Source organism: Lycium barbarum, chromosome 11, assembly GCF_019175385.1.
Source record: "Lycium barbarum isolate Lr01 chromosome 11, ASM1917538v2, whole genome shotgun sequence".
Classification (NCBI taxonomy): Eukaryota; Viridiplantae; Streptophyta; class Magnoliopsida; order Solanales; family Solanaceae; genus Lycium; species Lycium barbarum.
Genome location: NC_083347.1, coordinates 69,505,351 through 69,577,439, shown reverse-complemented (window position 1 = coordinate 69,577,439; position 72,089 = coordinate 69,505,351). Strand labels below are relative to the sequence as shown.

Sequence of the window (72,089 nt, the reverse complement as noted above, 5' to 3'; positions counted from 1 at the left end):
TTCACCAATTCCAGCGTGCATACCAGCTACACGTTTCATACAAAATATGTATGATAATTAAGTATAAAAAAATTTACTGAAAAACTTTTCATACTCATTATATACATCTATGATATATATGTTTAAGGGTGTGAAATATGAAGGACATTAAGAAAATTTACTTGAAATTAAAGGATGACTTTGATTCTTCAAATATGTTAAAGCTTGACCAGATATTGGCGCACTTCCATCATGCCCACCAACCTCACCCTTAGCCGCTTGTTCATCAAATTCAGCTCATATGTCATGATACTTGTCATTCTGGTCACCGCTTGATTTTCTTTTTCCCTCTACGACCTTAACACCTCTAGTACCCTGTATGTTAATGTATGCTTTAGGAATTTAAAATTGGATTAATAATATAGAGGAAATGCCACCGAAGTTAAAAAAAAAAAAAAAAAAAAAAAAAACCTCATATTCATTATTTTTCGTCTGCCTGCCATGTGAGGACTTGATCTCTGTAAGTATGTCCATGAATGATTTATCCAAGTGTTGCTTCATCTGTTTAAAATCATCTTCTACCTAAAAATAAACAGTAAACAATAAATTTATGATAATTTGTTTATTTCAATGGAAAAAAAATAATGAACTTTATAATTTATAATATCCGATCACATACCTTCTTCTGAAATAGTTTCAAATCTTCACGAACCTATAAAAATGTAGAATACAATTAGTGACTGTGTTAGCCGAATCATAATCATGCAATAAATTTTTTTAAAAACAAATTATGAATTTGATACGTACATTTACAACTTCATTTTTCAATGCCTCAAACTCAGAACCATGTACAGAAGGGGTATCACGTGTGGTAGTACGTGGTCGTGGCACATCTGGTAACTCAGTGAGAAGTGGCAATTCATCATTTGCTGGTGTGACGTTGGAAGAAAATACCTAGCAGAAACATACACGTGTATTCACAAGTTAGCAAGTCTATTAAAACGTTGAGATTTAACATGTGTATTAAAAGTGAATGAAAAATGTGTGTATGTATGATGGTGAAACTGTTCTTGTTTACCTGATTCCCATAAGTTTTGAACATCCCACTCTTCAGGTAGTCAAAGTACAATATCTCCTGGGATGTTTGCCAGTAAAGAATACGGGGAATGTGGTTTCCAATACGAGTAGCAAAAAAGGATCAACCTTCGAGCAACATTCATAGAACAAAACCTGCAAAGCAAGTGGAAAGCCCCCAACCCTATATTACGAGGGATCACCACTCAACTGGTGACTAACAGAACCAAGTGTTTCCTTTAAACAATCACTTCCCCAAGGATAGTTCCTGTATTCACCACTCTCAGCTAAGTCAAAGTGCAGCCAGGATACTTAAGCTTTGGAAGGCTCAGTTGAGAATAGGAATGTGCTAATAAAATACAGAATGGAGATTTTTACAAGATCGTCATCAGCCACACAAGTTGTTCCTTCAAAAAAACTTATCAACTCACTCTTTAGTACTCTTTGTTGATCAGGAAAGTAACTATTCATTAACTTGTTTGGTGAATTAGGGTCCGAAACGAAATCACTCGGCATGCCGCATTTCAAATCACTGATAATGGCAAACTCTCTTATGCCAAAATAGAGATCTTCTCCATTCAACTTGATGAAAAACATATCGTCTCTATCATTATCAGTCTCTGCATACATCAAGCAACGAATGAGTTGTGGGTGAACCTTGATATTCGGTAAATCAAGAAAATATCCAAATGGGGAATCCCTAAACATCTACAATTGCTTCTTAGACTTTAGTCGCGACTTTATATGCTCAATAGCTTTGATGTTGGTGTAAGTACAAAATCTCGTTTGCATCTTCTTTACCTAAATATATAATAAATAACAAATTATTACTAAACAAACTCAAGACTACAAAAAATTGTTATCTACTGAAAAGGTCTTAGAACAATAGCATTTTATTCCTTTTCATAGGCACGTTATTCGACATTATAATAACTCATAAATAAGGAACATCGATGCATAACTTTCCAAGAAACGATGAAATAATACACAATTAAGCTTAGAACAGTATATGTATTTTAAGCTTAGAATAGTGAATGTATTTTAAAGGTGTATGAAAAGTGTATGTATTAACAACAAATGAACAAATACTAAAAATATATAAAAACTATGTCTATCATATATGGCTCATGTTTATATACAAAAAAATACCTAAATTATACAACATTCATACACAAATAATAAAAACCCAAATATAAAAATGAAACATACCATTTTCTATACAAAATTCATACCAATTAATTTGCCCGCAAACAACAATTAAAGTATATGTATTTTAAACTTAGAACAATATATGTATTTTAAGCTTAGAACAGTGAATGTATTTTAAGGTGTATGAAAAGTGTATGTATTAACCACAAATGAACAAATACTAAAAATATAAAAAACATTATGTCTATCATATATGGCTCAGGTTTATATACAAAAAACATACCTAAAATTATACAACATTCATACACCAATAATAAAACCCAAATATAAAAATGAAACATAGCATTTTCTATACAAAATTCATACCAATTAATTTGACCATAAACAACAATTAAAGTATAAATACTTGTTTTGTACCTTCAATTTCGGTGTTCCACGGGTCCTCTTTGATGTTTGACCCTTTTTAACCTCTTTTTTTAAAACACTAGGAACCTCATTTTCTTTCTTCGGATTTGATGTTTCACCACTGTCAACCTTGTTTTTCTTAGAAGTAGGAGAAGCGATTTCAACTTCAAAATCAGAATCAGAAGTGATTTCGTTGGACATTCCAAGCGAAATTTCTTTCCCCTTCCTTTTGCCATCATTTCGTGTAACCATTTTTTGTTGAACTACTTTGGGGGTAAAAATAAGTTGTTTTCCTTCTTCCTTAACCGGAGATTGAGTGTATGCATGCAAGTCAAAGCATGGATCCAGACCTATCTTTGGGCTTAAAGAAGCAAAAAGCCTATTGATTTTACGAGTTAGAGTCCCCATTTGAAGCTTTTTTACTAATTCCTTCAAACAAGAAAGATGAATAAAGAAAAAAATAATGTAGGTTGGAAAAGATTTGATATCAGCCAAAGAAACACCGAAATTGGAGTATAATCTTTCATCTTGAAGTTGAAATCGAGTGTTACTAGGAGAGAAAGATGAAATTTAGGTTTTTTGGAATTTTTTTAAAATTGAGTATAAATGGAAGAGAGGGAGTTTGAGAGAGAGAGAAAATACATTTTTGATAAATGTGAAAAACTGATCGTATGAGAGAGAGTTTGAGAGAGAAAATACCTTTTTGATAAATGTGAAAAACTGATCGTATCCTATAATTAGTCAAAAAATTTAAATACAGATTCTTTCCTTAAAAAAAGCCTAAAATCATGGAAATACACATTAAACTAAAATCTGATATATGTAGTAATTAAAGTTGTATATGTTGTAAATAAGGAAAAGTATCAATATAATTTATACTCCCTCTGTCCCAAAAAGATTGTCCCCTTTCTATATTTAGAAACAATTTAACTTTATGAGATGATTTACAGCCACACAAATATATAAGGCTTGTTTTGGACCACACATTTCAAAAGTCTTCCTTTATTTCTTAAACTTTGTGTCAAGTCAAAAGAGGATAATCTTTTTGGGACGGAGGGAGTAATATTTAGTCTTAAGTGGTATTATTAGGTGATTTTCCCTTTATAATAAGTCAATCCAAACATGCTCAAAGATGCATATTAGAAAAAGACATCATGAGCTCATTTGCATGATTGGGTGGGCCCAAGCCTTCTTTTTTTTCTAGAGGCCTAGGCCTCACTTCCGGGGCCAAGCCTTACTTGAACAAACAAATAAAAGTGGTCATTTGCACTTTTGTCCCTCTTTTGTGATGGTCTTTAGTTTTTGTTTTTTTCGCGGTGCATAAGTTTAGATTTTGCATCAAAATATTTCATAAGTTATGCCCACACCTTAAGAACTTATTATGCCCTGCTAGGCATAAGTTCAATTTTGAAAGGCAAAACTTAGAGGGACAACAACATAAATGGTCATCTGGGTGAAATTATTGACACCGAATGGCCTAAGAAGCTTATTAGAGATTTTTAGCCCTTTTAAAATAATTTCATTTTTTAGCCATTTTTATACTAATTCCAACATATCTATAGAAATTGTATCATTGTCGTATATAATTGTCACACCTTGGAAAATTTTGAGTCGTTTGCATTATAAGTAAACTAACGCAAGCCTTAAGTGGATATGAAGCCCTTACAAGGTTAAGGAGGGTATTTAATAATTTTACGTATGTACCTTAAGGTTTCGAAGTTAAATGAATAGATGGAAGTAAATTCGTTCAAGGATTGGAATTTGAGTCATGTTTTGGGAAGATTTCATATTATTTGTGTTATACATTGCTTAGCATCACCTTAAGAGGAGCATATAGGGCTTCTTATATGGTTAATAAAGTTTTATACAAGTGCCAAGAAGGTTTCATAAGGATTGAAGGTCAAACGAATTAAAAAGAATGCATTTTCGCAAAAATCGGAGTATGTGGACCAGTATGCGGCCGCAAACTGAGTTTGTTGTGCAGCAAACTGGCCACAAACTCATCATCTTGGCTGGGCTAACTGCCCAACATCACCCCCATGTTGTGGAGGGAGTATGCAGCCGCATACTGAGTATGTGGAGCCGCATACTCTCCGCAACACGGAGCGGTGAGGCAGTTTTCAACCCTTTTTTTAAACCCGAAAAGACCCCATTTTGTGGAGGGACTATGCGGCCGCATACTGAGTATGTGGAGCCGCATACTCTCCGCAACACGGAGCAGTGAGGCAGTTTTCAACCCTTTTTAAACCCCAAAAGACCCCATTTTTCATATACACCTCTCACATATATCTCCCCACATTATTAGAGACTTCTTGAAGGTTCTACAACATTCCAAAACCTTTCACACCATTAAAAAAGGAGATCAAACATAAAAAATAAAAAAAAAACTCCAAGATAATCCATGGAAAATGATTGTTCTTGCTTCTCTTCAAGGTTGTGATGAACTTGGTCTTGGGAGAAGTTGAGTAAGGTGAAGTTCTTCTATTATAAGGTATGTTCTTCATCTTATTTATATGATTGAGTTGACTTAAAGGTTTAGCAAGTCTTGAAGAGGAAAGAATCATAGCAGAGAAGTCAAAAAGTGTTGAGTTGAAGTTGATGACTATGAGGTGAACTTGAAAGGGGATTTTGGATTAATTTAAGACTAAATTGAATATAATTCCTTGATTATGGTATTGTGGATGTTGTTATTGTTGATTGGGAGTTGTTTTGGAATTTGGTGGAAGTAGACAAAATTGGGGAAGTGCTGCCCGAATTCTGCTAGCTCATTATTACTCTAGTTTGAACTTATGAGTGTTTCAAGACTTAACTCAAGTATGAATCCTCTTGAATGTAGATTTGCGAGCTTATAAGGAGAATGTTAAGTAATTAAGGAGGCGCAAAGGTATGTTAAGTCTAACCCTTTCTTTCTTAAGGCATGATTCCATTGTTGTGAACTTATACATGATATTCATAATGTCTCCCACGATGACTCCATTCCTAGAAGTGCTAAAGATTATAGTTTTTGATGCTCTTATGATATTGTTGATCTTCTTCATCGTCTTTGATTTCATCTTATGATAGTTGACCCTAATGAGAAGATATAGTGATAATGATGGTTCCATAACAATAATCGGAGGTTCACCGACCTTATGTCACTCCGATAGAGTTGTAATGCTTCCTTTGGATACTCATGTATGCCTATATATATATGTATATATATATACATATATATATATATATATATTGTGCACATCACTGCAGTTGGGTACGGATAACACCGAGCCTTGTTATGGCCTGGTACGGGGGAACACCGAGTCTTGTTATGGCCGAGTACGAGAGACACCGAGCCTACATGGCCGGGTACGGCATTATTATTTATGTATGTATGATAACATTTTCTTTAGAGAAAGATCAAGTATGCATGACAGTGTCACGCCCCAAAACTCACCCTAGGCGTAACAGGCATCCGATGTTATGAACAACACCGGAAGCACCTTATAAAATCAATAATCATCTAATCTTTTTCAAAAATCTTTTAATAAATACGAAAATCAGTCATTAATAAATTGGATAAAAAAAAGTATCATACTTTGATATAATCCAGCGGAAGTCAAATCAGACTTAGTAAATAAATGTGGCAAAATGCCCAACGAGTCACACAAGACTCCAACACACTATCCACAATCTGACAACTGTATATGGAGCTACTAAGATAATAAAGACTGCCTAAAGACATCGGGACGCAGCCCGAAACTAAAATACGAAAAGTAAAGGTAGAATGGTGCCCCACGAACAATCATGTGGGCTCACCGAATAGTCTCGAAAGTAGCAAGTTCTCTTAAGTCGTAGGTGTATCACGAACCTTCTCCTCCATGATACCTAACATACCATCAAAAACAACAATGGTATGCCTGAGTACTGGGTACTCAATGAGTGTCCAAGGGGAAATAGTTAACAAAACAAGATATGATGAATAAAATCAATAAAATGATATCAATGAAAATAACGGTTCAAACCCAGGAATAAAGTAAGTCAGCAACATTAAAGAGTCATCAGAGAATCCAACAACAGAGGACACATTAACTTAACTCCTTACCATTTACCATGCCACGTATTTCACTTACGAATTTAATATCACCACAAGCCACTCACAGGCAACAAAATATCAATCGCTCAATACTCCGGCTAAGAAGAAAAGGAGGCTATGCGTCCTTTGGACTAGCACATCAACAGATGCACCGGGCGACAGACCTAGCTCGGAGGTCAATCGTCCTCTGGACTGACACGGCAATAGATACTTCGGGCTAGGAAGTAACGGAGGTCAATCATCCTCTGGACTGACACAGTAATAGATACTCTGGGCTAGGAAGCAACGGAGGTCAATCGTTCTCTGGACTGACACATCAATACTCGTATCGATACATTAGGATCCATAACGGCTAATCGTCCTCTAGACTAGCACAGCTTGCCCATACAGGCCCAAACACAAACAAAATACAGATCATGGCATATTAAAAGAATCAACAATCATGGCCTAGAGCCAAGTTTCACTTTTTAAGTCAATATCTCAAAATAGAGGCATTCCAAGTCATAACCGATATAGAATCATATTCAAATCTCCTATTCAATCTCAAGTTTAAGAAACCCATTCAACAACAAAACAAGTTTAAGGTCCAACCTTTAGAAAAATAAGTTCAATCATCCGATAATGGGTAAAACGAGTTTCACAAAGTAGTATAGTTCGTAGAAGGTTCGATGCGGGCTGGACCCTACACACGCATGACCTTTTCTAAAAGAAATCATATTTAATTCCAAAAGAACTTCCACCAAACAAGAGTTATAACTTATACAACAATCAAGGAAGGATTCTCAAATACAAATCATGTTTTCACAGTATAAGCGTAGTTCGAAAGTAGACATACTTCAAGAAAGATTTTTGGGAAAATCTAGACACACTTCAAGGAAGATTTTGAAAATCTAGACATACCTCAAATCCCGCTCAAACATAATTCCCAAGGTTCTACAATCACACTACAATGGTTTTAGATGAGAAAGATTAGAACTTGAATCGTTTCTTGAAGTTTTCTTGGAATTTCGAAAACTAGGTTTTTTTGTAAGCCTTATAAACGGGTTCTTGAACCCTTTCATGAATCACTAAGGGATTCCAACCTTGTATAACTTCTAATCTAACCCATTACTTTATTAATACTAGGAAAATTTAAAAAATTTACCTCTTAGACAAATTCCACACGCCCTATCTTCTTCTTCTTGAGAATTCAAGAACTTAGGGTTTTAGAGAGATGATTTGCTATCAAGAGGGGATGTACATGGTGTGGGAATGATCCAAATTGAGTGAGAAATTATCTTAGGGCTAAATAGACTTTTCGAGGGTTCTTTTCCTCAGAAATATTGATTTGAAACGAAGTGGGAAATAACACAACGAAGTAAGACTTAAAGAAAATTCGGAACCAGAAAATATTCCCCGCTCCGTGCTGAGTCCGCGTCGCGGGTTCAGCACCTGATCATGTTTTTTTTTTTTTTGCAGCTGAATTTTTCCGTGCTGGGTCCGCGACGCGCGCCCAGCACATTTTTCTGACAATCGATATTCGCTCAGTAAAATGATCATAACTCCCTGTATGTAGCTCCATTTGAGCCCCACTCTATATGGTTGGAAAGGTATTTCAAAGACCTACAATTTTTATTTTATAAGTTTTCTCAAATTCCCAACGTAAATACCCTAAAACTAGCCATAAGTGCAGACTGTCTCAGATTTTAGACGAATTTAGAAGCCCTTAAGAAATCCACATTTTAGTTTGACTTCAAAACGACTGTTTATAACCCGAATTCATCCCGAATAGATTCATATGACTAAAATATCAACTTAAATACTAGTTTTTACATATTCACACCTAACTCAAATTTACGGGGTGTTACAGACAGCCGCCCTCTGGGGTATAATTTGATCGCTTCATCTCATGTTATTCGCATTCTTTCATTATGTTGTTATTCATGTCTTACATACTCAGTAATTATTCGTACGGACGTCCTTTTTGTTTGTGGACGCTGTGTTCATTCCCGCAGGTAGACAAGGAGACGAACCAGACGCCTAGGCTGCTCCATCAGCGATCGCACAGAAGTGCTCCATTTGATCCAGAGCTGCAATTTAGTCGGAACTATTCTTTTGTGTGCATACTTGGGTATGGCAGGATCCTGTCCCGTCTTTATGATGTTACGCACTCCTTGTAGAGGCTCGTAGACATATGTTTATAGTTAGATGCTCCATAACCTTACCGGTTCATATATTTGTATATCATTTTTGGCAGCCTTATCTGCTTGTACATATGGGCATAGTTGATGATGTTTATATCGACGTGCATATGTCCGATGGAACTTGTGTCTCTTTAGTTGTGGTAATTATGAGTTAGCCATGCGGATCACCTAGATATGATTATGAGGAGTATGTTAAGAGGTGCTCCGTAGGTTAGCTCCGGGTGCCCGTCATGGCCCTCCGGTTGGGTCGTGACAATAATATGTATCATACGTATAAAAAAATGTATCATTGTTGTATAATTTATGTATAATCAGCATACACTCACTAATTATACACATATTATACAATTATTATATACGTATTATACATAGATAGAAATACCATTCCTACTTAGAATCATAAACACATGTTGTGCTTGCCATTTTTCCTTTAATTTTTTGGATCCCTAAATTTCTTCAAGCACAAAATTGAATCAAATACACAGTTTCATTACACATAAAAAGATCCACTTTTGAAAACTTAATAATGATGTCAGGAAAAAATAAAGTAGTGATCTTAGTATCACTTATAATATAATTCTGAATGTGCAGAAACCTAGGACATAAGAGAGAAGCGTTCCAAACAAGGGCAAGTTACTGGCCTTAACACAGAAAGAGAATGCGAGGAGTTCACCGCAGAAACAGAAAGAGAAGAGCAAGTTCGCTGAGAAGATAGTGCTGTCAATGGTGTAATGAAGATAGATACTAGATTCAGTGGCTAGGTATTTGTTACACCTCTCATTTTTAAATCATGATCATGCCACGTATTTCACCATATTAATGGAGTATCGGAGACGTCCCATGAAGTTTTGGAAGGTACAAGCCATGGGAAGTTCGTAACAATGAGGTAAAGAATGAATTACGATCTCGTAAGTTGTAACCGGGAAGGACAACCTCGAAATCAAATGATATAACCATTATCAAGTATGATTAATGATAAATATCATGTATGGAGAGTTTCGGAAGATTCCGGGACCAAGCAAATCGAAGAAAATAAGTTTGTCGAAAATTTGGAAAAAAGTTGGAAGAATTTTGAATAGAATTTTGGGTCAACTTTGGAGGGGTATATATCCAGGAATATTAGGATATTTAAGGTGTTTCAAAATCCTAAAATGAAGTTCGTCGAGTCTAGTTTCCAACTCAACAAACCGCTCGTCAAAACGATATCGGAGTAAGGAGTTATGGCCATTGTAAGATGACCCTCCAAACTGCCAAATGGCTTTCACGGGTCCCACTTGGGAAAGTCGGTTCAACCGACTTTCAAGGGGTATAACCCCCCCCCCCCCATCAACCCCATATATTCAGCATTTTACACTCTCATAAGTCCTAGAAGCCTCTTAACACATCCCCCAAACATTTATAGCCCATTAAATCAAGAATTTAACAAGATTACACCAAAATAGTTCATGAAAGGTGATTGTTCTTGCTTCTACTTGATGTTGTGGGGCGTTTGGTCTTGAAGAAAGATGTTGTGGCTAAAGTTCTTCAAGTATAAGGTATTTTCTTCATCCTATCTCTTATGTTGAGTTGATTTGAACGTTTAGCAAGTCTTAAAAGTTAAAATAGTTATAGAGGAAAGGTCATAAAGGGTTGTGCTGTAGTTGTTGTGTTTATGGACTATTTTGACCATGTTGTGGTCGTGTGGCTGGGCCGATTTACATGTATAGGGATGGTATCTAATGTTATTGGTGTGTTGATGAGATTATGCTCCTTGATTGGGAAGAAAGGAAGTATATATTGTTGTTGTATGTTGATAAACATCGTGTGGGATGTTTTATGGAATATGTTGGTATTGATGATGATGTGGTTGATATTAGTATTGCTATTGTTGTTGTTTTGTTGGTATTGTGATTTCGGGCTACGGATATAAACAAGGGAGATGCTGCCTGAATTTCGACATATTTTAAAAGGAATTAATTTGAGGGCTTAAGACAAGCATATGACGATAAGCCTAATGATAATATGAATTCTCTTGAATGTAGATTTACGAGCTTGGGAGGATAAGCGTTAAATATTTAATATTAAGGCAACCGAAAAGGTATGTTAAGGCTAAACCCTTTCTTTCTAAAGGCATGGTTCCTTTCTTATGAACCTATACGTGTTTTCCATAATGTCCTTGTTCCCAAAAGCTAGAGATTCATGATTCTTAGAGTTCTTATGAAGCTAAAGATAAGTATGTTTTATGATGATAATGTTGATGATGATGACCCTATTTCTAGAAATTCCAAAGTTTATGGTTTTAATGCTATCATGATATTGTTGAGTATATATCATGATTTCCTTGATTTTACTCATTGTTGTTGATCTCACCTCATGATAATTGTTCCTTCGGAATGAGAGCAATGATGATTGTTCCATAATATAAATAGGAGGTTACCGACCTTACGTCACTCCGATAGAGTCGTAGCTTTTATTTGGGCTCTCGTGCATGCTACTTATGTCATATATGTATATGATATATAAATGTATATAGGGGATATGGCGAAAGGTGAGGCGTTATATACGCATAACCATCTGATCAATTGGTATATTATGATATCGTCCTGGATGCGGGATATATGGATAAATGGATCGGGTCGTTCGTTCCGCGGCAATATATATATTTATATATAATGATGATATGATATATGGATCGGGCTGCACGTTCCGCAGCAATATATAATATTTATGGATTGGGCTGCACGTTCCGCAGCACTATTATTTATATATATGTGAGGAATATTTTTTAAAAAGAAAGCTAAGCATGCATGGTATCCGCCTTATGAGACAATCAGATGTACATGTTATCTTTATCTCATGTTATGTTCTATATTTCTTATTATGTTGTTATTCATGCCTTACATACTCAGTACATTATTCGTACTGACGTCCTTTCTAGTGGACGCTGCGTTCAAGCCCGCAGGTAGACAGGTACATGGATTTGACCCGTAGGTAATTTATCAGCGGATTCTCAGGAGCCCTCCACTTACTTCGAAGCTGCAGTCTATTGGTATTAGTCCTTATGGTTACTTGTATTCTATGTAGAGGCTCGTAGACATGTGTGTATAGTTAGACATTTCACAATCTTACCGGTCCATATCATTGTATAACACTTTAGTAGCCTTGTCGGCTGGTGATGATGGACATAACTGTTGAAGATTATATAGAGATGTGTCGTTATATTGTGATAGATGTCCTTACAGATCATGATATCCAGGAGCTATCTTTATGGTCCACCCAGAAATGTTTATGAGATGTATGTTTAGAGGTGCTCGGTGTGTTAGCTCCGGGTGCCCGTCATGGCCTTCTGATTGGGTCGCGACAAAAGTGGTATCAGAGCAGTTCGTCCTAGGGTGTGTCTACGAGCCGTGTCCAGTATAGTCTTGTTTGTGGGTATGAAGCGCGCCACACTTATAAACAAGAGGCTGCAGGGTATTTAGGAATGATTGACCCTTCTTTCTCATCTTAGATCGTGCCGTAGAGCTAAATTATAAGATGTGATGCCCTTGATTCTAATCCTAAATGTTTTTATTATGGATAAGCAGTTGATTATGCCGCTATGAGGTAATTGATGAGAATTGAAGTTGATACTCCGAAAGGTATGTTTCCCGCCTTATTGATATTGATAAACTTTGATATAAGAACCTGAGGTAAATGTTACGGGTATTGTGATCGCCCTGTGAGGCATTGGATGTGTTTTCTGGGCTATGTGCAGGAATGAGGCAGTAAGAAGTATAGAGGAAACTCTGCCGAGATTTTTTACAAATTGAATTGTTTGAATGTCTAGGCTATGGAGAAAGGATGAAGGGAAAATGTGACAATCGGATGTTTGGTAAGTCATGATTTAATGAACCATTATGAGATGCTTACAAAGAGAAGTTTTAGAATGATTTTAATTTAAGGGAAGAACCCTGGAGGGGAAAATGATTAGTAATTAAAGGAGTTAGAATGAGTGCATTCGAGATTTCGGAGAATTGAGATTTATTAAAGATATAGGGAAAGTTGACATTAAGAATTCAAATGCAGTATTATGATTTATAGATTGGTGAGTAAGAGATAACGAAAAGATATTGATATGGGAAAAGAAGTTAACGAGTAGGGGAAAGTTTTCCCCTAGAAGTTTATACATACATAAGACCAGGACGGGTTGATGACAGGCGCACAGACTCATTTTATCAGACTTTCCTATATGATGTGAGTTTACATTGGGATTCAGAAGTCACCAGTCATTCGACTTCAAGGGGGTTTCTGAGTATTTGATAGTTGGTACTATTCTGAGAATCATTATGGCTAAGTTACTTCGGGTATTAATGATGACCTTGAACTCAAGAATGAGAAATGGATAGGTAAGTTAGAATGTAATTATGATTGTCTTCTAGATTGCTTATATAACTTCTAAATGTGATGTTGCATGGCCGACAAAGGAAGTAGAGATTGTATCAACCTTAGGAATATGTGGTGTATTTCTAGCTAATCCTTATAAGAATGATTCACCTCAATTTTTTTTAGACGGGTGTTGTGAAGGTTATTTGATGATAGAGAGATTAGGTGCGATGTCGGCTTATGAGTAAGGAAAGAAGAGGGTAGGTGTACAAGTGAAGATAAAATATCACAAGGATCGATTCGGTTGCTACAGGAAAGTAAAGGATGTGAGGTTGATTATTTTAGACAAAGAGGCAGGGTACAAGTATGAGTAAAGATTTTTAAGTAAAGTTATATCTCTAGGAGTTACAATTAGGACGTAGGAAGGTATGCTAGGAAGGCTTACAAATTTAGACATACGAAAAGAGAATATGAGAAACCAGAATAGCCCGAGCGAAATTAGGAGCATATGAGCTTTACAATTAGAATTCTCTGGCTAGCTTGACAAAAAGAGAGGGCAGATGTATTAAAGCCACAGATTCAGGATAAGATCAAATGGTAATGGGATATCTCACAAGACAAAGGTGTTGAAAAGCGATAAAAAAGATAAGGCACGAGTGGCTACATCGAGTATTATGTATACCCTTATGATTGATGTTACGACATGTTAAAAATATTGATTGTGTTGTATGTCAAAATTGAGGTAGCAAGCGCTACAGAGAGAATCAGGATTGGGTTTTCTCGAGAATTAAAGTCAGATAGCGGTAACGCGACCAACAATGTAAGAAGGAGCATTAGGAAAAAGAAGGTTATGATATCATGAAGGAGAGAGAAACTTGGACAAGGAAAACGTATACCCATTGAGGGTCAGGTATTTGAGGAAAAGGTTAGGATGAAAGCAGGAAAGCAGACGATAGGATCAAATTTAAATAAATCAACGGGAGATAGAGTAATGATATACCTGACAATGGATGAACGTGAGGACCCTGGAACCAACCTATACGCCTTCATAATTAGAACTAAGGAGGTTGTAAATAATAAATAAAGGTGCATCTTTGAGAAGAAATAAACAGATCTTATGAGAGCGATGAGGGAATTTTAAACTCCTGAGATTTAACTAGGAGAATAGATGTGAACCCATGATTGGTACGCCTATTTAAGGGAAGAAAGTACCTCAAGAAGATATTTTTAGCGTCAAAAGGGATTCTCACTCGTAACAGAACACTCCAAGGTTTCCTAACCTAAGAGTAAAGGATGACTAATAGAAACAGGCGTTTTACGAGTAAAGCAAAACAAAAGAAACTATGAGGACTGAAGGAAGGAGGAGGTGTCAATGAAATGGTTAAAGGGAATTATGTGGCCGCTGACAACAAGGAGAAGGTTAGTGAATCAGTAGGCTCTAAAAAGGGAAAATAAATTTAAATTATAAGACAATGGTTGTGTGAAAGATGCAAAGATGCGATCATGAAGAAAACCGAGAAAATGCGAGATATATATCTATATATGTGTGCACAAGTTGTAGTATCATAAAGGAAGATGAAGACTCGATGAAAGAATAAAGGAAAGGGTGTACTTGTAAGGATTTCACAACAATAACAAGAACCAACAGAACACTAAAAGGACTATGATGCATAGTTGTGATGCAAACTAGCAGTAAGAAGAATTATGGGACAAAATGAGCTAAGCTAATGAAAGGACGAGTCATGGGAATGGACGGTGTGGAATATCAACTTTTAATGGTATAGTATAGATATAAATTGGAATTGGGAACCCAGAGCAAGGAGAATTTCAAGGATATTAAGAAGATAGTCGTGGAGAAAAACTAGGGCTAAAAGAGCATGGTATAGTCGGACACTCTATAAGGGGCCTAATGAATTCCGATGTCCCCATTAATCCATTAACCTAGGAGACTACTAGTTATGAGAGGTAGAAGTGAAAAGACAATAAAGAAGGCATTTGAATTGTATCTGATATGTATAAGCATTTTGATTTGATACCAGAACTCAACTAGCTAAAAGGAAAACAAGTTAAACCATGCGATGAAAAGAACTCCGGCATTATATGGAATAGAGAAGTTGAAGGATCGCTAAGGTCGGCCAGATGACTATCAAAGACAGTTAACAGTCAAATGTTACGGTGTCATACCCCATTTTAACCGGGTTGATTTAGGAGTATGACGTATTGGAGATTCCTATTTGTTTTATTTAAGGAGTCGCCACCTAATTAATTTAACGGTGAATTAGGACACCTAGATGTTAACTAAGGCAAAGTTAAAACTAAACCTCAATTAATAGTCTGCTTAACCAGTATGATTCTAGGTAAGGGCTCTATATTATCCTGAAGGGAAGGGGTTAGGCATCCTTTAGAATCCGTTAACTTACGGTTATCCGGTCAAACTTAGGTTAATTAATTAATGCTAAATAAGATGCCTGAAATTTTAAGAAAATGGGCTAAGAAATGTTGCTAAGGTTTTTTAAGAAAAAATATAAGAATGTTGTTCAAGATAGGATGTAGAGAAAATATAATAATTTGCATAAAAGAAGATTTTAAATGTTATTTAAAATAAGACTTATAAAAGTTGCTAAGGCTTTAAATAAAAAATGCTATTTAGAATGAGATTTATAGAAAATATAATGATTTGCATAAAAAGAACTTCAAATGCCATTTAAAATAAACTTATAAATGTTGCAAAGACTTTAGATAATAATGCTATTTAAAATAAGATTTGCATAAAATATATAAATAGAAGAAAACGCGAGTTTGTGCAATGTTTTAATAAATACTTGAAACAAACTAAACGATGAGGTACTAATTGACTTTGCTTTTTTAGAAGTATAAACAAAATTATGTTTTATTAACTACATTCGGCCAAAAGTATGCATAATTTGAATGACCTTAAAAGATGTTTACAAAATATTCTTTAGTTCTTTTCCTTAAACTAACTACCCATTCCTAAACTAAACCTACTAATTCATTAGGATTTATCTAAACTAAAAAAACAAAAGTTAGTTGCAAATACAAATTAATGTGCACAAAAATAAAATGAAAGGGCCAATGATTATCAAATGGGCCAGCCCACTTTTGAGGGACTGCTGCTGCTGCTGTTGGGTTTTTAGCCCAGAATATTTATTTGCTGCAGACAGAGCTGATGCGAGGGAGATTATGTTGGGTTTTATCCCAACACCGAATGCGGAGGAAGACGAGTCCCTCGGACTCGTATGCGATGGTCATGCATAAAAGGATGAAAGGAAAAGGATTAGTATACGACCAGTAAATAGTATTGAACATATGAAATATAAACTCAAAACAAATCAGCAGATCATGTATATACTACGTATATTTAAGTATACTTTCTGTATACATGTTCATAGCGGTTTTAAATAGAGGTATACCGGTAATACATGAATATACATAACCAACTGAAATATATACTTGCAACAACGCACCAAATTTAAACGCCAAATGGCAATAAACTATAAGGCAATACACTAGTAACTATGGCTAGATCTCAGAAGTCTTTTAATTCATTTTAACTCCAAAAGAAAACAGTGTCGAACTTCGACTTAGGATCAAATTATATTCCTTAGAAATGAAGAAGAATGATTGTCCTTTCCATCTTTAAGAAGCAGATTTTATGCCCAGTGGCATTTATTTTAAGGACAAGCAGCAGATTTTTTTAAAAATATTCACTATGTAGCCACTAGCTATAACATATATATGACATATAAATCATAATTAACCATAACAGGATATTCTACATATGCTTGAACATGGATAGGCTTAGGGTAGGATAACATAAAAACACACTTTGACTATACTAGGCCAAACAAACATCCAACCATGCTTCACTGTAAAAAAAATAAAAAAAATAACTCATCGTATGACAAACTTCATCGAACTAAACTAACTTTAAATAGGCTAGGCAATTTAATTTCTAAGCAAACCAAGAGTGTCTTTCTCCTTCAACTATGATCACAGTTTCAAATTGAGCAAACAAACTAGAAGGCTAATTACAGCTCTTTATCAACTGCCATACTAAGCAAAACAAACTAAATACTTGAACATAGTTTTCTTACCAACTGCCACATTAAGCAAAACAAACCAAGTAGCAAAACATATATCGAACTACTCATAATCGCATAGGAAACAAACCAGAGTAAACAAAGGGAACAAACCAGTGTAAACAAAGGGATAGAGCAGAGCTGCTCAATTCCAGCAACTTGAGGGATGAGAAGTATCCGAGTATATATTTGGATGATAATAGACTTATTCGAAACATAAGGATAATCTTGGGTTAAGAACACATCAGACCACAATAAACATCAACTTCTAGGTTTCAATTAGTCCAATCACAGCATTACATCCACTTTAATAACAGACTAATAGAACCAAAGTTAGTATTGGACAGGCTTAATATTGTAATTAACGACTAATGTGACTTTGAGGAAGGAGGGAAAGGGAAAAACATGAGACTTAAAAAGACTTCTATCACATCATTTCCCAGCAATATAGGAATACTAGAATCATATGAGCAAGCAAACTAAAAGGAGGTTCGAACAGCCCATTTTCTTAGATGTATTTTAATGCAACATTCACCTTGTTCTTACTGTTTTACCTTACATAGACCATAAGTTTAAGCACAGAACTAATACAAGCAGCTCCCTTAGCAAATGGGAACCACCATGAAACAAACACCAAATCATAAGCTAACTCAACTAATATAAACATACCTAGATTAGATAAAATTTTAAATAACAGAGAAAATGAATAAGGAGTATATGCAGATCTATTTGTAGATTGCTGGTGTGAAATTCCCATTAACAGCTAATCAGTTTAACCAACATTCGCAACCTATATCTTACTTGAATAAAGCATCACACTCTTATTCATCCATATATTAGATGCCATACTCCTTTCAAGCCAACCTTTCAATACTTGTCTAACTTTAGACTACCCTTAAGTCCCTGTTTCATCATCAGTTCCTAGTTTAACCAACACAAACAGAAGCAAGCAAACATACAATTAATGAAAGCAAGCATGCAGAGTCACATACAGGGTCATACAACACATGTCTAACAGATTCTATCAATAGGGAACTTATTTGCTACGGTTTTAGGGCAGAGATTACTGTATGTTAGTTAAGGATTATCAATCATACTATTTGATTAAACAAGCCAATACACAGATGCAGATTTATACTAAGGTAATCTTCAGATAATGCAAACATGAACAAACATCAAGATTAAGGCTAACTGAAACATAGTTATCACATATCACATGTCTAACTAAACTAAGATAATAAACATATTGTCCATATAATTAGATCTGATTTAAACACGCAATTAGCATCTTACTACTACAGAGACTAAAAATTTAAAAGGGGACGAGAAAATTACGGACCTTCTTCGGGTGCAGCGAAATGGGACGAAGGGTTCGATATCTCCTCGAACACTTCAAAACTCGATTCCCAGAAATAAGAAAGATTGATAAAAATCAAAATTTTGGCTTAGAGTATTTTTAGCAACAAAACGAATGCCTTCAGTTTTCTATGGAATTTTAGGCTAAAAGACTCAAATTTTCAAAGGGTTATTGCGCGGCTGAGAGCTTAATTCTTGGGGAATTTCTTGACTAAAAAAAAACTGATTCTTGGGGGTTTCTAAAATCCAGAATCCTCTATTTCTTCAGGTCATTCCCTGCCTCCCAAAAATCTCCCTTTTGATGACTTAGAAACGATTATTTATAGGGCGATTCTAGGGTTTGTCGCGAAGAAGAGAGAGAGAAGCAGGGGACAGGGTGAATGGGGTGACAGTGGTGTGGAAGGAGCGATGAGGATGGAAGAGGAGTGGAGGTAACGTGGGGGTGGTGTCAGAGGTGTAGTGGAGTGGGCGACAAAAGGAAATGGGGATGACGAGCGTGGGGGGGGGGGGGGGGGCAAGACGACTGTGGGAGCAGAGGGAAGTGGGGTGTCAGAAGTGTAGTGGAGTGCGGCGATGAGGGAGAGAGGCGGGAAAAAGAGAAGAGAGGGAGGTGAAGGAGGAAGAGCGGCGGAAGGAGGAAAATGATGAAGGGAAAGGGTTTCCCTTATTCTGAACTGGCACGGGTCGGACCCGGTTCATTTGTGGAATGGGTCACTTTTTGGACCGAGTATTAAAAGAATGGGATAGCGAATTAAAACATGGACTGGTCTAAAAATTGGGATCAAAATATAGGCTAGTCAAAAATATTTGTGAGTTGATTGGACTTTGATTAGGGATCCGATAAATCAAAAATGCGGACTGAGTGCGCGAAACAGTTTGGCTTCTAAATTTAAATAAAAGGCCTGTTTAAATAACTTGTGTTAAAATATTGCTCAATATGAAATATGCAATCATTAATGCTCAGATAAAAAATGGCGTTGCAATAGCCGTGTAATAATATTTCGAAAATCCACAGTAAAATAAATACTATTATTTAATTATGCAAAGATAAATGTGATGCGTGCGCGTAAGCTGGTAAAATGTCGAAATGATAAAAAATTGTGAATTATAATAATAGTAATAAATAATAATAATAATAATAATAATAATAATAATAATAATAATAATAATAATAATAATAATAATAATAATAATAATAATGATAATGATGGCTAGTAACTATAATAGAATAATGAAACGCCGGTATTGACAAGAGGCTAGTAATTATAGTAAAATATAATATATATTTTTTTTATTTTCCAAAAATATTAGAAGCGTAAATAGGTATTTCGGAGGAGAGGCGGGACAAAATTGGGTGTCAACAACTTGTCCCTCTTTGCCCGGTAATGATGAAAAGAGTTGTCGGGCAAAGACGTTGACTCAATAGCCTATTTTGTCCCGGCTAAAGGAAAATTGAGAGGATTATGACCGAACTCCGGCCTCTGAGTTGCCTACATATCCGGGTTGCACGAGAATCAGGTCGAGTGTAGTTCTGGGACAATTACGACACCTGAATGACTAATGAACCCTGATTGGCGCGAATCTTGCAAAATATTGTCCCAGTGTTGAATTATGATGACACTGGGTATTATGATAAAACTTGAGAATTCTGAAAATTGAATTTCTGGAATGCAAAAGAATACTTGTGATTAGAGACGAGTGTTCGAGGTAGATCTTTGACCCGTGTCGGGAAGTCTGATTATCCTTCCCGACAAATTGCCTCAGTTCGCTGCCGAAGAAATAGTTCCACGATTTGATGTGTGATGCCAACTTAAATATTGTTCAAAGCCACCAGCTAAAAACAATTGTTAGCAATAAAAAATATATGTGTAAATAAGACAAGGCTGGGGAAGTTTCACTTGCAACCCCTGTTTCGAAAGTTGAATCCACATTCGGAGGTGGGTGCCTGAACTGAAATATAAAATACCCGCATTCGGAGGTGAGTGCCTGAACTGAAATATAAGATACCCGCATTCGGAGGTGGGCGCCTGAACTGAAATATAAAATACCCGCATTCGGAGGTGGGCGCCTGAACTGAAATATAAGATACCCGCATTCGGAGGTAGGCGCCTGAACTGAAATATAAAATACCCGCATTCGGAGGTGGGTGCCTGAACTGAAATATAAAATACCCGCATTCGGAGGTGGGTGCCTGAACTGAAATATAAAATACCCGCATTCGGAGGTGGGTGCCTGAACTGAAATATAAAATACCCGCATTCGGAGGTGGGTGCCTGAACTGAAATATAAGATACCCGCATTTGGAGGTGGGCGCCTGAACTAAAATATAAAATACCCGCATTCGGAGGTGGGTGCCTGAACTGAAATATAAGATACTCGCATTCGGAGGTGGGCGCCTGAACTGAAATATAAAATACCTGCATTCGGAGGTGGGTGCCTGAATTGAAATTTGAAATACCCGCATTCTAAGGTGGGTGCCTGAATTGAAATTTGAAATACCCGCATTCTAAGGTGGGTGCCTGAATTGAAATTTGAATCCCCATCCACTTCTACAATACAAAAAATGTGAATCCACATCCACTTCCACGTCCGTATTATACGGTGTAATGAATAAATCCACTTCTACTTCCACGTCCGTATCATACGGTGCAAAAAAAGAAATCCACTTTTACTTCCACGTCCGTATTATACGGTGCAAAATAAATCCACTTCTACTTTCATGTCCGTATCATACGGTGCAAGAAAAAATCCACTCCTACTTCCACGTCCGTATTATACGGTACAAAATAAATCCACTTCTATTTTCGAAAAATAAATCTGCATCCACTTTCGATAATTATATGTGTATTTTTCTTTTGTAATATAAATCTACTTCCACTTCCACGCTCACATCCACAATGTAAATGTAAATCCACGTCCACTTAAAATGGTATTGTAGAAAGGTATCCACAATTATATCCACAACCAATAACGGGTGACCACAGTCAGTATCCGCCTTGAAGAAGGTTAAATCCACGATTATGTATACTTGATCCATTGAGAAATGCCACAAGCTAAAGCAACTGTTAGTGATAAGGATATGTAAATAGTTGGGTTTGAAAGAATTATACTCACAGCCCTTTGTTGAGAAGATAAATTCGTGTCCACTGTTGCGATCAAGATTTTCATGATGAGTGGAGCAACGTCCACCGTTTAGCGCAAGCTACCTTTGCATCCACGTTGAAGGATATTTGTTTTTTTTTTTTTTTTTGAAGAAAGCCAATTCTTTGATCGTGTCCATAATTAGAATTCTAAGAGGAGCCAAAACGAACCACATTCATGTTGATTAAACCTGTCTCATCAAAGAAAAATTGTGAGTTTAAAAGAAAATTGATTGACTTGTGCATGTCGGGGAACTTGGCCCTTGAATTGATTTTGCCTCGGTCGCGTCTATCGTTCTTCGATGCTGTATTCCCTATTTGCCTTACCGGGGAGTTTCAGTTATAAAAGCGTATTTAAAAAAAAAATGAGTAATGATATTTGGATGATCTCGAAGGGAAATACTTAATGGTTTTTAATAGATAAAATGATTGTGAAGACTCGAAATCGAAACTTATCAACGTCTTTAGAAAAATCGTTGAACATTTAAGACTATTTTTTGTGCTATTTCTAAAAATTGTCCCAGTTTCCAGTCCTGGAAGCACTTGGTTCTAAACAATTGAAAAGTGAGAAAGTTGTAATGAAAAATTTTGAAAGTGATTTGACCGATTTCAAAAATTTGTCCCAGTTTCAAGATACTAAGACACGTGAATTTAAACGGTGGGAAGACCAAAATCTTGTATAAAAATCCTTATATGTTTTATAGGAACCAAAATGTTTGGACAAACCGAAGATATTAAAAATTTTAAAATAGATGGGCCGAACCCGCCTCGGGTTGCCTACGTATCCCAAAGGAATCAGGCCAGACGTAGTTCGTGATTAAAATAAAAACTTTTGAGGTTTTTTTTTATTATTTAAAAGGATGGCCGAACCCGATGTGGGTTGCCTATGTATCCAAAAGGAAATCAGACCACACGTAGTTCCAACCACAAAACAAAGACACTGAAATATTTTGAAAAAGTGGCCGAACCCGATGTGGGCTGCCTACGTATCCCCAAAGGAAGTCAGGCCAGACGTAGTTCATTGCAAAACAAATGACAAAGTCTTAATTTAGAAAGGCCGTAACAAAACATAGAGGCAACATGACAAAAGGAACTAAATGTTCTAGCTGATGCCTCCGGCCTATTACAAAAGGAAATTTAACTTAAAATACTGAAACTCCCGATGGACCGGGGCTAAGATAGAAATCCAATTTTGCAACTCAGGTCCTGGCTCAGCAGCCTATAAGGTCAGTATTTCAGCAAAGTCTTTGACTACCACAGCATGATCATCTTCATCTTCCACGAACAGGTTCTTGATCCCCTCCACAATATCATCATAGGCAACTTCAACGGTCAGATCTGAAGTTTTGAAGCTGGCAGGTTTTGAGAAAGTTTGTCAATGGTAGGAATGGGTTTTGGCAGTGGAATCTCCTTCCCTTTATTCTTTCGTGCTTTCTTCATTTCTTCCTCAGTTGGTTTATAGCCCAAACCAAATGTAAACTGTTGTGCAGGGAAAACGACTGGCTCAACTCGCCCATTTAATGTCTTCCCTAGCCCAAATCCAGGTTGGTACCCATTTTTCAGCATTTCCTTTGCAACCATAATTGCGGCGCATGACCTTTTAAATTCTTGAGTTTGACACACTTCAACCACTTTAGTGACATTCACAACCTCCCAAGCATAGTAAGTTGCTCCATCGAACCCTCCTGTTGCCTCGATGAATGGGATGGACTGCTCTCGATAGATAGACGTGTCCCCTTCTCCATGTATACATATTTGCTTTTGATCCCACTCGAATTTGACAGTTTGGTGCAAAGTAGATGGTGCAGCTCCAGCCAGATGGATCCACGGTCTTCCTAACAGCATGTTGTATGTCGTAGAAATATCAAGTACTTGAAAATCCATAATGAACTCAACAGGCCCAATCAACACTTTCAACTCTATTTCTCCAATAGGACGCCTTTGAGCCCCATCAAATGCTCGAATATTCACATCACTTGTCTTGAGCTCACTAACATTATATCCGATCTTCTTCAGACTTGTTAATGGACAGATGTTAAGTCCAGAACCCCCATCAATCAACACCTTAGCCACAAACATGTTACGACACTTGACAGTTATATAGAGCGCTTTGTTATGCATGCATCCTTCTGGCGGGAGTTCTTCATTATCGAAGCTGATTCGATGGCTGTCAAGTACGCGCTCAATCATCCCGGCTAACGCCTCACTAGTTGTTTCGCTTGGAACATATGCTTCATTCAAAATCTTCAAGAGTGAATTTTTGTGCACATCCGAACTCAAAAGCAAAGAGAGAATAGGAATTTGGGCATTGGTCTTTTTCAACTGATCCACAACTGAGTACTCACTAGCCTTAATCTTCCTCAAAAATTCTTCTGCTTCTGCTTCTGTCACGACCCTTTTGGGAGGTACATTGGTTTCCTTAGCTTGCCCCAATCTAGCTAGCTCTTCTGGAGTATAGCATCTTCCAGACCTTGTCATTCCTGATGTCTTAATCTCCATCACAGCTTGTTGATAATTCCACGGTACGGCTTTGGTATCGAGCACTGGTAACTGATTTGGTGCTTGAACTACTTCCACAGGCGTCGACGAAGCTCCTAATATCTCGATAGGTACGCAACCCCTTATCACTACAGCCGAAGAAGCAACGGCTACAAGACCATGATCTTCCACGCTATCCACAGGCACTATGAATTCGGCTGGATCGTCATCATTTTCATCTATTCCAATCATATTTATCGTGGCCCCATCATGGGTCGGGAGTGGATTGTTAACCACATTTGGTGCCGGTTGTTTGACCATGATCTGTTTTGCTTCAATAAGATCTTCAACCTTATGTTTCAGTGCGATACAACGATCAGTGGAATGACCTTTTACCCCCGAATGATATGCACATGTTTTAGTGGGATCGAAACTTCTAGGTAGTGGATCCGGAATTCTACCTTCCACAGGATATACTAAGCCAGAAGCTTGCAGTCTTTCAAAAACAACGCTCAGTGGCTCTCCCAATGGTGTAAAATTGCGAAAAGGTTTATTTGGGCGAGATGCGGATGCATTGTTTGGATGATGAGATTGTAATGGTGGAGCTGGGTATGTTGGTGGTCGTGGAGCTCGATATGCTGGTTGTGTGTTGTAAACAGGGTAGGATATTTGTGGTGATTGAGGTTGGTAGGATGACAAATCTTGGTTGTATGGATGTGGAGAGTATTGGAAATGTTGTGAGTGGTGAGCGTTAGATTGATATTGCGGGGATTGTTGATGGTGGTATGATGTGTTTCCCAAAGCCATTACCGATGCCGCTTCTTTTTTTTTTCTTTCCGTTTCCGAGAGCACCAATTTGTAGGGACCTACTAGTAGACTGTAAAGCCGCAAGACTTGTTATTCTCCCTGTCTTAATGCCATCTTCGATCATGTCTCCAGCTTTGATCACTTCTGCAAAAGTCTTTCCGCCCATTGTCACCAAACGTTTGTAGTATTCCGGCTCTAGTGCCTGAATGAAGAAAGTAACCATTTCTGTCTCCTCCATGGGTGGGTGTACCCTAGATGCTTCTTCCCTCCACCGTATAGCATATTCTCGAAATGATTCGATTGACTTCTTGTTTAACTTTGTAATTGAGATTCTGTCAGGAGAAATCTCGACATGAAACTTGTAATGATCCACAAAAGCATTTGCCAAGTCATCCCAAGTACGCCATTTGGTTGTATCTTGCTTAGAATACCATTCCAAAGCTTTTCCACTCAAACTCTGATTAAATAGTTTGACTCTTATCCCTTCGTTCTTCCCCACTCCAATCAACTTTTCACAATAGACCTTCAGATGGAAGAAAGGGTTTCCCGACCCATCAAACTTCTCAAATTTTGGAATCTTGTAACCTGGTGGCAATTCTACCTCAGGAAATGCACATAACTCTTCATATCTCACGCTTTGGTTACTACCGAGTCCACGCAAACTCCTCATGGCATCTTCCAAACTTTTGAGCTTTCTATTTATCATTTCATCATTAACTGCCCTTGCCTCATTTTCGACTTCGACATAATGATCAACATCTGTGCGATATTGTCCTTGGATTTGTGTCATGAGTGGAGCTATGGTATAAGTATACACTGGCGGAACTTGATGCGCATTGGTAACATCATGTGTCGGCGGTATGAACTGAGCCTTTGAAGAGGCGGCTGTAAACAAAAGAGGAGCATTTTGAGTAACTTGGTGGGCAATGGGTTCGGAATGAGCTGGTTGAGAAGTGGTAAAATAGTTTGCTTGGTTAAGTTCATCCAAATTTGGGAATGGAGGTGGCATAGGCAAAGTCTGACGAACCCCGTGAGATGGAGTCATATGTGGCGGAGTTTGAGAAAATGACCGATTTTGAAGTACCATGTGACTTAATTCAGCAATTCGTCGCTCCAGACGAGCAATGATCTCCAAATGTGTTTCTGGTTCATTAGAGGATGTGGGATCACTTGTGATCGGTAAACTAAGAGATGGCTCAGATGAAGTGGTTGCATTGATCAAACTTTGCTCCATTTTAGAACGAGTCTTTTTAGTTAACCAGGTGATTAGTGATGAGTCAGAGTCTAATTTCTTGGCTCTAGACCGTGTGAAATATGGATGCTCCGCCAGTTCCCCTTTAGCACAAGTCAACCTTTTTGTTTTAAAAATAAGTTTGAAAGAAAAAAGATAAAATAAGAAAGAAAAAGAAAAACGAGTCAGTATACGGTAAGGACATGTTATTGCACATAAACACATTATTGCACATAATACATCGCGTTCTATAATGCAAGGGACCTCTTTATGCCAGAGGTAGGCCTAACGAACATTTGAAGGACAAACATGTTTTTTATGTATCATTCCATAACTCTTCCTAAAACTAATTTACAAGAATAATAAAAATTTATTACATGTCAATTAATAATACAATTCAAAGTTAATCTAAGATATCTAATACTTCATCTCCACTGATTTCCTTTGGTTGTTTTCAACACTCCGGCATTAATTGGATGCTCCACGACAACCTGCAACAAAATGTCAGTTTTTCCTGAAATATTTACCTATAGAGTACTAGGTCCACATATTCCACATATTTGTCCTTCAAATAATGCATATAGATAGTTAATAGTGTCACTTAGAGTCATATACTCATTTGGACATTTGGTAAGGTTGACTAATGAACTTAATACACCAAGGGTATTAAGCCTCCTAGGCTCGTGCATGTCTTAAAAAAAGGTTTTGGTTTTCGCTCTACCTAGGTAGACTAAGAGTGGTTTTCCTAAGACGCAAGGCTCCCCCAAGCGGACAACTTGGGAGTGGAAAGTCCGTGGCCGTCGACTGCACCGCCGATCGACTAAATCCACAAGATCGATCCAACTAAAGGGGTAATTTAGTAGTGCATGTGCGCAAACTGCGAAGCAGCTTTAAGTGTGTGAATATGTGTGAGTTTTCCAGGAGTGGAAGAAGTATGAACGGAATGCCAATTTAAGGAAAGCAATAACATACATATTACATAGAAAAATTTACATAAGGAATAAAATACAAACACCCAAAAGCATATAAGGGAAAAGCAATAATGAAGGCAAAAGAAAACAAACAAGATATTCAACAAATTATAAGTCTGTTATGGTTAGAGCCTAAAGTCCCCAGCGGAGTCGCCAAGCTGTCATACCCCATTTTAACCGGGTTGATTTAGGAGTATGACGTATTGCAGATTCCTATTTGTTTTATTTAAGGAGTCGCCACCTAATTAATTTAACGGTGAATTAGGACACCTAGATGTTAACTAAGGCAAAGTTAAAACTAAACCTCAATTAATAGTCTGCTTAACCAGTATGATTCTAGGTAAGGGCTCTATATTATCCTGAAGGGAAGGGGTTAGGCATCCTTTAGAATCCGTTAACTTACGGTTATCCGGTCAAACTTAGGTTAATTAATTAATGCTAAATAAGATGCCTGAAATTTTAAGAAAATGGGCTAAGAAATGTTGCTAAGGTTTTTTAAGAAAAAATATAAGAATGTTGTTCAAGATAGGATGTAGAGAAAATATAATAATTTGCATAAAAGAAGATTTTAAATGTTATTTAAAATAAGACTTATAAAAGTTGCTAAGGCTTTAAATAAAAAATGCTATTTAGAATGAGATTTATAGAAAATATAATGATTTGCATAAAAAGAACTTCAAATGCCATTTAAAATAAACTTATAAATGTTGCAAAGACTTTAGATAATAATGCTATTTAAAATAAGATTTGCATAAAATATATAAATAGAAGAAAACGCGAGTTTGTGCAATGTTTTAATAAATACTTGAAACAAACTAAACGATGAGGTACTAATTGACTTTGCTTTTTTAGAAGTATAAACAAAATTATGTTTTATTAACTACATTCGGCCAAAAGTATGCATAATTTGAATGACCTTAAAAGATGTTTACAAAATATTCTTTAGTTCTTTTCCTTAAACTAACTACCCATTCCTAAACTAAACCTACTAATTCATTAGGATTTATCTAAACTAAAAAAACAAAAGTTAGTTGCAAATACAAATTAATGTGCACAAAAATAAAATGAAAGGGCCAATGATTATCAAATGGGCCAGCCCACTTTTGAGGGACTGCTGCTGCTGCTGTTGGGTTTTTAGCCCAGAATATTTATTTGCTGCAGACAGAGCTGATGCGAGGGAGATTATGTTGGGTTTTATCCCAACACCGAATGCGGAGGAAGACGAGTCCCTCGGACTCGTATGCGATGGTCATGCATAAAAGGATGAAAGGAAAAGGATTAGTATACGACCAGTAAATAGTATTGAACATATGAAATATAAACTCAAAACAAATCAGCAGATCATGTATATACTACGTATATTTAAGTATACTTTCTGTATACATGTTCATAGCGGTTTTAAATAGAGGTATACCGGTAATACATGAATATACATAACCAACTGAAATATATACTTGCAACAACGCACCAAATTTAAACGCCAAATGGCAATAAACTATAAGGCAATACACTAGTAACTATGGCTAGATATCAGAAGTCTTTTAATTCATTTTAACTCCAAAAGAAAACAGTGTCGAACTTTGACTTAGGATCAAATTATATTCCTTAGAAATGAAGAAGAATGATTGTCCTTTCCATCTTTAAGAAGCAGATTTTATGCCCAGTGGCATTTATTTTAAGGACAAGCAGCAGATTTTTTTAAAAATATTCACTATGTAGCCACTAGCTATAACATATATATGACATATAAATCATAATTAACCATAACAGGATATTCTACATATGCTTGAACATGGATAGGCTTAGGCTAGGATAACATAAAAACACACTTTGACTATACTAGGCCAAACAAACATCCAACCATGCTTCACTGTAAAAAAAATAAAAAAAATAACTCATCGTATGACAAACTTCATCGAACTAAACTAACTTTAAATAGGCTAGGCAATTTAATTTCTAAGCAAACCAGGAGTGTCTTTCTCCTTCAACTATGATCACAGTTTCAAATTGAGCAAACAAACCAGAAGGCTAATTACAGCTCTTTATCAACTGCCATACTAAGCAAAACAAACTAAATACTTGAACATAGTTTTCTTACCAACTGCAACATTAAGCAAAACAAACCAAGTAGCTAAACATATATTGAACTACTCATAATCGCATAGGAAACAAATCAGAGTAAACAAAGGGAACAAACCAGAGTAAACAAAGGGATAGAGCAGAGCTGCTCAATTCCAGCAACTTGAGGGATGAGAAGTATGCGAGTATATATTTGGATGATAATAGACTTATTCGAAACATAAGGATAATCTTGGGTTAAGAACACATCAGAACACAATAAACATCAACTTCTAGGTTTCAATTAGTCCAATCACAGCATTACATCCACTTTAATAACAGACTAATAGAACCAAAGTTAGTATTGGACAGGCTTAATATTGTAATTAACGACTAATGTGACTTTGAGGAAGGAGGGAAAGGGAAAAACATGAGACTTAAAAAGACTTCTATCACATCATTTCCCAGCAATATAGGAATACTAGAATCATATGAGCAAGCAAACTAAAAGGAGGTTCGAACAGCCCATTTTCTTAGATGTATTTTAATGCAACATTCACCTTGTTCTTACTGTTTTACCTTACATAGACCATAAGTTTAAGCACAGAACTAATACAAGCAGCTCCCTTAGCAAATGGGAACCACCATGAAACAAACACCAAATCATAAGCTAACTCAACTAATATAAACATACCTAGATTAGATAAAATTTTAAATAACAGAGAAAATGAATAAGGAGTATATGCAGATCTATTTGTAGATTGCTGGTGTGAAATTCCCATTAACAGCTAATCAGTTTAACCAACATTCGCAACCTATATCTTACTTGAATAAAGCATCACACTCTTATTCATCCATATATTAGATGCCATACTCCTTTCAAGCCAACCTTTCAATACTTGTCTAACTTTAGACTACCCTTAAGTCCCTGTTTCATCATCAGTTCCTAGTTTAACCAACACAAACAGAAGCAAGCAAACATACAATTAATGAAAGCAAGCATGCAGAGTCACATACAGGGTCATACAACACATGTCTAACAGATTCTATCAATAGGGAACTTATTTGTTACGGTTTTAGGGCAGAGATTACTGTATGTTAGTTAAGGATTATCAATCATACTATTTGATTAAACAAGCCAATACACAGATGCAGATTTATACTAAGGTAATCTTCAGATAATGCAAACATGAACAAACATCAAGATTAAGGCTAACTGAAACATAGTTATCACATATCACATGTCTAACTAAACTAAGATAATAAACATATTGTCCATATAATCAGATCTGATTTAAACACGCAATTAGCATCTTACTACTATAGAGACTAAAAATTTAAAAGGGGACGAGAAAATTACGGACCTTCTTCGGGTGCAGCGAAATGGGACGAAGGGTTCGATATCACCTCGAACACTTCAAAACTCGATTCCCAGAAATAAGAAAGATTGATAAAAATCAAAATTTTGGCTTAGAGTATTTTTAGCAACAAAACGAATGCCTTCAGTTTTCTATGGAATTTTAGGCTAAAAGACTCAAATTTTCAAAGCGTTATTGCGCGGCTGAGAGCTTAATTCTTGGGGAATTTCTTGACTAAAAAAAACTGATTCTTGGGGGTTTCTAAAATCCAGAATCCTCTATTTCTTCAGGTCATTCCTTGCCTCCCAAAAACTCCCTTTTGATGACTTAGAAACGATTATTTATAGGGCGATTCTAGGGTTTGTCGCGAAGAAGAGAGAGAGAAGCGGGGGACAGGGTGAATGGGGTGACAGTGGTGTGGAGGGAGCGATGAGGATGGAAGAGGAGTGGAGGTAACGTGGGGGTGGTGTCAGAGGTGTAGTGGAGTGGACGACAAGAGGAAATGGGGATGACGAGCGTGGGGGGGGGGGGGGGGGCAAGACGAGTGGGGGAGCAGAGGGAAGTGGGGTGTCAGAAGTGTAGTGGAGTGCGGCGATGAGGGAGAGAGGCGGGATAAAGAGAAGAGAGGGAGGTGAAGGAGGAAGAGCGGCGGAAGGAGGAAAATGATGAAGGGAAACCCTTATTCTGAACTGGCACGGGTCGGACCCGGTTCATTTGTGGATTGGGTGAATTTTTTGACCGAGTATTAAAAGAATGGGCTAGCGAATTAAAACATGGACTGGTCTAAAAATTGGGATCAAAATATAGACTAGTCCAAAATATTTGTGAGTTGATTGGACTTTGATTTGGGATCCGATAAATCAAAAATGCGGACTGAGTGCGCGAAACAGTTTGGCTTCTAAATTTAAATAAAAGGTCTGTTTAAATAACTTGTGTTAAAATATTGCTCAATATGAAATATGCAATCATTAATGCTCAGATAAAAAATGGCGTTGTAATAGTCGTGTAATAATATTTCGAAAATCCACAGTAAAATAAATACTATTATTTAATTATGCAAAGATAAATGTGATGCGTGTGCGTAAGCTGGTAAAATGTCGAAATGATAAAAAATTGTGAATTATAATAATAGTAATAAATAATAATAATAATAATAATAATAATAATAATAATAATAATAATAATAATAATAATAATAATAATAATAATAATGATGGCTAGTAACTGTAATAGAATAATGAAATGCCGGTATTGACAAGAGGCTAGTAATTATAGTAAAATATAATATATATTTTTTTTTTATTTTCCAAAAATATTAGAAGCGTAAATAGGTATTTCGGAGGAGAGGCGGGATAAAATTGGGTGTCAACATACGGTATATGAGAACATCCTTTAAAAGGGGGGAAGAAAAAATGCAGTTCTAAGATGAGCTCTAATATTCCGAAGCTCAAGAGAGGGAAATATATTGGATTGAAGGAGTCAAATTTCGAGATGAACCGATATGTCAAGAATGTGCTAAAGAAAAGTGAGAATGGATTAAATGCAGGTACATCATGAGACAAATCTAGGATGGAGAATGAGTTTCGTCAATGCGACATGTTATGTCTCCGGACTATGGTTCAATTCGCTCGTACCGGAGAAATTTTGGTTACATTTAAGTGTGCAGTAACGTACTCCGAGAGGTAACGAAAGGAGTAAGAAGGGTCTGTAAGTTGACCATGGTGTAAGTATAAAGGACAATCTGGATTACAAAAAGAGAAATCTTAGCACTAGAAGAGATGAAAGTTTTAACAAAAGGAATAATTATAGGGAGTTCAATGATCTCCAAAGGAAAGGGAGATAGTGTGCCTATGGATAGCAAGATAGCAGTACTACCTGAGACTAGAAAGTACCTCGCTAGTCGTGGAGTCGCAAGTCGTCGGTCATATCAAATGTGAGAGTATATGTTATAGAACCATATAGACAATCGTCATAATGAATGGCCAACAAAAATGGTGTAAGGACAACGATAGAGAGTCAAAGAAGAACATAGGCTAATTTAAGTCTCAAATGATCACCGGTACAAGAAAATCAAGGACTTAAGAAGAAAGCATACTCATATCAAAAGGAAGTTATAATTAAGTAGGATTTTATCTTAGTTCCATGTTTATGAGTTTTTACTGCAATTATGCTAAAACTGAGGAGAGGAAATTGTAGGAAAAGTTCAAGTATGAATAGGATAATATTGTAAGGAATTAAAGAGTCCGGCCAAGGAATTAAAAGGAGATGATATGGTATGTATATAAGGTCGACAAGTACAAAAAGGGATAATCTAAAATAGCACCAAAGAAGCAAGCAAGGAAGAGTGCCACATCTGAACAAGAGAATTTGTCTACTAGTAGAGAAATAAGGAGTAAGGCAAAAGAGTACAAAAATTAAGAGTGCTCACAGATTGGCAGGGATCCGTACCAATCATGAGTTAAGACCATCTTAATGGCAACAGGTCCCAGGACAGTAACTAGATATCAGTTGACTACTGAGTACATACATAAGAACATGAGGATATGGAACTAATGAATGAGTTCGACTTAGAATTGGGAGGATACAAAAGAAGACTAATGAGCCCATAGTATAAGAGCATGGAGATCAGGAACTAAAGGAGGACAACCATTTCAAGAAACTAATCAACGTGTCGTAAGCTCGCAAGCTACAACATTCAAGGATGAATGTTCTCGGGGGGAAAGGATGTTACACCCCAAATTTTTAGAGCATGATCATGCCACGTACTTCACCGTATTAATGAAGAATCGCAAACTTCCCATGAAGTTTTGGAAGGTACAAGCCATAGGAAGTTCGTAACAATGAGGTAAAGGATGAATTACGATCTCGTAAGTTGTAACCGGGAAGGACAACCTTGAAACGAAAGGACATAACCATTATCAAGTATGATTAATGATAAATATCATGTATGGAGAGTTTCAGAAGATTCCGGGACCAAGCAAATCGAAGAAAATAAGTTTGTCGAAAATTTGAAAAAAAGTAGGCAGAATTTTGGACAGAATTTTGGGTCAAGTTTGGAGGGGTATATCTCCAGGTATATTAGGAGTTTTATGGTGTTTCAAAATCCTAAATGAATTTCGCCGAGTCTAGTTTCCAACGCAACAAACCGCTCGTCAAAACGACATCAGAGTAAGGAGTTATGGCCATTTTAATATGACCCTCCAAACTGCCAAATGGCTTCAGCGGGTCCCACTTGGGAAAGTCGGTTCAACCGACTTTCAAGGGGTATAAAAACCCCCCATCAACCCCATTGTTTCAGCATTTTACACTCTCATAAGTCCTAGAAGCCCCTTAACACATCCCCCAAACATTTATAGCCCATTAAATCAAGAATTTAACAAGATTACACCAAACTAGTCCATGAAAGGTGATTGTTCTTGCTTCTACTTGATGTTGTGGGGAGTTTGGTCTTGAATAAAGTTGGTGTGGCTAAAGTTCTTTAAGTATAAGGTATTTTCTTCATCCTATCTCTTATGTTGAGTTGATTTGAAGGTTTAGCAAGTCTTAAAAGTGAAAATAGTTATGGAGGAAATGTCATAAAGTGTTGTGTTGTAGTTGTTGTGTTTATGGACTGTTTTGACCATGTTGTGACCTTGTGGCTGGGTTGATTTACATGTATAGGGATGGTATCTAATGTTGTTGGTATATTGATGAGATTATGCTCTTTGATTGGGAAGAAAGGAAATGTATATTGTTGTTGTATGTTGAAAAACATCTTGTGGGATGTTTTATGGAATATTTTGGTATTGATGATGATGTGGTTGATATTAGTATTGCTATTGTTGTTGTTTTGTTGGTATTGTGATTTCGGACTTCGGATATAAACAGGGGAGATGCTGCCCGAATTTCGACAGCTTTTACAAGGAATTAATTTGAGGGCTTAAGACAAGCATATGACGATAAGCCTAACGATAATATGAATTCTCTTGAATGTAGATTTACGAGCTTGGGAGGATAAGTGTTAAATAGTTAAAGTTAAGGCGACCGAAAAGGTATGTTAAGGCTAAACCTTTTCTTTCTAAAGGCATGATTCCTTTCTTATGAACCTATACGTGTTTTCCATAATGTCCTTGTTTCCAAAAGCTAGAGATTTATGATTCTTAGAGTTCTTATGATGCTAAAGATAAGTATGTTTTATGATGATAATGTTGATGATGATGATCCTATTTCTACAAATTCTAAAGTTTATGGTTTTTATTATATCATGAGATTGTTGAGCATATTTCATGATTTCCTTGATTTTACATGATTTTCTTGATTTTACTTATTGTTGTTGATCTCACCTCATGATAATTGTTCCTTCGGGGTGAGATATAGCGATGGTGATTGTTCCATAATATAAATCGGAGGTTACCGACCTTATGTCACTCCGATAGAGTCGTAGCTTTTATTTGGGCTCTCATGCATGCTACTTATATTATATATGTATATGATATATAAATGTATATAGGGGATATGGGGAAAGGTGAGGCGTTATATACGCATAACCACCTAATCAGTTGGTATATTATGATATTGTCCCAGACGCGGCAATATATATATATATATAATGATGATATGATATATGGATCGGGCTACACGTTCTAAAGCAATATAAAATATTTATGGATCGGGTTGCACGTTCCGCAGCACTATTATTTATATATATATATATATATATATATATATATGAGGAATGTTTTTTTTTTAAGAAAGCTAAGCATGCATGGTATCCGCCTAATGAGGCAATCAGATGTACAGGTTATCTTTATCTCATGTTATGTTCTATATTTCTTATTATGTTGTTATTCATGCCTTACATACACAGTACATTGTTCGTACTGACGTCCTTTCTTGTGGACGCTGCGTTCATACTCGCAGGTAGACAGGTACACGGATTTGACCCGTAGGTAATTTATCAGCGGATTCTCAGGAGCACTCCACTTACTTCGGAGCTGCAGTCTATTGGTATTGGTCCTTATGGTCACATGTATTCTATGTAGAGCCTTGTAGACATGTGTGTATAGTTAGACATTTCGTAATCCTACCGGTCCATATCATTGTATAACATTTTAGTAGCCTTGTCGGCTGGTGATGATGGACATAACTGTTGAAGATTATATAGAGATGTGTCGTTATATTGTGATTTATATCCTTACAGATCATGATATCCAAGAGCTATCTTTATGGTCCACCCAGAAATGTTTATGAGATGTATGTTTAAAGGTGCTCGGTGTATTAGCTCCGGGTGCCCGTTATGGCCCTCTGGTTGGGTCGTGACAGTATTGGCATTAATTTGCTCCTAGAGTTCAATTCGGGTATTGCTATTTAGGGTAAAGTTTGTCTTATGTATTCCCTAACAGTCAGGTGGTGTCCTTTTCACAAAATTAAATAGCAGTCCATTTAAAAGATCTCAAGGCACTTAAGTCACCTCTATTTCCAAATCAACAATTTGATATGGTGAATTGAATGTCATTACCAATGGTTACAAAAATCATTATATACTAAAATATATATTTTTTTAAAAACATAATAGTTTCCACATCCACGGTATAATCAGAGTGAGGCTTTTGTTACCGGCAAACGCTTCTGCAAAGACGACCCTCTCGAGCTTTCGGTCATTTCCGTCAGTGACCATACTAGACGAAAGAAAGGCAGATAGTGCAATTTCTTCAAATTAAACCCAATGATTGACTAGGCCCAAGCCCAACTTGAACAAACAAATTAAATCGTTTTTCTATGCGGAGTGCCCCTCAAATGCACTGGTCTATAATTTTTGCCCCTTTTGCCTAATACCATGAGGTTTAGGGTTCGAGCCCCGGCTCAGTATAAAAAAAAAGACAGTTTCGCAAGGTAGAGTTTCGTAGCGAAGTTAGGCCTTAAGGCAGAGTTTTACCTTCTAGTATTCAAAACTCTGCCTTAAGGTAGAGTTTTGGCATTTCTGAAGGCAAAAATCTACCTTGGTAGAGTTTCAAACTCTGCCTAAAAGTAGCAAAACTCTGCCTTGTGAATCCAAACTCTACGTTGCGATTTTTTTTTTTAAAAAAAAAATTGACTGAGCGGGGTTCGAACCCGAAACCAAAGAGTTCTAACGAAGGCCAAAAATCAAAGACCACCAATTTAATGGGCAAAAATTTGAAGATCACCTCAAAATAAGGGCATTCCTACGAATTTCTGAAATTAAACCCGAATGATTGAGTGGGCCCAAGCCCAAGTTGAACAAACAAATTAAATACGGAATTGACATGTACATACAATCCTTATATAGAATTGACATATTTTTGGCCCAAAATATATTTAGTAAATGCAGGCCTTAAAATAATGGCATTCTATAGCCAAACTTAGATTCAACACCTAGAATCATGGTGAGTAGAATATTTTTTTTCCTTAAATCATGCTGAGTAAAATGTTTTTCCCATAATATCACACAATATTAGGCAAAAGCCTAACTCGACAGCTTTCTTTTTTTTCTGAAACTATTATTAGGGTTTTGCCCTGATATTTTACTATATTTGAGTTTTATTTTTCTCTAGAAGGAAAGTCAAAGTATAGCCATAATAGCTTTACTTTTTCTGAAAGGAAAATATAATTCTTTTCCATATTTGGCTAGTCCTTTTCTTGGAGGAAAAGGTTTTGGACCTCGATAAATTGAAGAATCTCTCTCATACAACATAACACAATAACATCCGCAATGTAGTTCTTAAAGATTTTTGTTTATGGGGAGATTATTCTCTTAATAGTTTGAGATTATTCTCTTAATAGTTTTGCACATTTATTTTAGTTTTTTATATGTAGGCCAGTTGGCCAGATCATATAATAATATTATGCTTATTTTAGTATAGTTCTTTTTGTCGGCTAATTTATTGATGTTCAAGGTTTGCAAATTATTAGCTTTCGCATGACGTCCTGATTATTTTGATCCCAACAAATGGTATCAGAGCCAAGTTCAGCCAATGTTTCAACAAGTGGTATCAGCGCCAAGTTTAGTCGATGGTTGAAAGAGATTGAAGATAGGTTCAATGCAGATTCAAATCAAGCTGCAACGCTAATTTCAATATAATGAAGATTTTATCCGGACTACTACATGTGGAGAAGAAGTTTCAACTATATTTTCAACACTCCTGCTACTGCATCTTTAAAAATAAAAATAAAATATTTTTTAAACCATTTTCACCAATAATATTTTTAACATATTTTTAACATAGCAAGCAGCAGTGATGAAGATTATGTGAAGAAGAGGGATTGAGTTTTGTCAAGAAAATTCAGGCCAAAAGGGGAGATTTGATAGGGTTTTGCCCTAATTTTCTTACCATATTTGAGTTTTACTTTTCTCTAGAAGAAAAGTCAAAGTATAACCATAACCGCTTTACTTTTCCTGAAAGGAAAATATAATTCTCTTCTATATTAGGCTAGTCCTTTTCTTGGAAGAAAAGATTTTAGACCTCTATAAATTGAAAAATCTCTCTCATACAACAGAACACAATAGCTTCCACAATGTAGTCCTTAAAGAATTTTGTTTAGGGGGAGATTATTCTCTCAATAGTTTTATACTTTTATTTTAGTTTTTCATATGTAGGCCAGTTGGTCAAATCATATAATAATATTATGCTTATTTTAGTATAGTTCTTTTTGTTGTCTTATTTATCGACGTTCGAGGTTTGCAAATTATTAGCTTTCACATGACGCCCTGATTATTTCGATCCCAACACTCATCTGGATCGTGCTTATCTCCATTATTTTTTGTTGTTTTCTTCTTGCTCTGCTCTGTATTAGTATTACTACTTACAATTTAATGAAACTACGTTGGTACCTAAAGAAGCCATCAACTGCTTGGTTGTCTTTCATCTATTCTCCTTAAAATATTATAAGAAGTTGATTATTATATTGTATATATTGTGTGATATACATTCTATAATTTTAATGTATTTTCATCATATATACAAATCAATACTAATTAAACTAATTAATTGTTAGGTGTAAAAAAGAATATAATGTCCTGTATATTTTTATAATATCTCTAAAGCTAGGGATTCCATTATTTTGTTTCCCTTATTAAACTTTTTTTAATTAGATGTATACAAATTTGTTAGGTGAATGTGGACCAATGTATATTTTTAACTATCTAATAAGCATGAGTCCTTTGGACGACCAAGGGTAATTCAGTAAATGTGACTTTGGTCACCAGGAGTATTTTTGGTATTTACAAATGGTAAAATAATAACTTTGATACTAGATTTTTCCTCTATCTACGTGTTGCTTTTATTCCGAAGTACACTCCAAAATTCTAGAATGATCGATGACTTCTTTCATTTCTCTTATTGCAGTCCTCAATCAAAAATCATCCATATCTCCGATGATACCTCCGTGAATCACCCCATCTCCATCTGATGAGTGTTAGTTTATTTTCTATTATTTTGAATAATTTCTCGGTAGAATTTTACATGCATGTATTGATTGTACCTGATTTGCAATTGTCTTTTGCTACCAACTAATCACGAGTTAAAGGTTTTACCAACAAATTGTTGCTGGAAGATTGGGTCCTATTTTCTCACTTTCTCTTCCCCTCTTTTTCTTTAAATTTTTATAATGTGATCATTTTATAGTTAAGGTCATTGAAATGGACTATGCATCCAAGATGTTTGATAATATGCCTAACTCATCTTATTTGGAGTAATGGAGTCTACAATTTTTTTTTACAGGTTTGCCGTTAGCAGATTTGTGCTTTTTTATGCTCCGCAAGCCAGAATTAATAGCTTTGAGAAATTTCTTAAATTAGCCTTATGGAATTGATCATTTGAAAAACCTGTAATTGTATTGCTTCAAGGATATTAGTTGTTCCTTCTGTGAGTTATCTCTACAAGGATTTAACTTTATTAGCTGATTCTAAACATATTTGAGCTTACGGCCTGGTGTAATTGTGATTCTAATCTATTATCAAGGTATTGTAGACTTTGCATATCAATCCAAGTAGCAGTCATTGTGACGAAGGTTGCTCTGCACTAGAAATATGTTAGCAAACAACGATAATTGAAATTATCTTCCTAAAACTTGAATTTGTAGACATTAGGTTGTTTGAGTTATTTCTGAAAGATATTTTTTAGTTTAGCAATTCTTATCCCATAGCTATTTCAGGCTTTCGAATTTGGGCATTGTGTGGAAATTTGTTTCCGCTCCATAGAAATTCATTCCTCTTTCCTTTTCGTTTCCAATTTTGAAAATTTTGAACACTTGAAAGTCTTTAACAGTTAGTGCGTGTTTTTAGTGTACATAAAAATGGTGACATCGGGGGGTCAAATGGAGAAGATGAAGCTACGTCTGTATCATATGAACACTGATCTCATACTAGTCACACAGTCTGATACTCTTTGTAAAGTGTCTCTCACTTGAATTTTCCTTATTTTATTGATATTTTTGAGTTTATTTTTTTGCCCTCTAGCATCCTACTTACACACTGATACCTGTTATGTTTGGATTTGCAGTTTGATGTTTCCCGCTTTGGTGGTAAGTGTTTCTTTATTGTTCCTGCTATTTTACTTTATGGACTGTGATTTATTATGTTTGAGTTTATGTCTATAGGTTTGTTTTATTTGTTGAATGATATAGAGTCTGGAACTGGTGTCTGTTGTTATGACGGCTTGCAAATTGGCAAAATGTCATCAAATTAAGGCTGTTTAGAGTGAATGTGGTAAAGAGAATTGAAAATCGAAGTTAATGAAGTAATCTTTTTCCTTTTTTCTCTACAGAGAAGGAAGAAGATTCAGTCTACCGTCTGAAAATTATAGTACTAATTTTATCTCTTACCTTTTTGCTGTGGGATGTGAGGTCATATTTGCTCAGACATAGATCTTGAAATTGTAACAATAGCTTGTTAACAAAGAAGAGATTCAACCGATTATCTCGGACCTAAACCAATGTATCAATGGTGATTTTCTAATCTCGCAGAACAGAATGTGATATGATGAGATAGAATGCAATAGAGTGTCTAAATAAGGTGAAACGATTTATTAACATTTAAAAAATATTAATGAAGAGAGTGCTGCTTGATCTATCTATTTTGGTTGGAAAGAAAAAGTAAATCTTTTAGAGGTGTTCACTAGGGTATCAAAAGATTAAGCATTTACACACTGTCGACTTCTCAAGGCCTATCAGTCTGCTTTTATATATTTGGAACTTTGTTAATGCATTATATATTCTACAGGTATGACACCAATTCGCAAAAATATAGATTCATTTTATAGCTATCTCTTTGTCCAACGTCGAATGTTTATGTTGGACTTCTAACAACGTATTGATGCCAAACAAAGAGAAAGAGCCAAGGACTGTTAATTTTTTCTAGCAAGAATCACGAGGTTACCAACAAAACTGAATAAATAAGTACTCTAGTTCCTATTTCCCACTGACCTTTGTATTAGCTTAATTCAAACGAAAGGGGATTCCACCAAACCATTTCCACTAGGACCAATTGCAATATTCAGGTTGAGTCTGTGTATAATTATACAAACCACATATGACTATTGAACAATCATCTGATGCACGAGTTGCATATATATAATTGTTATGTTACATGATAACATACACTAAAAGGGCCGTGATGCTTATACAACAGAGAAGCTTAGAAGGGGGATAATGGAATTATGTGATTGGGTCTTCCAAAGGCAAAGAAATGATTTGTTTTTAGTAACTGATCTTATAAACTCAGGGAATAACATCGCATTGCATTCATGTAGTCTTTGTCGATGCCAAAAAAAAAATTAATTGTTATAGATAGTGAATTAAGTGCACACAGTTCAAGTTGAACAAATGTCCTTATCCTGCTTGAAAAGATGGGACTTATGGTGAATGTAAATTCCAATTTTGTGATGATATATGAAATGTTTTCTCATCAAAATTCTTCTTTCTGCTCCATTGGTCCTTTGTGGTGTATGATCATGTTGCTTTTACTGGGGTATGAAATAAGGTCAAACAAGAATATTTCAGTAGATAAAGTTGAAGGAAATATAAAATTACGATAGCTTTGTCTAATCTCAATTCTTGCAATTAGCAGGGAAGGGAGGCCATCCATTTGAAGTGATGCACTCGGCCCTTACTGGAGTAGTGCAGTTTTCCTTCCTACCTCCCGCAACAAGACTTAATAAGCTAGAAAATACTGTGGTCCTTAAGAATAAGCTGCAACTGAAGTGTATGTATCTGGACAATGAGGATTCACAACTATTGTGGCGGGTGTAGCGGTAATGATACTACCGGTAAGTAATCTTGACCCCACTAAAGTCTTGTAGATATATATAGAGCATTAATGATATTCTTCATATTTATGCATTTAGTGTTTATAGTTACTGGTGCACCGGAGAATAGTGAATCTACTCATTTTTTTCTATAAAGATATCAACTCAATGTTTTCCATCATTTAAAGAAAATTTTGTTTTCTGCACAGTGCAATAATAACATACGACATTTAAAGTGGGTTTAGTATGACTTAGATCCAGATTGTTCACGTGTTCCCTTTTTCTTTTTCGTGACAATATTCACTCCCCTTTTACAATTTTTGAGTTTAGAAATGGTTTTCCGCAGATTTGTCCCATTTGACGCCATTGAGAAGTATATAACGAGTATAATGTGTCCGTTTAGTGCGATCCACTGGAAGAATAAAATGCTATCTTTAAAACATTGCTACCAATAGTCTACCCAACATTGAACAACATTTTTTTTTTTAGTTTGTAGCCCAGAATCACTTGAAAATGTTGAAAGGAAATTAGTGTTGTGTGCTTATGAGTCTTCAGACATATTTAATTTGGATGTGGACTGTTGTTGCTTCTTATGTATGGAGGATAAAGAATTATTTATCAACAGAAAACAAAGGATTATGTATGGAGATTGTTTACATTGATAGCTACTAAAATTATAAGTTATCTTTCCAATTAGATGTCTGGGAACATGATCAAATATTTGAATATATTTTAAATGTAGGAAGCACCAGGTATATACTCATTCTATGTTAGTAATCTAATTTCTCAATTTGCAGACAAGTATATACTCATCCTGTGTTAGTAATCTGATTTCTCAATTTGCTACCCTGCTTCATATTGATGAAAATGCATGGCATTCTAATTTAGTGTATCCACGTTCAGTCTTAGAGATAATGGTTTACCTTAAAAATTGACCTTCCTGTTTCACTATTTCAAAGTTCATTTGCCATCCTTCCTGTAGAGTCCGAAGCAGCAAAAGTACATTGTATTTTGGTTTATCTCCCCTGAATAATAAATGTCCAATAAATAATTGAAACTATGTTTAGCAAACATCCAGTGTCAAACAACACCTATCAGCTTTCAAAGTTACAGATCAATCAAACTCTTTTTTCTAGAAAACTTATAACAACAAAAGAATTCCTACTGGTTGAATTCCTTTTTAGTCATATCAAAAGGGTGACTAAGCAACAGTATTCCTAGGCACCATGTTGTAGCAGATACAGGAAGGGGAAAAAACCAATTCAACTCTTTGTCTGGAGCTGGTTTCATAAACAATGTTATAGCAGATACAAGAAGGGGGAAAAACCAATTCAACTCTTTGTCTGGAGCTGGTTTCATAAACATATAGTTCCTTGCTAATCATCCATTATTTCACTCTTATAAGTGTTTCACAAAACACAGTTTTGCTTATCTTAACATCTATATTTGTGCATGGTTACACTGACAATGGATAACAATATTTACTACTAATCTATGTGTTCACTAAACTTTATTTTCTATTACTCTTTTATAAACTGAGTTACTGAATATTATGTTTCACAGGCTAGCAGATGTTGCTTTCTTGGATCATTTTCTAGACCTCTCATCCCATTCAAAACACTATATGTATATACTTCGGCTGATAATTTTCTAAACGTTCCTCTGCCCATTTTCAAAGAGTACACCATCTCTGGTCCATTAATCTTACAAGGGGACTGCAGACAAATTCATGAAATGCAAAATTTGTAGATGAACTATGATTATGACTTTGAAATTAAAGTGTACTGACTTTGAAATTAAAGTGTACTCCTTTGCTTATTTATGTTACCAAGAGAAACCCTTTCATCCATTTTTAATTGGTGCTTTATGTATTTATTAAAAGAATCGTGCTAATAGCTTTTACTATTTTTTAGAGACGACTTAAGGCTCCTTAGATTTGACTTTTGCTTGATAGATAGCTATTTCTTATAAGACATGAAGCATATGTGGAAACAGAGAACAACAAAGGATGCAGGGTGCTTGAACAAGCTTTAGATGAGCCCAAAATTAGTTGATGTTGGTAAGACAATGCCTAGATGTAAAAACACCTGGTGTCATTAGCCACCCAGTATATTCAAGGCGTACTCTGTAAAATAGCAAATGCAAGCTGTGCTCAAATTTGTGAAGTTGGCTGCTCCGGGTACTTCTTTAGTTCCTTGGTATATTTTTATAGACTAATAGGCTGATTAGGTGTTAAACTAACTTTGAAATGAATTCTATGATTTTCTTTATGGAAGAAGAGTTTAGTAGCTCTTAACTTCCTAATTTAGCTTAGGGTTTGGATAGAAGAGTCGATCTCCTAAGTAAGCATCTTAAGACATTCTTTGAAGCTATATTGGCAAAAGGTGATTCTTTCTTTATAGCCCACATATCTGTTGTACCTCTGCAGAAACGAGTTTTAATTTAGTACAGTTTGTTTCTAGCATCTTTATATTTTATCAAAAATAAACGATACAAACAAATAATAATATTAGCTTAATATCAACTATTTGATCCCATTTACGTGTCTACTATGATAAACAGTGGAAGCAAGACCAGTAGCTCGAGAGGTGGTGGGCAAACAAACAGGACGTACTACAATACAATACCCATGGATGCATCCCATTTTCTTATCTTGATTAGCCTCTGAACAACTACAAGGTTCTCCATATTTTATGTCATCTTCTTTCTTTTAAGTTCTATGTCATCTAATGGCATAAACCCGAATGTTAACCTGTAGAATAGTCCTCCTGGATACTTTCTTCATATGTGCAGTGAGTTGCTATTATGATCTTGTGCTCAGCAAATGGAGTAAAAACCTATTTTTTTCATTTGTACCTCTTTTAGATCAGATTTATATTTTTTAGTTTGCAGGTTGTGTTTCAACTCCAACAAAGACAGTCTGTTAAAGAAGCACTTAATGCAGTTGAAAACATAGCAGATCAAATTGTTAGCCTTTCTTTGATATGCCCTTCCATGATCTCGATATTTACCTATTACCAGTATGTATTACAGTTTGCTGCATTATACAACTACTTGAATTTCTGGACTTTGCTGATAATGCTATAAACACCTTTGGCTTCTTAAAAGAAAACCTCTTGAATGAGCTTTGACCACTTAGTTTAAATTATTATCTATGAAATTTATGATTTCTAAAGAATGGTACAGCTGGAGAGCAAAAAGAAAGTGAAATAGTACCAAACATCTGCGACTGGGGGATTTCATTCATTCACTATAGTTGTGTTACTGAAAATGTGATGTAGGCAGCTATGGCCTATGTGTTGTCTGGGAAAGACATATTGTGAAGGCTTACATTTTCACTGTTGATTTTTTGTCATCTTTCTTGACAGAGGCTTCCTCCAACCTTGTGTTTCTTGAAACCGAAAAAGGTTAGAGTGGCTAAGGCAGGGGTGAAAGATGATCTACCGAAGCTTGGAGAAAAAAGATATCTTATACTGAAGCCTTGAAATAGTCCTTACACTCAAAAGTGGATATTCATTATCTTTTAGATGAAGCTTGGAGAAAAAAGATATCTTATACTGAAGCTTTGAAATAGTCCATACACTCAAAAGTGGATATTCATTATCTTTTAGATATTTGGTAAAGTTTTATCTCTCAATGCATGAAAGTAGTATCAAGTGTTATTATGTTTTGTACATTTAATTAGTGTGTCAATACACTTGAATTGAGTGTGGGAATATTTTTGTCGGTTGAACTTTTTGGTAATCTTATAGCTGTGCATACAACACAAACAATGAGTAGCACAGTCACCCGTGCTATGCACGGGCACCACCCATCTAGTCAATGTAAAATCATAAAGATACTAATGCAAACAAATGTGTACCAATTTATTAGACGAATAAAGACTGATGTTTTCCAATACAAAATGTATACCAATTTATTAGGTGAATACTGACCAATGAATACCAATTTCGGCTCAAACAGATGTATACAAATTTGTTAGGTGAATACAGATCAATGTATACCAATGTAAAATTATAAAATACTAAACGAACTAATGTATACCAATTAGGTGGATACAGACTGAGTTTGTAGGTGGTGAATTTAGAGGAACACTAAGAATAATCATGATTTTTCAGTTGGTGACCTTTTGGATTTTTTTGACAAAGATTTCAAAGGGATCTTTGCAAGAACTATATGAAGACAATGAAAAGGACTCCTTTTCTGGTCCTCTCAGAACGGAAAATCACAAGATTTCCAGCATCAAAAGTATTGGTTTCCTCACCAGGGGACGCCCCTGTTCCGGTAAAAACTCATGCTTTGGCCTTGGGAAACAAAAAATTTCCAATTTTTGTTTTATTTTGCAAATTTTGAATTTTTATGAATGATCCATTGCCAAGCTAAACTTCATCTTTAGGTACCCAAATAGAACTTCATCCACCCGTCAATACCCCTAAATACCTTTCTTCACCCGTAAATCATTTTGGTCGCTGGCAAAAGAAAATATCCAAGTTTAGGAGAGATTTTAGGAGAATAGCGTGAGTCCTCTCCATCGAACTGCTATGAGAGATTCACAAATCTAAAAGGAGAGATTTTAGAAGAATAAATGAGAGGGGTAAATTGTAGGAGAGAGAATGAGATTGAAAAGATACGTGTAGCTATTTTAAAGGGCAGATTTATGGGTTAGGAGTACAAGTTTAATGGCCCAAAACGTATGAAATGGCCATGCACCGCTAATTTTTTAAACCATGATTAATTTACGCCTTGTGTGTATCTTACTTGATTCACCGTGCCAAACCACGTCCACAACATAATTAGAGTGAGGCTTTGGTTACCGGCAAACGCTTCTCCAAAGGCGACCCTCTCGAGTTTCCAGCCATTTCCTTCGTTAACCAGACCAAACGAAAGAAATATAGACCGTGCAATTTCTTCAAATTAAACCCAATGATTGACTAGGCCCAAACCCAACTTGAACAAGCAAATTAAACTCAATAATTAATTGGGCCCAAGCCCAAGTTGAAGAAACAAATTAAACCCCAATTACTATCCCCTAAAATACACCCCCTTTGCCACGAAGTGTATCCCAACTTTCTGCAGTTCCGTTCTACTCCGCAGCCATGCCTAAGCATTATAGGCCTGCAGTAAGTTTCTACCATTTTCTTTTGCACTATTATTCTTCATTACTTAGGGACTGTTTGGTATCAAGAAAAATGTTTTCCATGAAAAATCTTTTCTTGGAAAAAAGTTTTCCTCAAAAATAAATGGTTTTCCTCACGAATTTTTCACTTTTTTACTTGAAGTTGTATATGGAATTTGGGAAACACCTAAAAGGGACAAATTCTGGTTAACGAATGTAGTTTTATATGTTGCATAAAATAATAAGGATTGGAGTTAACGAACGTGGTTTGGACAGAGGAAGAAAATTATAAGGATAGAAAATTATAAGGATGGCAAATTCAGGTAAATTAGTTAAGTTGGGTGGTTTTGCTAGTCTTTAGAATTGGGGTATAAATCATATTTCATGATTTTTAGGAAAAATAATCAAAAATTATTTGCAAAAACTATAACCAAACACAACTCCATTTTCAACTCCAACTTCAAGAATTCCAAAAAAGAGTTTTTTGTTTTTTGTTTTTATGGCCTAACACTACTTATTTTCTTGTGTTTGGTTTGTAAGCAGAAAATATTGTTCCAAAAGCGTTTGTATATAATCTAGGCAGAAAGGAATCAATGTGGAACTTATTTTCCTCATTTTTTAAGGAACTTGTTTTTCCCAAAGAAAATGTTTTCCAAAAATTGTGACCAACCAAACATGGGAAAATTGGAAAACATTTTAGTGAAAATCTTTTTGTCCATACCAAACACATCCTTAGGTTTCGCCCTTTTCAAATTGGATATAATTTTGTTTTTTCTTTCTTCAGGGAAAGAAAAAGGAAGGAAATGCAGCTAGATATATTACAAGATCACAAGCTGTTAAATACCTTCAAGTCAGTTTATCACTCTTCAGGTCTCTTTCCCTTTTCTCTCTATTTATCCTTTTTTATGTCTATGCTTAATTACTTTTTGTGGTAGTAGCTTATATTTTTAACACGTGGAGAAGTTCTTGTGGTCCGGTATTAGAATGCTCCTCTATTAAAAAAATATGATTTTGTTGAAATTATACTGTTTAAATAGGGAAAAATGATTTTTTGGGGTTATATAAGCTGTTGAATCCCCTTGACATAAGAAGAAATTCCAGTGAAGTGGCAAAGGGGTTTGAAAAATTTGAATCCCCTCGTAAAATTTCCTGGCTCCGCCACTAGTTGTTTTTTCTTTTTGAGGTATAAGCTTTTTGGTGTCTTTATTAGTATGCAGTTATTAATGTCAAAATGTTTCAGAATTTAGATGGCCGTTTGGACATAAAAAAAAAAGTGAAATTTGAAAAAAAAGTAGTACTTGGAAAAAGGTTGAAAAATGGTATTTGGAATTGGAGTTGTGTTTCATGAACACCACATGGAAAAATGTTGAATTTTTGTGAGTGATTTTGGAGTGAAAAATGTGAACAAGTTTTTGGAGTTTTTCGAATTCCGGAAAATTGTAACAATTCTATGTCGAAACATGATTCCCGAATACAATTTCGGGAAAAAGTCAAAATTATCCATGGACAAACGGACCCTAATTTGCATGGAGGGGATTTTGGGGCCACTCAATAAACAATTCCTCGATTCTGAACTAGTTGAAGTCGGTTATATGTGTCTGTTTTTAGCAGTACGCTCTACTAGGGCCTTCTTTAGGGAAGATCATTATGACCTTTTATTGTTCTCTGTGGATACAGGAAGCTATGCATCTTGAAAGGTATTTTCCCCCGTGAACCAAAGAAAAAGGTTAAAGGAAACCACCATACCTACTATCACACCAAAGATATTTTGTTCCTTAAACATGAGCCCTTACTTGAGAAGTTCAGAGAAATGCGAACATATGAGAAGAAGATCAAGAAAGCAGTCTCAAAGAAAAACCGGGATCTTGCTGAACGCCTGCTCACCCGCAAGCCCAGTTATACCCTTGACATGCTTATTCGAGAGAGGTTAGTTTATCCGATCATAGACATTATTGTTTTTCAAGTGAGCCAGCAGCATGCCTGGTACTTAACTACTATTGTTTATCACGATTGTTCTAGGTACCCTAAATTCATTGATGCACTTAGAGATTTGGATGACTGCCTTAGTATGGTACACTTGTTTGCTGCATTGCCTGCAGTAGAGAGAGAGAAGATATCGGTAAACCGTGTCCATAACTGCCGAAGGTGAAAAAGCATTTTTTCGGGTCTAGTTGGTACTGTTATTTGTTTACCTATACACATACTTATCGAACTTGCTTTTATCATGGGGTAGGTTGGGACATGAATGGCAGGCCTACATTTCTCGCACTCATAGACTAAGGAAAACATTTATATCAGTGAAAGGAATATATTACCAGGTATCATGACTTTGTAGTTCGTTTAATTCCCACGAATATGGTGATATATTTTTCTTAGCTTGATTTGCTAGTCGCTCTCTGCAGGCAGAAATAGATGGGCAGAAAACCACTTGGTTAACTCCACATGCGTTGCAACAAGTACTTCCTGATGACGTTGACTACAACATCATGCTGACTTTCTTGGAATTTTATGAGGCCAGTAACATTTGTATATATCATTATTTTGAATTGCTATTTGAGGTTTTTGTTGCTTGTAAGAGTAAAGCATTATTTGTTTGCACTTAATTGAGGTTTGAATCTGAATGGTTCAGACCTTAGGCAGTGCATTTAAGATTTAAGCACTAATTTGGTCTGAATAGGCCTTAATCATTAAGATCTTGAACAAAGTCTTAATATCATTAAGTATTTAGTGTGGATAATTTTCACCACCACTCTATCCACAATTACCAGCCGCCACCACTAACCACCTCTGCAATCACCACGACCACCATTGTCAATCGCCATTACCTTCGCCAACTAACAGCCACCACCAACCACCTCTACCATCACAACTACCACCGGCAACCACCACCGCTGCCAACCACTATTATCAGTCGCTACCAGACGTACCACCTCCAACACTAGTTAGTCGAAGTGGAGCGTCTAGATTATAAGTTCTTTTATCAAGGATTTACACTGGTAAAGTTGTATGCCTCTTTGAATTTGAAAAGGGAGAGCATTTTGCTTGCTTCCATCTCAGTGTTTCATAGATTTACAATGGTAGAGTTATATGCATATGTGTATTACGTACCTTTTCAAAAAGCAGTTGTATGCTATTTGTTGAATTTGAAGAGAGAGAGTATTTTCATGCTTCTGAGTTGATTTCTCCAATATTTTATTACCTGATTGGTTTTAAGTTTAACATGTTAAATTTCTCGAATGCAGACACTCCTAGCTTTTGTTAATTTCAAGCTTTACCATTCAAGTAATTTGAAGTATCCTCCCATTCTTGATCCTCGGCTTGAAGCTTTAGCTGCTGGTAAGATTTCATCATTTCCTTTTCACTTCAATTTTTATCAGCTGTTAACAAAGATTATCACAATTTTTGCAGATCTTTATGCATTATCTAGGTACTTCGACAACAGAGCCTCCATGACAGAGTCAAAAGCTACTAGCGTCTCTGAATCTGATGTCAGTAAGGAGCCAAACTATGACGAATCTGAACTTAGACTGGCTCAACTTCAACAACAGATTCCTTCCAATGAACCAGGTGCATTAATGCACCTTGTTCAAAATGCTGCAGAAACTGATGAGGATGATTCCGAAACCAGGGAATGCAAAACACTTTTCAAGGATGTCAAGTTCTTCTTAAGTCGTGAGGTGGAAGATTTTTCTTTTAAAGTGGAAGAATATATTTAAAATGGTGGATTTTCTAATAAGAAGAAACTTATATTTTCTTTTTGATAAAATATATATGAAGAATTATCTTTTTCTGCTTCTTCTTTCATTTCCAACTGTAGCAGGAAAAGAGAGTAGTGGTTTGTCATTCTGTGATAGTGTAGGAGCACTTTATGAAGGGAAGTTCAAAATAGAATTCTTACCTAGATGACATTCATAGTTAAAAATTGCAAAACCCAAAAGATTATGATCATTTAATTGCATCAACAAGGAAATTCAAAATGTTGTAGTTGTTTGTGACATCATTTTGGGATTGGCCATTTTCATTTCTAATGTAGCCCTATAGTTGATAGTTGATCTGGAGGAGGTGCTTGGCTGTGCCAGAAGTAAAACATGAGGGATCTATGTAGTCACTTTGACAAATTAATCTGGTTGTTATGCCTACCTACCATTACTGATTTTTATCGTTTCTTGTTTTGGATTAAATGCCTTGTTTTGCATATTCATCTTATGCGTATTCATTTCATTTATTCGATGAACTTTTCACATTTCATTTTTTCATGGAAGAATACAACAACAATCCAGTGAAATCCCACAACGTGGGGTCTGGGGAGGGTAGAATGTACGCAGACCTTACTCCTACCAAGGTAGGACGGCTGTTTCCGAGAGACCCTCGGCTCAATAAAAACATAAAAAGAGGTCAGATACGGCTAAGAGATTCAAAGCGATATGGAAATGAAGTAACGCAAGTGACACAGATAATGAACTTCTAAATTTGTAGCTTCTATGCAGCCCTTTTTTGCCCCTGTCCTTTCACTTATCATGCCGTTTTTAACCCACGGTTATTACTAAAATAATATTGTTGTGACCTTGGTGCATCCTTTTCTTGTCTCTCATGCTTAGGTTCCCAGAGAGTCACTGTTGTTTGTTATCCCTGCTTTTGGCGGTATCGTTTCTTGGGATGGAGAAGGGGCACCATTTAAAGAGACTGACCAGAGTATTACTCATCAGGTAAGGTTTTACGAAATTCAGAAATAAACCAAGTCTGAAAACAGTTCTCGGAATCTTGTTTTAACATGCATCTTGTGAAACTGTACATGGGATACATATTGTTGATACTTCTCCTTGTGTTATCAGCCATGAATAATGGTTTTTATGTTTTGATTTCAAAATCAATATTAAATAATGTATTTTACTCATTAAAAATAAAAAAAAAAATGTATTTTACTCATTAGCTCAAAACCCTCCTTTAATGTTCACATGTAGAAAAATAACTTCACATCTTTCAGGTTTCTGCCTTCTCTAGAATTTACTTATAAAAAGAGAGTTGTTACCATTTCATAGTAACACTAATTTGGAGTTGCACTTCTAAAGTGGGTGTTGTGGCTTTGCTTGATACACGTTGTAAGAGCAAAATTTTGACATAAAAAATATAGTAAGTTGCATCTAAGGGTCATGCCAATGGGTCAGATGGTGATGGTGATGGTGGTGGTGGTGATGGTGATGGTGATGGTGGTGGTGGTGGTGCCGGTGGTACCTAGGTGGAAATTGTGAAAGAAAGTGAAGGGGAAGCAACGAGGTAGAGGAGTCAGTCGTCGGCATAAGTTACATATGTACAGCTGACATTTACTTTGGTATTGCCAAAATGGATTGTGCCATTCGATCGTCAAGCTTAATTCTGCGGGAAGAATATTATATAGCTGCTGATATGTTATATGACGCTGCGACTTTTTCGTGCTGCTTTTCTCTTGTATATTTTATTATACCAAAATTGACCATATGAGGTGACAAGAAGCTGGGTATAAAACATTTTACTATTTGTCACAGCTTGAATAAAATGAAAATAGGATAGTGTTTTAGGATGTTCCTGATTAAAAGTTTGGTTAAGATGTCCAGTATCTAATGCTAGGGGAAGACATCCAATTGTGTAATGTGTAGCGTTAATAATGGAAGTCTTGTGCTTAGGGCAAGTGTTCTCAAACAAATATTGAAACATTCTTTTAGTTTTACATTCCTTGTGAAATATTTGGTTCTTGTATTGTGTTCATATCATCATATGCTTGTGCAGATTGTTGATCGGCCAACTCAGGACCACAAATTCCTTTCCCGAGAATATGTCCAGCCACAGTGGATTTATGATTGTGTTAATGCACGCATCCTTTTACCAGTTGAGGAATATGTCGTGGGAAGGTATGCTTTAAGATATTGTCGTCTGCCTTAGGTTTCTACTATTTATTTGCTAAAAATAAAAGTCAACTAAACAGTGCAATGAATGCTAACATTGTCAACAGGATTCCTCCGCCACACTTATCACCTTTTGTTGATAATGAGGCAGAAGGCTATGTTCCTGAATATGCAGAGACCATCAAGCGTCTACAGGCAGCTGCAAGAAAAGAAGTGCTTCCAATGCCTGGGGTGGGCAAAGACGATTTGGACGACCCTCAAAATTTACTTGTGAAAGGCGTCATTGACCGTGCTGAAGCTATTGAAGCTGCTCAGAAAAAGCGGAAGGTACAGTTTAGATGAGGGAATCCGAGAAGAAGATTATATGTTTTGATTTACCTGTAAAAGAAACAATTCCCTGGTGATGTATTTTAAAAATTCTTGAGCTGCATTTGCCTGAAATCCCGACTAATTTTTATGTCTCCCCTAGAAGAGCAGTAGCATTTTGCACTTGCCTAATAATGTTTTAATACTAGAGACCTATATCTAATAGCTTTCCTTTCGTTAGTACTTTAGTGCTACACATTTTTTGCAGCCTAACAGAATTTGGATGGTGCAGATGTCGGTTCTTCAGAAGCAGTATCATGATGAACTGAAAGAAGAACTTCATAGTACCCAAATTTCTGCTGCTTCAGATGAAAATAAGGAGTGCGTTTCTGAGCACATTGATACTGAAGAAGATTCTCTTCCAGATTTAAGTCAAAGTTCCAAGGATGCAGACAGCATGTCCCAGGTTGTCATGTCACGGAAAAAGAGGAAGCTACTAAAAGCTATGGAGGTAATGTATTCGATGCTCTCATAGTTCCACGCAATGTTATTGTGTACTTTAGCATCTAGGTAGAGGTGCTTCTTTGGTTTTCTTAAAACAATTGATTAAAGAAGAAATTCCATTGAAAATGGTACTTTATTAGGTAAAGGTAACAGTTATTGGAGTTCCTAAACTATGCAATGTTACCTAGCATCATTTTGGAACTTACTGACGTATACTTTAGTATATCTTCCCAAGTACTTGTAGAAAGGTTCTTTAATCGAAGCAGACACCCTTGCAAACTCCCCTTGCATCATTTTCATTCATTATCTTTTGTTTCTCGTGAGGCTGATGGGAGACATATATCTTATTGCCCATGCATGTCACTTTGTACATTATTGAAGTTTCTTGATTCATGTATACAAATGTCTTGCAGATCGGCCAAGAGCGGAAACAAGCCAGTGTTGATCAGTTGAAAGAGAGGAAGAGAAAAATTGCACGAGGAAAGAAATAGGCAAAGCGACAAGTGCGTTGATCTGAAATTGTTCACTGTGCTGTTTATCGTGTTTTTTTTTTTTTTCCTTTTGGATTGTCAGTTCTATATTATTGTATATTAGCTTGTGTACTGCCAATAGGCTAAAATTTTGCTATCGTAGGTGTGTCATGTTTAGTATTTGTATGTCTTATACCGGTATCTTACGGTTTAATACATACACCTTTTTCCTGGACATGCAAAAAACTCCCTTTAGATACCTTCATTTTGCAGGTGACTGTCCACAAACTCCCATGTTTTTAAAGTGTTTTGGGCGTGAGATCAAGGGAGACCAAAAATATGTTATCGAACTGATTCTTGGTTTAATTGAACCATCATGTTTATATAAATTAACGTTTGTAACAATCAATTTATACAATATGAAATTAACTAAATAACAATCAACTCAATAATAAACAAGCTTTAATTCAAAGACCGTCAAATTTATAAACTTGGGTTGATTGACGACCCTAGTGAAATATCCAGCTACTCGTAGGAAATGAAATAAAAACACGAGCAATTTCATGTCAACTGGGAGAAACTGGAATGTTGACTAATTCCTATTCGACAAAAGGTTGGATTACGAGTTATGAAAATATTGTCATAAACCCAATACACGAAATTAGCATTGAAGTAATAAAAGGAAAAGCCAAGTTAAACAAGTATTCATTTTGGGGTACAAATCAATACTTGGTTGGATTCAACAAAATAAGGCGACAACTACTTCTATATAAACACAACACGAAAAGCTTTGAAGCTTAATTACAATCACGACATTTCAACCTGAGGCAAGAGTGTCAATGTAATAACTCGCCTGGTTGTTATTTAATACTTCGCAAACCCGAACCAAATCGAGGCCTAAGATCTTAAAAGAAAAGCCCTATGGGGTGTTTAAATGATTAATAGTTGGAAAAATCAGTTTCAGAAAGAGTTAAAAATCGTGGGCCTGGGCAGGATTAGGTTCGCCGCAGCGGCCTCGCTATAGCGAGCCTGATGCCCGCAGCGGACATCATGGTCCGGTGGACGCGTTTTCCCACACTTAGTTTTATATTTCACCCTCCTTTTTAATAAGAGACCCTTCAAGGCTGCTATTAGGTTTTACATTAAGAAAAACCCTTGACACCAAGAAAAAGAGGCTCCTCTAATATTCTTCACATCTTCTCCATCAATTATCATCTCTCACAGATTTCGGCTACAGGCTAGGGAGATAGATACTTCATGGAAGTTCGAATAGCTGCTCGTCATCGAGGAAGGTTACGGTTTACTTGAGTTAGACTTTGATTAGTGAGTCGTATATACGTATAGAATTGGCGGGAGAAAGCATGATTAGGTCTTCGGACATGGAGTTCGGGTGGATATACATATAGTTTAAGGGAAGTTGTGTAGGGTAACAACGAGTGTATAAATGGATACTAAGTTCTATAAATTGTTGATGTCTATGTGTTACTGATTGGGAGAGATCACTTGTCGCTATTAAGGAAGGTTACCCCGCAGGTTAGCATAACTATTTTGAGGTATATTTAGTTCTGCAGTAAATTGTTGAGCTATTTGCAATATTTGTACGGTTGTTCGTTCTTGTCAATAAAGGCGTTGTATTGAGTGAGTTGAAGCTAAGGCATAATAGTATTGCGCTCGTCCAGGGCATGTTCAATGATATTGAGTTTATTTATGAGCATCATTGCATATAATTTCTTGCATTTATTGAAAGCTGCATGGAGTGAAAGTCTGAGTAAATATCAGTTGTACTACCCGGTTTTATGGCTGAGTTGGGTTGAATAGGAGGTACTACTTGATAATCGATCATTGAAAGTGATGTGAATATATATATATATATATATAGATAAGGCACATTTGACTGGGGGTGAGGATGTGACCTAGATTAAAGACACATTTGACCGGGGGTGAGGATGTGGCCTAGTTGTGAGCTTGTGGTCCGAGATTCGTTCCGGAACGAGTGGTACATGGACACCATGGGTCCCATGCAGGTTATGACTATTGGACAAAGACACCAATTAGCATGTATGTACAGTTTGTGTATTGGGCCCTTGCATTGCATCATACATTCATATCCTCATGTTACATGTTGTCATTCTACTATAAATTGCATTATGCATCTCTTATAATTATGTTGGACTGTCTGAGGAGTTTTGATCATGCATGAAGGTGTTGGCGTAAGAATGAATTAGTAAGTTCCAGAATTTCTGTGTTAAATCTGATGGATTTAGAGGGTCACAGTGTTTGGTGAAAGTGTGAGAAGTACATTCCGTGGATGCATCATACCCTAGCGAGTGAACCAAATATAAAACTGTAAGGCTAATAATCAGAGAGTAGACGTTAATGGAATTGATGAGATAAGGATTAATTATTTGTCCCAAAGGAAATACGAAGTAGGACGATACTTAACTAGAGATGAGTTCGTACCGGTATAGTTATCTGTATTGGGAGTCTTGGGGGCGTACGTTGACTTATCTGTTTATCTTATTGATTTTATATTGTGCTGCATGAACTAGTCTTAGTCGACTTATGATGCTTACCAGTATGCGTGGTGTACTGATACTACTCTTGCTACATCCCTTTTGGGTGTAGATGTGTTGCAGGTTATTACTTGAAGTTTCTCTTAGTGGATTACCAGACATCTTCCTACAGCCTTGCTCATCTCATTCCAGGCAGAAGCTATGTCGTTTATTTTGATTTTTATTCTTGTGTAATAGGAGCTCTTGTACCTGTCTAGACTAGATCCCGGGAACTTTTCAGTTTTCTTGTATTGATGACAGAGTCCTTATGAATATTTATTTTTCAATTGTGATCATTAATTATAGTACTGGAAATAAAAATGTGTTTGAATATTGGGTTGGTTGGTAAGGCTTCGTCTACTAGGTAATAATACCGTAGGTACCCGCACGACCCGTAATTTGGGTCGTGACAGTCAACACGTAGTCTCAAGAAGAGCCAACTACCTATCAACAAAGAACCCGTCTTATCAAGTTTTATCATCAAGTTCTTCAGTTGTAATAGTTAGGTTCTAGTTGTGGTTCAATCTATTTACCTTTGTTAGAATTGTGTACTATCTACTAATTCGTATAGAGTAGTAAAGGACCTGTTGAGAGTCATTGAAGTGTTGCTTGCAGTTAACACTATTGCAGTGTAAGTAGGTAGAGACGGGACTGTTAGGAACAATTTTTTAGGTGTACAATTCGTTTTAACCTTAATCTGCTCGTGTTTTAGTTGTGTTTAAGAAAGTCCTATAAAAGAATAGATCGTGGTTTTTCTTTCCTCGAGTAAGGAGCTTTCCACGCAAAAACTCTTATGTTGATTTACTGTTCTGCAACTTTACCTTTGCATATTCGCTCTAAGAACCTGGTTCTTTGTGTGAATAGGTAGTACTCGATTCTAACAAATATCCCATAATTCAAGATCTTCTCCAATTACGAAGTCTTGCATCTTTGCATTCCACCAACCATAATATTTGCCATTGAAGCACAACGGTTTTATTGTTAATTGGTCTTCTTACCATCTTTAAATCTTTCAAGGTGCTAGTCTTGATTGAAAGATCTAAGCTTTGATACCAATTGTTATTCTAGCTGCAACATATGCACTCAAAGTACTAGGTTCATTGAGCATTTACGCAAGAAGGTAAATTTTGGAATAAGTAAAATCACCACAACAATTTTCACGGGAAAAACTCTTTGCTCAAGAGAGGAAAAACCACAACCTACCTCTTGTAGGATTTTCCAAGCTCTCCACTAAACTCAAAAAACTTTTAAGGTTACAAGGCCTTGTACACTTAAGGATTTTTTTCATACAGCCCCTACTCCAATTCTCTATTCTTCAATAATTCTCATAATTGTTGGCTCTCTCTTCAATGACTCTGTCCAGTCAATGAAGTCCCTTTACAATGCAACATCTACTACAAACACTAGGAATGTAAATAAGATCTTGCCTTGGAACCACAAGAACCTAACTACTATTAAAACTCAAGAACAGTATGATAAATCTTGATAGGAATAGGTTCATTGATGTTGTTCTAGTTGGCTCCCTCAAGACTTTTGGTGTTGACTCTACTTTCACTCTAGATGTCTATCTCTTTGATTGTGGTCAAGCTCCAAAGCTTTTTGACGTGCTGTATTTATAGGAGTGAATGGACGTCCACAATTCTCCCAATCCATCCAAGACTTGTTTTCAATAATTGTACGAAAATCAATCTTTATTTGATATGGATTTCCTTCTTTCCTTCTTCTCGGGTATTTGACAAACCTTCTCCAATTTCTATGCTAATTCAATGTCTTCGATTTATGGTAATATTTGCATATCTTGAACTCTTGTTCCTTGTAAAATTGGAACGAGTCAAACTTGCCATTTTTCAAGTCTGCAAAAACAACTGCTTCTTCCAATCTCCAGTTCTTCTTCTAAGGACAAGTTCCACTTCAGTTTTAACTACTTTACCAGCTTCTTTTAGGGATCTATTAAGGATCTAGTTCTTCTACGTCTTCCATCGTTCTTTCTTGTATTCACTTGTACAAAGTTTGTCAATCATCAAAACTTTATTCAAGACCTGAATTATTATTATTGTGACCATAGCCTCTCAACAATGACATTTTCATATACTCCCGTAGTAGGGAAGATCACGAGTAACACCTGAGGATTGTGCTTTAAATTCTGAGGAAGCGGGAGCTTTTTGCTAAATTTTCCAAATATGAGTATATATATATATATATATATATATATATATATATATATATATATATATATAGATCTTATATACCTTTAGTGGTATCGGGCCCATACGCCACAATCGTGCTCTAGTCGATCACTTAACTCTGCGTCGCCGAAGACATCCAGGTGGCTGGGCATCACGATCACTCCCCTCATTGTAATGGCACTGAAGGTTGAACTCTCTTCATCGTGATTGCGCCTGCAATCATGCAGTTCACCAGATATTAGAAAATCGGGTACTCTAGATGAGTTTGAATGGTGCCCAATCACTCTTTAGCCCCTCGGGCCCAACTCAAATCATACCAATAAGTCCCAAATGGTATTATTGACTCATACAGCGCTTCAAGATACAGTTTGGTACACAAATACTCAAAAAGAGGGTTTAAGTTGTTACAAAGTATTACTTCCTTCGTCCCAATTTATGTTAATTGTGTTTAATTGGGCACAAGGTTAAAAAATAAAGGAAAGACTTTTAAAACATGTGTTCTAAATTACACCATAGTTATTAAAGTGGCTATAAATATGTCACGACCCAATTTACTAAGTCGTGCGGGTACCTACCTTTCCCGCGTCGGTAGGCGAATCCTTAACTCAACATTCACAAATAATATAAAATAGCGGAAGAAAGTAAAATAACATAATTCTCACAATATTATATAAATAAGTGCGGAAGTAAATGAAATCCACCTCAGTATCTGGTTTGGTCATGCAAGAGCATCTAAACTAAATACAATAATACATAAATAGTCTCAAAATCATGTCTCAGAATGAAAAGCAAGACATAATAATAGGAAGAGTCTTCGGGCAGCGAACGTCCTCATGGTCACCCTGAAGAAACTCGAATCAACAATCCTCGAATATTAGCCACGTGGGGGTAGAAGTGGATCCAACCTGGTACTCTACATTCATAAAAGAATGCAGCAAGTATAGGTCAGTACAAACAACAAGTACTGGTAGGTATCATAGGCCGACTAAGACTAACTAACGTATATAAAGACAACAAAGCAAGAGAAACACGCAAAACAACAAAGGTACAATTCAACATGAATCCATATCCTTAGTACAAGTCATCACTTGTTATAGCATCTAAACCCAACCGCGCCAAGTCTCAGTATAACCAATTTGAACCAGTACATCACAATCATATCACAATAAGTCATCACCTATGTTATAGCATCTAAACCTAATTTTGCCAAGTCTCAATACAACAAATCTGAACCAGTACATCACAACCATATCACAACAATATCACAGGAAACCAAAGGGTACAATGCAATGCAATAATGTATGTATGATGAATGCAATGCATATGCACCATACACATGTACTTTGAAAATAGAACATCATATCTCGATAGCAGTACCCATGGGGGACCCGCGAAGTCCATGTACCACTCGTCCCAGCAACAACCTCGGCGACGAGCACTCTCTCAATCACGATAAGAAACCTCGGGCATCGTACACTCATTCGTTCCCGACACGAAACCTCGGGCAACGTACAATCATTCCGTCCCAGTAAATGACCTCGGATCACGGACTCTCATCTTTCTTTTATGCTCTCCGGCAGAGACCTCGGAGGCTACACTCTCTTACTTATCATCATCAGTACCATAACAATGCAATATCAATGTATCATGGAAATGAGTATAAATATGATGGAATGTAATATCAACAACCAATTCAATCCCAACAGTACCACACAGGGCACACAAGTAATATCAATAATAGGGCTACACAATAAGCCACAATGGAATCACAATTCTCATCTCAATATCAATCAAGTAAATTACCGCAATATCATACTCATGATATATGACAAGTCACAAATACCCAATATCTCAACGTGGCAACGAGCCAATAAGTAAATAGATCAAGAAAGTCAACAACACAACGGGGTGGCTAGCCCCCAAATCATACAATAAGGCCCAACCTAAGATAATATCCAACCCAACTTCATACCCCAAGGTTTACATGTATTCTCCAACAATATCATCTAAATGTATGCTTCTCTAATCGAAGTCTCACCATAAGGTAAACCGTAACCTACCCGGAAAGCCGAACAGCAAATCTCGAATAGTCAAACCTTGGTCTTGCCTTTCCTTTGTGCCTCCTAATAATGAAAGTCTAATCATATCCGGATATGAAATTAGGATCAAGAAGAAAATACCCAAATAATCATATTCCTAATCAAGTCCCAAATCCTAACTCATAGAATGGGGAAAATGAGGGAATTCGAAGGATACCCATAATAGTCTTAGAAGAATTTCGAATCAAAAAGTTAGTTCAAAAACCCATTCCCAACCTCATGGGGCAAAATAGTCATTTCATAAGAAATCGGGTTCAATAAGGTCAAATTATTAATCTAGGAAGTCATACGAATTCGATGGTACCCATATTGAAATACTATAAATCCGAACCCAAAAAGTCTCCAAAAATAGAAATCCGAACCACGAAGGGCAAAATAGGAAATTTAGTTCAAAATCAGTTTACCCATGACTTATGGAGCCTATATACCAAAAATGAGTGAAATCCGTCCACTAATTCATGTTTAATTGAAGAAAAACACAGTTCAAGCCTAGGATATCAAATTCTCAATTTACCTCCATTAATTCAAGAATCTTAGCATGAAAAATCCTACTAAACGATATAATAATCATATAAAGGTTATTGGAATCTAACCCAAATGATAATTCTTGAAAGATTCTCTTCAAGTCTCCCAAAATCGATCTTTTAAAATTGTGAGAAACCCCAAGCAAATATTAAGAACGAAAACGCCCAGCTGTCTCACCTATATCTGATGCTAAAACGATCACAAGGCTCACTTTTGATAACTCCAATAGATTGCTTGCGAAATTTCACTCAAGTTATGCTTTTGAATCACCTCATTTGGCCTTAAAATGAGTGAGATTTTTTTCAATTTTTAGAAGAAGATAGAAATTTAAAGGACGGTCTCAGTGGCAATTTTGTAATTTCAGCAAAATCACACCAAAAAATCAGCACAGCAAAATTTTAGTAAAATGCACATATCTCCTTCATACGATGGCGAAACGCGACGATTCTTGTTGCTACAGTTCTTAAATTACGATACGGATCTAACGGTTCAATCGAAACACAAATTAAAGCTCGTTTGCTCATTATGGTACCCTTTTTGTTCAAAACAACGTCAAAATAAAAAATAAATACCATACAACACAAACACATCCGAAACTCATCGGAATCTAACCAAAATTTTTGGACAAGTCCAAAATCATCAACGAACCTGCTCGAACTCTCAAAACATCCAAACGGGACTGTCTTGACCCGATGTTGACCGTGGTCAACTCCAAATCATACTAAAAGCTAGTTTCTCAACCAACCACTCAAATCACACCCGAACCTCTCAAGAACCGAACTAACGACTTGACTAAGTCATAAATGACATTCTAGACCTAATGAAATTGTCGGAATTTGATTACGGGCACATTTACCCAAAAGCCAACTTTTGATCAAACTTAAGCCTTCAAAATTCCAAAACATAGATTTTCTTCTTCGATTCTCATCTGATCACTTCGGGAATGGAGTCACCCATCCCCACAAGTCATAAACATCACAACAAAGCTAACAGAAACAACAAATCTCGGATCAAGGTCTAATTTCTTCCCGTGACCATCTTTTCACTATAAATAGGCATATTAAACATTAACCGACTTAATTGTCAAAAACCAACCAGACGAACTCTAAAATTAGCCCCGTCAATTTGCACAGATCATAACTAACATTTCAAATCTAACGGAATCTTCATATTTGCACAAATCATAACTTACATTTCAAATCTAACGGAATCTTCAGATTGACAATCAGAGCATATATGTTTTCCTAATGTAAACAATTTATCCAAATAATTGAATGCTGGAATTTCCAAAGTGAAACCTTCTCTCGAAGTGAACCAAATGATATTCGTTTGACTTCAAATTTGGCTAGCAAGTCAAAATAATTATAACGAAGCTTCTGGAATAGACGACACACAAACTAGAGCACCGGTTCTCAAAACAACCGACCGGGTCGCTACAAAATCATCTCATTAAGAGTAAAATGAGAAGTTTAAAATTAAATTGTTACTAAATATAGAAATATGTCATTCTTTACGGATAAGACTAAAAAGAAAATATTTTCACATAAATTAAGATGAAAGAAGTTATAAGTTTAAGTTTTTGCATGATTGGAATAATAGTGTTTACACAATCAGATCATATATAAAGTAACTAATGATAAATCTCTATCTTAAATTAACATTAATAGGTAAATAGTTTAATATTAACTATCCTGGTTGAATTATATTAACATTGTCAAAAAGATTATATCACTACATATATATCATACTCCCTCCGTTTCAATTTATGTGAATCCATTTGACTGAGCGCAATGTATAAGAAAGTAGAGAAGAATTTTAAAAATGTGATATTAAATGAATCACATATATTTTGAGTGGCTATAAATCATTACATAAAGGTTAATTGTTTTCAAATATAAAAAGAGATCATTCTTTTTGACATGAATAAAAAATTAAATTCACATCAATTGAGATGAAGGGAGTAGTTTATAAGTTAAATTTTCTGTGATATGCTGTGTAATGACCCGTTTCGTTGTTACTGTAAAAATTTCAAAATATCCGTAACCATGTAATCCTGTACCTTTCCTTTCACTAAAGTATTTACGACAGACATCTAACCTAGTGGTACCCATTGTACGGAAGAGAATCAAGCATCGAAATTCGGGTCCAGCTAGACCGCCCCAGCGCTCATCTGAGCGCTACAGCTATGGCGCACCAGTGGCAATGGCCCCGCTGAAGCGGTAGGTTGTGGTAGCATCAGGCCGCTGCAGCGGCCTTGTGAGCGCTACCGCCAAAGCGGTAGTACAATCGTTGAAGTGGTGCACGCAGTTAAAATCCCCTGTTTAAGAAATCATTTCGGGAATTGTCCTATTTTTCGAAACCCTAAATTCCAACTGCCCAGTTCGGTGGGAAAGCCTAAAAATCATATTCTTAGTCTTGATAAATCTTTCTAACACCCTCAAACTCTCCTTCCACTTAGTAAAGTAAATTACTCCTAGCCATATTCACCTTGAGAATCATCAAATGGGTGTTTCAAGTATCTAGAGTTGGAAAAATGATAGGTTAGCAACATTTTCACATGATTCCCTTTAAGCAATCTCCCATGTTCTTCATCTAAAACAAGTTAATAACTTAGATCCCTTCATCCCTTCACTTTAAAAATGAATTCTTTCATGGATCTTGGAAATGGGTTTTTCCCAATATAAGCTTAAAAATGGGTAAATCACCTAGGGTGGTTGAAGATGGAATCTAGAAGTGGACTAAGATCCCAAACCTCCTTTTACTCTGAAATCTCTTACAAAGGTATAAATGGTAAATTCTATTGTTGGGCCTCATGGGTGTCTCCAAGCTCTTTCGTGTGGGTTGCGATATGGTGATCGAGTTGAAGAATCAACGGATGTTCGTGGCACCCTCTTGGCGATGAAGTAGGTTATGGCTTCCCCTTGGGTAGACTCCAGTTAGTTTCATATATTCATGTATTAGAAGGAACGGAGAATGCATGTGTAGGAATTGGAGATTTGGGATGGAATCTTAGGATGGTATTGTTATGTGATTTATGTGTCGGGCTTGTGGCCTGTAGACTCCTTAGGATGTTTGTTGTGGTTTCTTAAATATTAGTTGATTTTATGTGACTTGGGAGTAGTGGATGGTACGTCATTTATCTATGTCTCACAATGGAAAATTTCGTAATATGTGGTTAATTGAGTTAAACCATTAGTAGCGAACCTAGTTGATAAATGGAAGGATAAAAAATACCCAAGACTGTGACTGAGTTCTAGACTAAGTTGTGAGGGATGATTGTGAGTAAGAGGTGAAATTATTCGTTCAAGCTACTAGGCTGGGTTAGGGGAAGTAGTAATAATGTGTATCGACTTGATTAACCTGTTGTGTGTTTGGGGCTAGCCACCCCGTTATGTTGCGATTTGATTATACTGTTGTGTTGGTTTGATGCCATGAGTTGTTGATTGATACTGGATTCTATTTTATCATATTGATAACGATATTGTTAGAGTACCCACCCTCGGTATTTGTGATTCGGGTACATTGTTGGCATAACCACTGTTGGTATTCGTGCTTTTGATATATTATTGGCGTACCCATAGTTGGTACTTGTGCTATTGAGCATGATTATTGATGTGATTCATGCATTGCACGCACTCTCATTTTCATGATACCCTATTGAGATATTGATGACATTTGATGAAACACTTGATGAGCTAGGCTCAGTTTTACTTGAGTGACGTGAGATGACCGATGTCCAATTTCATCCCGGAATAGTTGATTGAGTGAAACTGATACTTGATAAAACTCTTTTACTTCAGTGACGTGAGATGCCCGATGTCCGATTATTAATTCCAGAATCGTTGATTGCATGGCCAATATCCGATGTTAGTTCCGGAATCGTTGATAGTGAATGGACTCTGCGGGTCCCCCAGGGTGGTGCCGGTGAGAACCCCCCGTGGGCAAAGATTCGGGTCCTTTCTGTCTGTTGGGCAAAGATTCGAGACGGGTGGCACTTAGACTTCGCGACTCACACTGGGTTGTGCTACCGAGAAGTCGATATTTCTGTCCGGAGTACATGTGTACACAACATTTGCATGTCATTGCATTGCATCCATAGTTTATTGCATTGCATTGCACCATGGTTTGTGATTGAGATGCTGGGTGTTGCACTTATGATATTCAATTCGGACTTGACGTATTCAGACTTGGCCTGTTTGGGGGACTAGATGCTTTACTTAGGTAATGACGTGTATCTGGGGCCGATTACATTTGATTTATACTTGTTGATTTGTACCTGTTGAATTATCCGGGAGAACCCTCCGTAGAATCAGTTATTTGATTGGTATCTAAGTGATGTAGGATAAAAGGTGATATAATGATGAGTTGACTCCTAGACTAAAGTTTCTAAGTGATGTAGGATAAAAGGTGATATAATGATGAGTTGACTCCTAGACTAAAGTAAATGATCGAATGATTCATGTACTGGGAAATTGCACTGGTCCTATTTGACTTGTAGTTATTAGAGGGCAGTTGTGATTTAAGGTTATGATGCGCGGTAGATAAACGTATGACTTGATTTAGTGATTATCATGGTTTTTTGTGAATTCTTTTACCAATATGTGTTATTAACCATTGACGGCCTATGATACTTACTCAGTACGCGTGGATTGTATTGATATTGCACTTGCTACATCCTTTCTGGGTGTAGATTGTTTCAGGTGGTTGATTGTGATATGAAGCAGAAATGTGCGGTGCCTATCTGGAAGGCCTCCTCCCACTTCATTCCGGGACGGAGGTTGTCTTAGAATGTAATGGTAATCTGAAATCATTAGTCGCTCTTGTACCAGTCTAGACCAGGTGACGGGAAGTTGAATCGAGTCTGTAATCATCAAATGGTTGTAATCATTAAATGGTTGCAATCTTATTAAATCTTGAGTTTATTAAATATATTATGATGTTCTGCTATTATTTCTAAGTATCTCTTGGTTTAAATGATTCGTCCTTCTTAACTGATTTGTTAATTGAATAGAGGGTTTGCCTACCGAGGTGGAAAAGGTAGGTGCCCGCGCGATCCCAAATTGGGTCGTGACATGCTGGTCAAATACTTCCCCAACCTCCCTTCCCACTTGTTCATTTCTTTACAATTTTCCCTTCTTTTCCCACAACCTCTATCCCCACCGCAAGAAGCAACGTTAAACTCAGACATATAATGTTTCACCAAAACCTACATTTAGCTAAACTTATATTGGACTTGAACACTGAAAGAAGTAGCTTGCGTAATGTCCAACTCTTTTCCATTTTTTTTTTTACTTTTTTTTTCATTCGATGTGCGGTATTTGCTTTAAAATCGATTAATTCGAATTAGTGTCGGAAAATCTCATTTTTGGAATAAAACGCTCCCTACCAAGAATGACTCAATTTCTAAAACGCGAACACTAAACATATAGTTAAGAATGAAGACATACTTATATCACCCTACCACATTCTTTGACAATCGTAATTTCCAACCTTGACTCTTTCGGATGGCACTTTGCACACCGGCAACCTTTATTTAAATACTGTTTTTTTCAAAGTAATACATACACTTTGTTGATTCGTTTACGCAACACCAAAAAAAAAAAAAGTCTACGTTTTTGGTATCTTGAGAAGAATATTTTCTACTTCGTTAGTTTTTCCAGTTATAGAATAGTTTTCTTTCGAGAATTATTACTATTGGAAAGTAGAAAAACACTCTCCTGGTTCTATCCAACCAACGTTAATTTTTAATTTACTTTGGTGATATAACATAAAAATCATTGCCACTGCCCTTACCAGACCCAATTAAATTTGTGTGTTCCTATTGATATAATTTCAGTAAAACCTTATTTGGTGAAAGCCAATTCAATGTTGAGAAATAGTTTGAACAAAATTCTTTCATTTGAGGGACCAGAAACTAACAAGATGTGAGTTTACTTGATACTTTGTCAGATACATACATACATACATACATACATACATATATATATATATATATATATATATATATATATACACATACATACATCTTTTCTTTCGAGAATTATTACTATTGGAAAGTAGAAAAACACTCTCTTGGTTCTATCCAACCAACGTTAATTTTTAATTTGCTTTGGTAATATAACATAAAAATCATTGTCACTGCTCTTACCAGATCCAATTAAATTTGTATGTTCCTATTGATATAATTTCAATAAAACCTTATTTGCTGAAAGCCAATTCAATGTTTAGCAATAGTTTGAACAAAATTCTTTCATTTGAGGGACCAGAAACTAACATGATGTGAGTTTACTTGTTACTTTGTCAGATACATACATACATACATACATACATACATACATATATATATATATATATATATATATATATATATATATATATATACACATACATACATCCTTTTCTTTCGAGAATTATTAATATTGGAAAGTAGAAAAACACTCTCCTGGTTCTATCCAACCAACGTTAATTTTTAATTTGCTTTGGTAATATAACATAAAAATCATTGTCACTGCTCTTACCAGATTCAATTAAATTTTTATGTTCCTATTGATATAATTTTAATAAAACCTTATTTGCTGAAAGCCAATTCAATGTTGAGCAACAGTTTGAACAAAATTCTTTCATTTGAGGGACCAGAAACTAACATGATGTGAGTTTACTTGTTACTTTGTCAGATACATACATACATACATACATACATAAATACACACATACATACATCATTTTCTTTCGAGAATTATTACTATTGGAAAGTAGAAAAACACTCTCCTGGTTCTATCCAACCAATGCTAAATTTTAATTTGCTTTGGTAATATAACATAAAAATCATTGTCACTGCTCTTACCAGATCCAATTAAATTTGTATGTTCCTATTGATATAATTTTAATAAAACCTTATTTGCTGAAAGCCAATTCAATGTTGAGTAATAGTTTGAACAAAATTCTTTCATTTGAGGGACCAGAAACTAACATGATGTGAGTTTACTTGTTACTTTGTCAGATACATACATATATATATATATATATATATATATATATATGTGTGTGTGTGTGTGTGTGTGTGTGTGTGTGTGTATACATACATCCCCTCATTAAAATTATCCACATATGGAAGAGTAACATGTTTTTTAATATTCCAAAAAGCATTAGGATGTTCACTATAAATTTGTAAGGAAAACTGATTTTTTTATAAAATCTAGTTTTTGTTGTAATTTAGGATTTTGTAAAATTTCCTCAATATTTATACTATAAATTTCTTGTTAAGAAAATTGACTTGTTGATGTTTATTCATCAACTTGTCTTTGATTTCATTTATAATCCTTGAAAAAGATTCAGTTATAAACTAAAATTTAACTTCTTTTCTTTCAAAGGTTCCCATATACCTTTCTCATCCCATTTCAAAATAGAAAATATTTTTGAAAAAATGGAGTGCCCAATATAATCTGGTTTGAAATATTTTTTACCAGTATAAAACTTTCTGGTATACAAATCTTCTCTTGGCAAATATAAGCTTTGGGTAATTTAAAAGCAATTTAGTTTTATGAAAATATTTGGAGGGAATTAATCCTTCCTGAATACAGTTTAAATCAGTTTCACTATCAACTAGAGCAGTAAATTCAAATTTTAAAATTATAATCAATTAAAAGAGTAATTTTTATAAAAAAAAAACTTTTGAGAAGTAATTATTTCAAGAGTTTTGAGAAATTCTCCACTCTTCCTAATACTTGTACTTTCCATTGTTGCATCTGCAATTTTTGGGGTTTTAACAACAATTTGTTTCCCTTTATTATCAATTTGGGAAATTCTTTCATCCAAAATGGTATTATGATTTTTGAGGTTTGAAATTTCCTTCTTGAGATTATCAATCTGTTTTCCCAAATCTTGTGATGTGGTAGGAGTACTTATAATATTTTTCCTTTGTCCAAGAAGTCTTTTTACTTCAGACATGGTGTATGAACCTGATGATTCCTGACCCTATGTTTCACCTTGAATTTTAGGTGTTTGGTGAATTTTGTCAATAATCTAAGACATAAGCTCTGGATCCTTAATAATCTTTAATAAATCTACCAGGTTATCTGTTACATCCGGCATTTTTGCATATTCGAAAAATTCGAGATAACTTGGCTTGTAATGAATGAGGCCATATTTGGACCTTACTTGGTATGAATGTGTCGGCTAAGAATACATTGGTGTGGAATTACGAAAGGAGGCCAAGGGCAAAATTGGAATTTTGAAAATTTGTTTCGGGAATTACAAAATAAGATTTCTAATGAATTGGGCTCAAATAATTCAAGAAACAATTGAGGCCCAATTACAAAAGGTGGCCGGCCATGTGCATATGGCCCAAGCCCACCTTAATTAATTCATGTGATGAATTAATATAAGATGACCAAGTCATCTATATCCATAGAAGATTCAAGAGAGAACAAGAACAAAAAGAACAAGAGAAAAAGAAGAGGACCTCACGGATAGAAAAAAAAAAAAAGGGGGGGAGAAAAAAATTCTTGGAGCCAAATCCTTTGGTTCAAAAATCCATTTCTTGAGGGATTATTACTAAGTGCAAGATTCTCTACAACTTGGTACAATTATTTTGGCAAGAAACTATCTTTGGTAGCAAGGAGAATTTGTTGGGAAAAAGATAAGAATCTTATGTTCTTTTCATGTTATGAAGCTTTGTTTATGTTATGGAAAGTAGGAATGGGTAGAAACTATGGAAATATGGAAGTTTGTATGGTATTGGTATGTATGCATATGTAGCCGTGTGTGTGCATGATTGTGTAGTTGAGGTATGTTGAATTTTGTATTGTATCCTAGTTGTAGTGTGTGGAAATGAATGAAAAGCATGAAAATTTTGTGTGTTGGGATTGTATGCATGTTGGCCGTGAGTATGCATATATATTGCATGCCTATGATGACTTGAATTCATGTTGGAATCTTGTTGTAGTTATAGAAGAAAGTGTATTGGAAGTGAAAGTTGAATGAATTAGTGAAAGTTGGAAAGAAAATAGTATGTGGCCGTGAGATGTAAGGAGTGAAATGGAAGTGAATTAAGTTTTGTTAGTATGTTAAGTGTGTTATGGTGAAGTAAATGAAAAGATAATAGTTCTTGTTGTCATGGAAAAATGGTTGCTATGTTGTTATAAGAAAGTATGCAAATTTATTGTAACTTATGTAAATATGGAAATGAAAGTAGTACGAGGCAAATTAGGATTGTCATTGATGAAGTTGGAAGATATGAATATGTCATGAACATGCTTGCTAAAAGATTGGAAGTTGTAGGTGAATTATGTCTTTGACAGGAGACTTGTATATTGTGTATACTTTATGAATATTTGGTGAAAACGATATGACATGCCTCCGAATCATGTTGTAATGGCCTTGATAAGTGATGAATATGAAAATGGTAAGATTGGTTTGGAAATGTAAGGTCGGAATGAAAGATGTGATGTTATGTTGGAAAGATGGCTAGTATGCCATATTATGTGTTTTGTGATACTTGTTGTTGTTATTGATGTTGTTGTTGGGTTGCTATGTTGATATATTAAGCCGAGCTAAGTCTCGGGGATGTTATATATATAGGGGAAGTGCTGCCGAAATTTCGGTAGGAAAATATATAATAAACTTGGAGTCTTAAGGTTTGAATTTGACAATTGGTAAACTTGACCATTTGTAGATTCTGGACGAAATTGGAATCGAAGCCAAGCGAGCGTAAGACGCAATCGAGGTATGTAAAGCCTACCCCTTCATTCTTAGGCATGTTCTGAATGTAATAGGATCGGCCGCGAGCCTTAAGTACGACTCCGTTCCTCGGAATTCGAGATGGAAATCCGCTCCAATTCCTTCAGTAAGATTGAATCATTTTTCTTATAACTTGTCCCTAAAGTGAAATTTTGTATAAAACTTTCCTAAACTGAGTCGGAATACTTCCATATGATTATGGATGACCTCATAAGGTCTATTATCAGTAATTTACGTATGTCGCCTCGAGTTGGTCCGAGGTGGGCCCACGGAGCCCCGATACCTATTGTATGATCTAAATTGTCTCATTTCTGTCCGATTTTCACAAGTAACATCTGGACTATTATTCTGATCACGATATGACTACTTTTTATATATATCTTACAAAATGGTTTTGACATCTGGAAATCTGATTCTGGTAATAATCTGTCGTGCCTTCCCAAGTAGGATATAGACGCGTATTATGAATATACCATCCGAATACTCTGATTTGACTCGCCGCTTGGCATACTTCAGTTTGATTGAGTCTGTAGGTGTGTGGTTTCTCATTAATCTGTTCGTGGATGTCTCAATGCTTCCTTCACTGCGTCCCGGGCCAGGTTCTGTTATCGTGCATATTCCTCTGCATTATTCACCGCGTCCCTCGGTGTGCGGGCCGGGATCTGTTTATATCTGTATGATATTATGATTTGTGTATGGGGATGGCGGCCAGGATGGCATATGATCTGATTCTGTCTGTCCACCGCGTCCCGTACTAAGAGGGTCGGGTTCTGTT

At 36.0% G+C, this 72,089-nt stretch overlaps 1 protein-coding gene and 1 long non-coding RNA gene across 2 annotated transcripts; both read left to right on the top strand.

Moving 5' to 3' along the window:
- Positions 1–38,962: 38,962 nt before the first annotated feature.
- On the top strand, positions 38,963–43,788 carry LOC132617125 (uncharacterized). Its single transcript, XR_009573601.1, has 3 exons — positions 38,963–40,218; positions 41,762–41,960; positions 43,503–43,788. It is a non-coding gene; the product is annotated as an uncharacterized LOC132617125 (long non-coding RNA).
- Positions 43,789–46,911: 3,123 nt separating this feature from the next.
- Positions 46,912–54,449, top strand: LOC132617124 (pescadillo homolog). The gene is made up of 13 exons (XM_060332046.1): positions 46,912–47,059; positions 47,840–47,925; positions 48,733–48,981; positions 49,075–49,200; positions 49,289–49,373; positions 49,458–49,568; positions 50,298–50,391; positions 50,464–50,732; positions 51,654–51,761; positions 52,819–52,940; positions 53,042–53,261; positions 53,533–53,751; positions 54,158–54,449. Exons 1-13 carry the CDS (start codon positions 47,036–47,038, stop codon positions 54,233–54,235), a joined length of 1,791 nt encoding a protein of 596 aa, XP_060188029.1. The 5' UTR covers positions 46,912–47,035; the 3' UTR covers positions 54,236–54,449.
- The last annotated feature ends 17,640 nt before the right edge of the window (positions 54,450–72,089 follow it).

Excerpts from the sequence above, each read along its gene's own strand:
- LOC132617124 (XM_060332046.1), top strand. The coding sequence starts at position 47,036 with ATGCCTAAGCATTATAGGCCTGCA. Across the intron at positions 49,201-49,288 it reads CGTGTCCATAACTGCCGAAG|GTTGGGACATGAATGGCAGG; the intron begins GTGAAAAAGCAT and ends ATCATGGGGTAG. Across the intron at positions 51,762-52,818 it reads ACCAGAGTATTACTCATCAG|ATTGTTGATCGGCCAACTCA; the intron begins GTAAGGTTTTAC and ends ATGCTTGTGCAG.